At 39.0% G+C, this 60948-nt stretch overlaps 10 protein-coding genes across 12 annotated transcripts; 6 read left to right on the top strand and 4 right to left on the bottom strand.

The window, feature by feature from the left end:
* Positions 1-2985: 2985 nt before the first annotated feature.
* Positions 2986-3368, top strand: RB195_009363 (uncharacterized protein; the record flags this gene model as incomplete). The annotated part of the gene is made up of 2 exons (XM_064189885.1): positions 2986-3098; positions 3212-3368. The coding sequence occupies 2 exons, from the start codon at positions 2986-2988 to the stop codon at positions 3366-3368; spliced, it is 270 nt and encodes an 89-aa protein (XP_064047468.1).
* A 1022-nt stretch (positions 3369-4390) lies between these two features.
* Positions 4391-10883, top strand: RB195_009362 (uncharacterized protein; the record flags this gene model as incomplete). 2 transcript variants are annotated; one of them, XM_064189884.1, is made up of 6 exons in its annotated part: positions 4391-4480; positions 5745-5799; positions 5851-5946; positions 6505-6559; positions 10169-10230; positions 10690-10883. In XM_064189884.1, the coding sequence occupies 6 exons, from the start codon at positions 4391-4393 to the stop codon at positions 10881-10883; spliced, it is 552 nt and encodes a 183-aa protein (XP_064047466.1). The 2 variants fall into 2 exon arrangements, with proteins under 2 accessions (XP_064047466.1, XP_064047467.1); XM_064189883.1 differs by lacking the exons at positions 5745-5799; positions 5851-5946; positions 6505-6559; positions 10169-10230; positions 10690-10883 and adding exons at positions 4767-4859; positions 4919-4969.
* A 95-nt stretch (positions 10884-10978) lies between these two features.
* Positions 10979-12409, top strand: RB195_009361 (uncharacterized protein; the record flags this gene model as incomplete). Of its 2 annotated transcripts, XM_064189882.1 has the most annotated exons (3): positions 10979-11384; positions 11440-11634; positions 11688-12409. In XM_064189882.1, 3 exons carry the CDS (start codon positions 10979-10981, stop codon positions 12407-12409), a joined length of 1323 nt encoding a protein of 440 aa, XP_064047463.1. The 2 variants fall into 2 exon arrangements, with proteins under 2 accessions (XP_064047463.1, XP_064047465.1); XM_064189881.1 differs by lacking the exon at positions 11688-12409 and having other exon boundaries at positions 10979-11494.
* Positions 11574-12409, top strand: RB195_009360 (uncharacterized protein; the record flags this gene model as incomplete). Its single annotated transcript, XM_064189880.1, has 2 exons — positions 11574-11687; positions 11801-12409. The coding sequence occupies 2 exons, from the start codon at positions 11574-11576 to the stop codon at positions 12407-12409; spliced, it is 723 nt and encodes a 240-aa protein (XP_064047464.1).
* Positions 12410-12493: 84 nt separating this feature from the next.
* On the top strand, positions 12494-13222 carry RB195_009359 (uncharacterized protein; the record flags this gene model as incomplete). Its single annotated transcript, XM_064189879.1, has 1 exon — positions 12494-13222. The coding sequence occupies one exon, from the start codon at positions 12494-12496 to the stop codon at positions 13220-13222; it is 729 nt and encodes a 242-aa protein (XP_064047462.1).
* A 156-nt stretch (positions 13223-13378) lies between these two features.
* RB195_009358 (uncharacterized protein) lies at positions 13379-13864 on the top strand (the record flags this gene model as incomplete). The annotated part of the gene is made up of 1 exon (XM_064189878.1): positions 13379-13864. The coding sequence occupies one exon, from the start codon at positions 13379-13381 to the stop codon at positions 13862-13864; it is 486 nt and encodes a 161-aa protein (XP_064047461.1).
* Positions 13865-21668: 7804 nt separating this feature from the next.
* Positions 21669-22160, bottom strand: RB195_009357 (uncharacterized protein; the record flags this gene model as incomplete). Its single annotated transcript, XM_064189877.1, has 1 exon — positions 21669-22160. The coding sequence occupies one exon, from the start codon at positions 22158-22160 to the stop codon at positions 21669-21671; it is 492 nt and encodes a 163-aa protein (XP_064047460.1).
* A 26-nt stretch (positions 22161-22186) lies between these two features.
* RB195_009356 (uncharacterized protein) lies at positions 22187-22501 on the bottom strand (the record flags this gene model as incomplete). Its single annotated transcript, XM_064189876.1, has 1 exon — positions 22187-22501. One exon carries the CDS (start codon positions 22499-22501, stop codon positions 22187-22189), a length of 315 nt encoding a protein of 104 aa, XP_064047459.1.
* Positions 22502-23025: 524 nt separating this feature from the next.
* RB195_009355 (uncharacterized protein) lies at positions 23026-24953 on the bottom strand (the record flags this gene model as incomplete). The annotated part of the gene is made up of 3 exons (XM_064189875.1): positions 23026-23049; positions 23193-23288; positions 24834-24953. The coding sequence occupies 3 exons, from the start codon at positions 24951-24953 to the stop codon at positions 23026-23028; spliced, it is 240 nt and encodes a 79-aa protein (XP_064047458.1).
* A 959-nt stretch (positions 24954-25912) lies between these two features.
* On the bottom strand, positions 25913-26308 carry RB195_009354 (uncharacterized protein; the record flags this gene model as incomplete). Its single annotated transcript, XM_064189874.1, has 1 exon — positions 25913-26308. The coding sequence occupies one exon, from the start codon at positions 26306-26308 to the stop codon at positions 25913-25915; it is 396 nt and encodes a 131-aa protein (XP_064047457.1).
* Between the last annotated feature and the right edge of the window lie 34640 nt (positions 26309-60948).

Genomic DNA, 60948 nt, shown 5'->3' with positions numbered 1-60948 from the left:
GTATCTGTACTTGAAAAATAACGTTGTCAAAACGAAAGAATGGCGAAGCGGTTGCCCTAGTGCTCAATAAAGTAGTTACAGAGACAGAAAAAAGCGTTGGATTTGCATAGTAACCAGATCTTATGGAACCTAAGCAATTAACGACCAAAAGATATTAAACATTTTGCCGACGCGTTCTTTTCCTATCTGCAATTTTAGGTTTGAGAACAAACGCTCAGAGCATATTCCTCAAACAAATAAGACGAATAAACTTACTAATACGACAGTAATACTACTAATTCCTTTAAAAAAAAGATAAATTGTCTGGCGTTAATCATTCCGCTTCGCAATTTTTCGGTGCTGACATTGTTCCCTCCCCACAAGAATCCCTAATGACATAGGGCAAGTGTTTGTGTTTTTTTCCTCTCTCCGTTAGCAGAATATCTATCTATGCATCAGATATCTATCTAATTAGGTAACAGCAAAGTTCCCTTTAGTCAGAGTCAAGCGTCTGATTGGGATTTTCCCACTTGGGGTTCTTAAAAGTAGATGGTTAAAAGGGAGTGTACGGTGGTGGGGTAGGAGTGAATGAAGGATATCGTGTAAACCAGGACAAAATATTATGTAGCATTGGGTGATTACGTACATTATAAAATATATAATATATTAATATAATATTGACCAACTACATAAATTGGAGAATATTATATTTAGTTTCAGGCGTAGGACGAGATGGAAACCCCAACATTATGTTTTGAAAATGTAAAACGAATTGACAGTGCAACAAAGACCTCGTAGGTTTGACACCTGACTGTGTCAAATTTTTGTAAAAGAATTAGAAAATTAACACCACTTCTAAAAGATGAAGAATTTAATTATACGTAGTGATCAGAAGTTTAAAAGTGGATTAAACGGAGCTTATTGACCAAAAAAGCACAGGTTCTGAGCATGTAGTTAGGTCTGGAGGATCGCCCATAACTTCGTGATAAGAGGACCGAGAGAAATATTTCTTTGATGGGACAAAGATGGGAAAAATTGCATTTTTTCCATCTTTGTCCTATCAAAAATTTAGAAAAACGGCGAGGCCCTCAAAATATGTACATAGATTGGTGCGGCATCTGATAGATGAAATCCTCGGCTATCTGGGTGATTTTCAAGAAGGAGGTACACCTTCTTGAAAATCACCCAGATATTCGGATAGAGGGACTTGCAAAATATTTGTGTGCAAGCCTTCTCCTCTGAGGACTCTGTGGTTCTCTCAAACTTTAGATGGGAAAAACCCGAAGAAAAGCCGAAAAATCTGAAATCTTGTCCCATCTTAACTCCAAAATGACTAGGAGGTGGGAAAAGGCAGCGATATAGCTGTTTCATAAGGTAAACCTTCTTCTCTGAAAACCACCTGAAATGATTCTTTTGGTCCTCTTATGACGAAGTTATTTGTGATCTCCCAGACAACGATGTATAAAAAAAGAATTTCGGTGGTTTTAGCTTCGCTCCTCTTCACTGATCAATGAAAGTTGATAGCAATGGTGTTTTCTGTAAAATTGGATTTGTGTTTTTTTAACAACGCTTTCCTTCTCTTGTTTATATTATAAATTACGGAATAAAGATTACGGAGTTTTCCTTCTAAACTCGTCAATTCTACATTTGGAGAATATTCGACCATCAGCTACAAACACTCCTTCGATGCCAGGATAATATAGATACAATTTGAAAGGATTACTCGAAGTATGGGTATTCCTCCTGGTTTCCTCCAACAATTATCACAGAATGATGTTTTAACATAAAATGAAAGACATCATCCTACTGATAAAGATAACGTTCCACGTCAGATCACATAAACATCTTGCTACTATTTAAGCATCCCTTTGCGTGCGTGCTTCCACTTTCTGAGAACGGCATGCTACAAACTTGAGGCGAACAAAGAGGGGAATAGGTACGCGGAGGAGTCATAAATGTGAAGAGCAAAGCGCCCAGTGGTCATGGCTATGAAAAGGCTCCAACCATTTATCTTTTGCGTCGTGCACACTAAGTTATTGCGCACCAATGACCGGGTCCACCAACGCCTGTGGATCCGTTGCACCCGATATTATAGCAATCTGGCGCCGGCGTACTAATCTGACGCCGTTGGACCCATCGTACCCCTTCTATAGGTACCTGGCGCCGGTGGACCCGTCGCACCCCCATCTATAGGTATCTGGCGCCGGCGCGCCAATGCGACGCCGGGTGGGCCCGTCGCACCCTTTTTTTCGAATTTCGTGACACACACACAGACACACAGACACACGCACACACACACACACATACACATACACCACACACACCACACACACACACACACACACACACACACACACACACACACACACACACACACACACACACACACACACACACACACACACACACGGACTAAGCTCGTCATTATATATCATGATCATAATCATGATTCTTCATCTTTGAGGAGTGCTTCCGAGTTTCTAACTGTTTACAAAAATTTGACTCCGCCTGGTGTCGAACCTACTACTGTCGAACCAAGCTCTCACTGTTATGATGTCAACACATTCTACATTTTCAGAACAATGCTGGAGGTTCCATATTGTCCTACGCCTGAAACTAAACATTATATGTAATCTAGTAATAATTAATATATAGTTAATTGTAATTGTTTAATATTACTTTTTGCAATATTTAATAATGTATGTACATACCTAATACTACACAGTGTTATGTCCTGGTTATCATGTTAACCTTCTCCCGCTTGACCCTGTGCATAGGTTGGCAGGTGCATCAAGTCGACACTGTGCAACAAGTCCATCTTTAAGTATTTGAGAAAAAAGCTGTGAGAGGTAAACACAACATTTAGATGTGATCAAGCTTGTTTCGTACGCTTGGCAGACGTTATCGATAAAAGTTAAGCCACAAAGTAACAGCAAAGCTGAAAGTAACTTCCATTTGAGGTAACGTGTGCAGTGGTAAGCGCTTAATCCTACACCTATAATCTGTATGGACTCGCCAACAGATCCCAGCGACAGTGCGAACGGAACCCCTCTAAAGTACAAAATTGGAGTGTCATTCGCTATTGTGTTTCTCATATTCTGTGCTGTTGGAATAGATAGGTTTGTTTAATTCTTTTCAATAAATCTACAGTACTACTTCCATTGAGTCAAATGTTCAGCTTTCCTGGCAGCTCGATACGGTAAGCATTCCGTCGAAGTAATCAAATTAACAGGAGGATCAACAACGTATCAAGCAACAACAGCGAAGAACGAGCAAACAGCAAGAGCAGCGAAGAACAAGCAAACAACAGGAGCAGCGAATTCCGAACCCCCAGATTGTGGAACAGTAATGTCAATGAAATCCAGGCAGAATTTACTACATTGGCATAACAAATATCGATCACTTGCTGCTAAAGGAGAGTATGAAATTACCACGGAAAAAGGGAAATTTAGAAAGCTCCCGCCAGCGAAGAGAATACCACAGCTGGTCAAACCTTTTTCTATATATTCTATCATATTGTCATCATATTGGTTATTTCTATGTATTCTATCATATTGTCATCACACTGGTTACTGGATTTTAGAAATACAACTGTTCGCTTGAAGGGTCGTCCTTAAAGTGGGCGAACACCATTCAATGCGAAATGAAGCACTCCGATTACCCTGACGTGGGCGAGAATCTGTTTAATACAACCGGAAAAATTACTCAAGAAAAAGCCGCTAATGTAAGCCGAATATCCGATGTTTAAGTTGCCACAAAAGTAATATCAATTTTTGGCCTTCATCTAAAACATTGTGAACGTCGGGTAGGAATCTAACTTCATCGATTAAGCTAAGAACAACAGGCATCAACGCACTTCGTCGGATGTAAGTAGTAACTACCCAGTAACATTGTAGATTAAAGGCCGGCAAGTAAAATAGGAAAGGGCGAGCAGAGTTTGGTCTTACAAATTTCCTAGCTGAAAGGCAGCATCCCACGACTCTGGGGTGGTACGGATTGCAGATGGAGTATCCGTATACGGGGTCGTAGATAGTGGATACCGGGGTGGCTCCGCTTTCCCCTGAATCACTGCAAGCAGTCCGAATTGATTTTCGACGAAGGCGGCGCAAGGAGCGTTAGGATAGATGGCGTCGTACAAGACAGCATTCTGGAGGCGGCTGGTCGCAGTGATGGAGCGGAACTACCCCCGTCGCCATAATCTTCGACTCCGTATGCGGATACCTGAAATTCACACCACCTCAAAATCGTGGTATACTCCCTATAAGCAACACCGGCAGTTTTGTGGGTGGCATTTATTGCGCAAAAATCGACATTTTTACAATCGATTATCTACATACGCTAACATTTTTACGATTTACCTAATACGCTGAATACATTTTCATGAGAAGTTCCGGTGATCGCCACTTTACGGATGGCTACAAAGCCATGGGCTGTTGAGATATCAAAGTATGGAATATCAACAATGTACGAATATACAAATGACATAGGACATGCCACACAGGTGAGTGGAGCGAATGCTGAGACATGCAATTTCAATATGAAATTGACCTAAACATTTGGACATATTTTGACAACAAAAACACCTCAAATGTGGCAATACGCAGTTATCAGTAATTATCCTGCACCGAGTAATCAGAGACGATCCTCAAACCAATAACGCGAACAGAGTAAACGAAAAGATTCAATGGATAACAATAAAGTCAAGGTCGCTTTCCACCAACTGTTTTGAGCTCTACGCTAGAAAAATGCTCCATTTCCATCTTTAAAAAAGTGTGGGGTTTTCACAGGTATTGTGGGCGGAGACACTGACAGACACTGACAGACACAATCAAGAAGTGCAGCAATGGTTGGACTATGGCTGCGTGCCAATACTATCCACCGTAAGTAGGGAATGTGAAACCTGGATACTGGTAACGAAACGATTATTTTCCAATTTCAGAGGAAACGGCATTGGTTCACCGATGTACAAAGAAGGAAATACATTGTCTGAGTGCGGTTTAGAAGGAAGAAACGAGGTCCCTCATTTCGAAACTGGACTATGTGAACTGTTGTGAGGGAATGAAAACGGAATATTAAGTAAAGATCTAGCGAATATCTAGTTATTTATGTCGAGTAATAAAGAAGTTCACGTCATCGATTAGCTCATAGTTATGCGTCTACGCGTTCTACTTAAATTCAGGATCACTTGAGGCTTACAAACAAGTGTGCAGCCTTGCAATAAATCGGTCGATGTTGCAGATTCGCCAAATCTGTTTTTATCCTCCCAGACCTCTCTTGCACCTGTTTTTCGATGGAGGAGCGTTAAAAGACTTGGTTGGGTCCATGACTGTTTCCAGTCATCGATCTAGTAGTATCGGCCTAATCTCTTACTAACAGCGTTATTAAAATTTTCCTTATGCTCTTCTACTCCATATACGATTTCGTTAGATCATACAGAAAATCGAATATATCTCCGCTCTACTCTTCTAAACACCTCTTCATAATACAAAATATCATTACCGTTCGAGCGGTTAAGAGATATTGAAGCAAAATTCATAGGAAGCAGCTCTCGGAGAAATTATTTTAATATATTATTACAGTTGATCATCGTAGGCTAGAATTGCTCATCTACTAGCAAGTACGGTGCAGCTGAACCTTGAGCTGGACCCCACCCAGAATATCAAAAAGAACACAAAGCAGACTCGCACATTTCTGCCCATTTCTTGGATTTTCCGTGATCCCGCGCAGCTTAGAACTCTGTGCAACTCAAAGTTTTGAGTTTCTAGGACAGAGTAGACGGTAAAGATTCGCAGCGGATTGTTGCCATCGAATTTGTCTGTGGTGAGTTCCTCACAAATCAGGTAAATAAGAAGGTAAAACAGGTTACTTCAGAGTCCGTAGCCTTTGGCTTTGGGAGGACAAATGTGAACAATCACATACCATCAGTGGCTTCTTTTATAAGTCGTGCAATCCGACGTCATTTGGTTGGTTTGCGCGAACTCGGTGCAACGCCCCTTCGCTGCGAGACCTAGTCGCTTGTTGCAGAAACATTAGCAGTACTAAGATGAGTGAAGACGTATTCTCGCCGGTTGATGTGTTTGTCCGCGAACAAATTTTTATTCTATCCAACCACATTTTCCCGCTGGAGCTCGTTTACCTCACTGCAAATTCTTCTGGGTACAGGCCCTGTTATCCTGCTGTTCACGTCTCTGACCAAAGGTACGTACGTGAGCTCCAGCTTCGAAAAGAAGTCGTTTTGGATATTGTTGGAAAAAAGAATGATGTCGGGAAAGGGCATTGCTGAAAGGCTTGACATTAGCAATGGAAAATGTGTTACAGCAAATAATTTCAAAAAGAAATTGAATTTTGATTTTCAAATTACAACTGATTGCATATTCCTATGATAGCGAATAGTTTTAATGGATTTGAAACATAACAATGTTTTGAATGGTATAATCAGCAAAATTTTTAGAAACACTTAGGCGCCAAACTGATTACATAGTTATAGATGCTAAAAACGGAGACATCTTCAGATATAAGCTGTAGTCATCACAACCAATCCATCATTCAGCAACTTCTTTGCTGCTGAAAGCGTCACTCGGTTGGTTCCAACTCATTCATTCACCATCTACACGCATCATTCGTTCATACTCCGAAATCGTTCTTAAGGTCAGCATACCACGAATCTCACGTGTTGAGGAAATATGCGGTAAGCGAGCTAGAGGTGGAGTTGCAGAGGTGGGATCCGGGGCGGTTCCGCTCATCTCTCCTTAAAATCCGTAAAAAAACGTAGTAGAAGACGCCGTCCCTTACCGCGATATCAGTTGCGTGCGCCGTCGCCGAAAATCAGTGATGTCTTCTCGCCAGCCTATTCAAGTGAAACCAATTAATAGGCTGATGGCGACTGTACAAAAACGTGCATAGTCAACCAGAATCAAATTTTTGCAAATCACGAAAAGTTACGATGAAGAAAATGAAAGTCATCTTAGTACGTGAATAAAACACCATGGGGGAAAATGTACTGGGAGAAAGGACACTCAACTACGCTCCTATTTCTGGACGCCCTATCTTTCGTCTTTGTCTTAGTGCCAGTTTGCATGTCATAGATCCCTTAAGACTAATGCTTAGGTCTAAAGGGCCACGACTTACTTATTTACTTCCAGAAATGAAAGCGAGAGTAAGTGCCCTCACCAACTACTCTCAACCAGCGTCCTAGTGTACCTCGTAGAAAATAAAGCGGTTCCAATGACGTTTTTTTTCCGACGATCAGGGAGAGATGAGTGGGACCACCACAGATCCTGCAATCTACAATCCCATCTCCAACTTCTCCTACTGATTCCCTCATATCGTCAGAGTCGCGGTATGCTGTTTCTGAATCCAAAAACTACAAGACTGGTGCAACAGGAATCCCAATTTTGTGCGTTCAATTTAAATCTATGTAACTCAGTTCAAGTACTGCTTTATTAAAGGCATCACCCCACGAATCTGAGATGGTGCAGATTTCAGGTGGACTATTCGTATACGGGATCGTAGATTAAGGAGAGGGGGGTGATTCCGTCGATTTCTTCCTAATTGCCGTAAAAAAACGTCCCGGAACATGCGGCGCCCCACAAGGCTGGCGCGCTCCAGTCGAACTCCTTGTAGAAAGTAGCGCGTGGGAACACTCGAAGCCGTATCTTCCGGGCAGTTTTTTACGGCAATTAGGAAGAAATAGGCGGAATCACCCCCTTTCCATAGTCTCCCATCCCGTATACGAATACTCCACCTGAAATCCGTACCACCTCAGATTCGTGGAGTGATGCCTTTAATCAAGAGTCATCACACTAGTAAGCATTACAAAAGATACAGTTTTACAGGAAGAAACTTTCTTCGCTATTTTGATAACCACAATGATGATGTATCCGTACTTGTAAAATTCACGAGCTGTCGAGAAAAAAAACTGCCGCACAGCATATTTTCACAACAAATTTCCTCCTCAAAAAAATTATGCAGTATCTTGCTTCATTGAGAAACAGAAAGAGACAGAAGTAAGCACTCTACTTGCTTGATATTCTCTCATTTGATGTCAATCAGTCCTAAGACATTCGAAGTTTTCTCCAACGAGGATCCGAATATGGTTCCTTCTGTTCTTGCTGTTTCTCGATTCAGATATTCTCCGTTGTCTTAGATAGTGAACGTTGCCGTCTGCATCCTTACACGTTCTCTTCTTCGACGTAGCAAGAATAATGCAACATAATAAGGCGCTTAGTCCGTGTGTGTGTGTGCGATGAAATCCCACAAAGCAGAGAGACGGATCCTACGGCATTATTAGCTGTTTTGACGTCGTAAAACGGTAAAATAAGGAGAGGCGGGTCCCACGACGACGAGTTAGAGCACTGGAGCAAAGAAGCGATAGAAGAAAGGGACAGAAGCTGCTGCCCCTGGTGCATCGGCGCCAGAAAAGGGTAAGATGGGGTGAGACGAATCCCAAGTGTCTGATTGGTGCACAACAGTGCAGTAGTACCGCACGACAGCTCCAATTGAATTTTTGAAGCGGTGAAAGAGAAATAGTGAATCTTTTTATAGCTAATGAAGCTGTATGTGCTGTGACTTACCTCTGCCTACTCTCTCGTATTTCTCTTCCCCTGCACGTCTGCCTCATCAGACTGATGAGATCATCTCTCTAGAACTTGAAAACAGGAATGCAAACGGTTGCTTAAATAGCAGCTAGCAGTTTACGTGACATTGCGCAGGACCTTATCTTTATCAGTTTCAGATGATGATGCTCAAGTCATTTCATGTTAGCACATTGTTCTGTACTAATTGTTGTGCTGATCCCGAAGATGCGTAGGAGTAATTTATTCGTAAGCGGATGACTATGGGCCCGAAAAGCACTCTCTTCTTTGCGATGACACTTCTATACAAGAAGGCGACGTGAAGGGGAATAAGTTATTTGCAATGATTCAGATTAATTTTGTTTATCGGAGCGAAGGCTAGCAACGTTTTGGTACATGATTCAGGATTATGGACGTTATTATAACGTTTCTTGTGTACCATAATAAGAAAGGAATTAGAGAGATTTTCTAGGGTGGTACAAGTTCAGAGATAATTGTCGTCCAATACAATTGTTAAAAGAAAAGAGGAGAAAAACCCATATCTTGAATAATATTTTCAATTTGTGGTGGTACCAGAGGAATACAAATATGAGATAAAGTCTGAATATTTTCCAAATGTAATAGTGACACCATAAGGAAGAAAACTATGAAATCATCATCTTATTTCATGAATGCTTATATTTTTTCTAAAAAAGGAACGAACGAAGCGCCATTAGAAAGATTTACAAATTTAACTTTCAGGAAGTGTCACTGTCTTTAAATTCCATTGATTAATTTTCTATTGGGCGAAGCGAGCGCCACAAGAAGTCTGATTTCCGGTGTTAGCCTGACGTTGAGACTGGTTGAAGGGTGAAGAAAGTTAGGGTCGAGCAGATTTTAACAGATGTCTTGGAGGTGAGACGAGGTAAAATCGGGGAAGGAGACGAGTCAGCATTTCCAGATGATTTCTACGCGAGGGATAAACATTAACTGTTCTACGAACAATCTAGTGACCACCATTACGATGGTTGATAAACCATAAAAAGTCTCTCGAAATATACGGAAATAGATGTCCGTTTTTGCCTCCTTTTTCCGCAGAGAAGAGGAGAAAACACCCAGACATAGAAAACATCGTGAGAATTAATAGAGAGGCCGAACGAGAGTTGCGTGAGACGAACGTAATAGTACCGTCGCTGTAATTTACTTTCCGAATTACATAAGCATGTCTTTAGTTGCTCTCCAACGTACAGCGATAGTCCTGAGTTGATTTGATGATAGGCCACAATGAAAACTCTTTGCACAGTTTTTGTACACTACAGCTGCTGTATGCGATGCTACAGCATATAGATATCTTGTTCTTAGCCGTGAATGTTAAATGAGCGAGATGCAATGCAAACTTTTTTCTTTGATAGTAAAACATTTGATTTCTTTGAGCAAGTCACGGCCATCTGTGAACATCGGGTTTTCTTGTAAAATTTCGCTTAACTTACTGAACAGTAAAACTCTGCCCAAGCAGTGAACATCGACACTCTTATTTTTATTATTAGTTACTAGAATCAAAAGAATGGGAATTAGAATAGACGTTAGTTGATGTTCATACCCAGATTTCAATCTACCTGTTTTCAGTACTTTTTCAGATATCAAGCAAAAAACCATGAAGAATCTGATGCTACATGTACTCGTGATTACTACAGCAATAGTCAGTTTGACTTACGCCGATGCTGCTAGGGGCCTCTCCGCAAGGCTTACTCTGATGCGTACAATCTTCTCATGAGATAGAAAACTATTTGGCAGAGGTTTCTTCGTGCGGAAGAAACTTGCAAAATAAAAATGTTTGCATAGCGACGTTTCTGTTGTTGAATTTTTGAAATGAGTTCTTCTATGGCCGCAATGGAAAGATCATTCAATGTTGTTGTACTCTCAATAAAATAGCGATAACAGTAATGATATGGTAGAATTTTACGTGAACAACGTATTCCACACTTCGGATTTTCTTTTCTATTGTCACCTCTTCTCTTTCTGATACTTACAGTACACATAGTATGTCACGGTCCGTGTGTTTCAATATTAAATGTAATTAAATGGGAAAATGGGGCCGCGTATACGAGTCTGATTGCTACCTGCACATGGTGGCCCTGCTTTAACTAAACGCATTCAGGCGTTCGAGTGTACGCATTGGGAACGTACGAGCTATATAACCTGCACTGTTATATGGCGAAAGCTTCCCATACATTGCAAAAAAGTGCTGTCGTCCAGCACACCGCCAAAGCCCATAACCTGAAAGGTCAACTGCCTGAAGGGAACATGGAATCTTTAGCAACAACCATTCGTTTCGTCACGCTGAACTGCTGAACACTCCAACACTATCGAGTGAACTCCAACAAGCCGCTCTATCCAGACTTCTGCGATATCTCTGTGTGCCCTTTGCTGCACTACAGGAAACACGCATGAGGGATCGGCCCGTCATCAGCATCGAAAATTACACCATATACTGCGGCGATGCTGATGAAAACAAAGTAGGTGGCTGCGCGATAGCTGTGAGGAACGATTACAAGAGCCTGGTGGAGGAATTTGACTCAACGTCGTCTAGGTGCGCCTTCCTACGAATGCGGGATAGCAGAGGACGTAAACTCTGGATCGTAAGTGCTCACGCACCTATGGAAACTGCGAAAAAAAAACTTGAGAACAACAGTAAGGACGCCTTCTATGATGAACTCAATGCGTTGATGTCTAAAATACCAAGCCAACAAATGGTCATTGTCGGAATCGACTCAAATGCGAAGATGGGACTCGAACAGCAATCCGATGTGCTAGGAAAATGGTACTACGCAGCGGAGCGCACGTCGGACAACGGTGACCGTCTGGTCGACTTGTGCGATCAGACTTCATCATCGCTTCCACATTTAAGAGGAATCATCGACGCCATCAGCTCATGTGGCAGGGGTCAACCTTTTAATGCCTGAAAAGCAGCGCAAGCGGAAGATGAGACGTCTTAAGCTTCAGCTCGACTACGTTCTGGCGAGGAACATTCCTCAGTCAGATATGCGAAAATCTAGAGCTGTTTGGGACGTCGCAATCGAGTTCTTCTCAGCTTCAAGATACGGTTCTACAAGAGAAACCAAGAAGTTCCTCTTCAACCGAGAATCGACTTGGCAGGTCTGAAAGACGATGAATGCAGAACAAAATTCCGCCAACGTGTGTCTATTCATGTTGGAGGACGGGCCAGGAAGAAGCCTAGCGATGCCGATTCCTTCACAAAGTGCATCCAGGACGCTGCAAGGGAAACGCTCCCAGTTCTATTGCCACGGAAGAGGTTTGCCTTTGCATCTGCGGAAACAAAATCCACATACAATTATGTATGTGTCGCGCGTAGCGCTGGTGACTTCAACCAGGTAAAGAGTTCCAGAAGGAAGCTGCGTCGTCAACTGCAACAAGACCGCGATAACGAGCGGACGTCAAGAGCGATGGAGTTTGAGAAGGCGTGGGAGGACAGGAACTCGCGGAAAGCCTACGCTTTACTAAAACAGCATAGCGGCAAAATGAAAAGATGTTTCCCTGTCCTCAACACTGCTAATGAGGTAGCTGTCGGTGAAGCAACCCTTCCAATTTGGAAGGCACACTTCAAGACCTTGCTGAACCGGCTAGTACCGTCAGCTCCTGAACTCGAACACTTTCATAGACCGACATATGCGGTTAACGAGGAGCTACCGACCGAGTCGGAGGTCCTGGTCTGTATTCAAAAAATGAAGAATGGAAAATCTGTTGGAGACGACGGGATTAGCGCAGAAATGCTAAAATATCTTCCTCCGTCTGGGATTCGTGATATGACAAAGATCATCCGTTCAATATGGATGGACGAAAAGATACCTGATTCGTAGAGACACGCTATCATAATTCCCCTCCACAAGAAGTTATCCGTCACGGACCCTAGGAATTATCGAGGAATCTCTTTGCTGCGTGTTATGTACAAGGTACTGGAGCACATTATCCTGGACCGACTCATTAAACATCGCGAAGAAACAACGTGCTACCGGCAAGCTGGCTTTCGACCTGGCCGGTCTACGATTAAACAGGTGTTCATCGTCAGGAGAGTGATCGAAATCTGGCAGCGGTATTCGAAGCCAATGCAACTAGCGTTTCTGAACTTTCAAGCCGCGTTCGACTCTCCTCACCGAGGCCGTCTTCTCAACGTGCTCCGCGCCGATGGAGTACCAGGAAAGTTCGCCCGCTTGCTTGATGAAATGAATCAACGAACAACTGCTGCAGTTCGAACACCAGCCGGATGTACAACACCGTTTGAAGTGGTAACTGGAGTAAGACAAGGAGCGGTGGCAGGACCCTTCCTGTTCAATTTCGCCATCGACGACATTATGCGAAGAACAGTCGACCAGTGTCCTGCCGACATTGTCTTCGCACCATCAGGGTGCCCCTTGACTGACCTCGAGTACGCCGACGATGTTGTTATATTCGCGGAAAGCAGTACGAAACTTCAGCATGTTGTCAACCTTGTATCGAAGCTGGCTGCAGCCTACGGACTACGCCTACGCCCTGATAAATGCAAGCAGATGTGGATCTCTTCGAGACCTCGAATGGGAATCAGGGTGGACGGACAACCGATAAAACTCGTCGATGAGTTCTGTTACCTGGGCTGTACGCTGAAGAACAACGGCAGCTACGAGAGAGATGTTTAGCAAAGATGCGCTAAGGCCACGTCTGCATTTAACTCCTCAACGAAATGCCTGTGGTCGACCCCCATCACCAACGAAGTCAAGCTGCGAGTCTACCTATCCCCAATTCGCCCCATCATGATGTACGGATAGGAGACTTGGGCAGCACCATCAACGGTTATGGAGAGGCTTAACTGCACGGAACTAAAGCTGCTTAGACGGCTATTTGGCTACTTTTGGCCTACGGTATACCACAATGAAGATCTTTGCGCAGAAATTGATGTGGCTTACTGGCAGATGACACATGGAAGATATCAACATCTTGTAGCACCATCGAAAGCGACTAAAGTAAATCGTCTTCGCTTCTTTGGGCATATATTAAGGAGACCGGCAGACCAACGGGTTCTGAAGAGTTCGTCGGGTTCAAGCTGGAAGAAGCCACCTGGCCGAAAACGGAAGTTCTGGACTGAGGTGGTGAAAGAGGACCTGAGGACACTCGGCGTGGATAGGCAGTTCAGGCGAGACGTAAGGTTTCGCAGAGTATGGAATAGCGACAAATGGATTGATCCTGTGCAAGCTCTCTCAGAAGATCGAGAAGGTTGGGCAGAGCTGTGTTCAAGGACGGCACACCTCGGCGAAGATACGGGTAGTCACGTCAGGCGATGACATCAGCCCGCCGATTAAGTCAAGTAAGTCAAAATGGGAAATGCTGAGCCATAGCTGCGCTAGGATCCGATCCTATCAAGTTGATCTAAATTCGCATTCATACACACTGGTACCGTCATGGCAGAGCACCTTCTGTATGCGAAAAACTCCGCACAAATCCAATTGTCATCAACCTCCTTTTTTTTCCTTTTTTACTTTTGCACACAGTAGTCGGAAATTGAGAGCATATTTCTCGATGTGAAAGTACGTCGTAGTTAACTAAATTTCTGACGGTTGTGGCAAAATTGACATGTGTTCCTGGCATACGCGTGATTTTCAGAATGATGCATCTATGTGAATTTCTCAAAGATTTTTTTTTTCGGAATGAAGGTTTTGAAGAGAGAAGAATTGACTAGATCTCACTTGGACATTCCACATCACAATGCATGAAAATCGGTTGGAACTCACATGCTTTTAGAACCAACTTTTTCGAAACTGACTAATTTCATATTCAGTTTTAGAAGATTCTGTGGGGGGAATCTTTGCAAAATTTTAGTCCAACGTGTGGTCTAAGTCATGTCCTTAGCTGAGAACACCTTCGAAAAAAAGTGAAAATAACGAATACAAAAAAGCAGCTAGTCGTAGTTTGTTCTACGGAATCGATGGTCGCTTTGTTAGGGTGTTCCACCTTACACCGCACATCTTCTGACGCAATGACGAAAATAATCACGGGTTACGGTCCAAGATAGTTCGGGTTTGGTTGACCTAGAGATGCAGCTTAAAGGCATCACCTCGCGAATCTGGGGTGGTGTCGGTTTCAGATGGGTTGTGTCTATACGGGGTCGTAGTGGTGAGAAAGGTGATTCCGCCCATTTCTTCCTAATTGCCGTAAAAAAAAACGGCCCGGAAGATGCGGCGCGTGCTCAAGGCTGGCGCGCTCCAGTCGCACTCGTTGTAGAAAATAGCGACTGCGGCATAACCCACCTGAAACTCGCACCATCCCAGATTCGGGGGGTGATGCGTTTAAACTGCCTCTTCTGAGAAGACCTTCCAGAAACCGACCACGTCATCTCATTCTTTCTAGTATAGTCACTCATAAAACCATGAGAAATTGGTTATAATAAACAGATTCAAAAAAAAAACCAATTGTGTGCTTAACAAATAAATCGAAATGTTATAATATAGTAAATACTAGTAAATAGTACTATAATGGATATTGATATAAAATTCTGCAAATAATTAGAAATATATTATATGATAGACGTCACTGATAGCTCACTGGAAGGATTGGAAGTGTGTCAGTACATATGTACACATATAAATTGAAAAGTTGATGAAATTCTCAACGTGTATTCGAAGACCCAATTCTCCTTTTGACAGTGATAACAAACAAACTGTCAATAGTTGGATCCAAACCGGAGTCATCATTTTTGCAAAATGGGACGACAGAAAAAACTTTTTAAAATCATTTTCACACCATTTCCTACTATTTGGGCACAATTTTGTTCATCTACAATGAAGACGAATGGTTAAAAGTTCGATCCTCACCGTAGTTTTTCCATTTTACAGAGTGGGAAAAAACAACCAATACAGAACGCATTCTAAAAGCATATTCTCACTATTTTCTACTTGCTTCGCACAATTTTACTCAGTGAAAGTGATTACAGACAATGAGTAGGTCGATCTCCGCCGAAATCTTAATTTTTGCAAAATCGGAAAAATTACTGTAAAGAACATTTCACCATTGTTTTCTTGAAATTGTGTTAGAAGCATTGTTCGCCGCATTTAAATATTATTTAGATGACATATTAGTGATTAGCCCAAGCTCTGTTGGAAATTACTGCTGTACTGGCCGGAATTTGTAGGGCTGAAGAAAACATGAATAAGGATCTGAAGAAGAGATAGAGAAGGAGAAGTGTGTCGGCTTTTTGTAAAAGAAGATTCGCACTATAGAACGCTTATAATTTCCTTTTCAGAGACCCTCTGGTTTTTTTGGAAACTAGCCGAAAAAATTTAAGAATTTCAGCAAATTTTTCAACATTTTCTCAACTGGCTCTCGAGAGAACAGAAGACCACTAGGGAGAAAGTGAGAGTGAATTCCTATAGCAAATTCCTTCTTTACAACATACTTGAGACTAAATTTATTTTATACGCCATGAGATGAGTTACTCGACTTTGTTCGAAGTCATTCATATTCTGAAGCGAGCTGAAAATCTGAGCTTTTTTTCTCGAGATTACGGAAGCGCTGCTGAAAAATTTGGTGCTATGTTTTCAGAGCAATGAGAAAACCCTTAAGTGCAAATTTTCTCGATGATTTACTTCGGAATTCAGAAATTTCTACTTCACAATAATTTTAGCTCTAAAACCGACTGCAGATGTCTTTTTTTTCTCAGTAACAGCACCAAAATTGCTTTTTTGGTGATAATAAAAAAAGTTCTTCATTCAATTCAATTTCAATAGGAAAGATTATTAAATTAGATTAATAAATTCTAAACCCTAAAATCATTCATTCGTGGGGGACCGATCCATGACAGTCACAATAAAAGCAGAGATAAATCTTCTTGCACCATCGTCTGGCAGTGAGTTCGTGCATTTGGTGCATTTTCAATGGAGTACGTGATGTACTTGATTGGTTGTAATGAAGGAGTGCCGAAGCAATGTTCGAACTATGAAAGAAATGAAGTTTATCTCCTAAGGCCTATTATTACTCAATACAATGTTGGATCTGATTAGTTCTATTTCCTTTATATAAAACAATAATACAGAAAAATGCATTGCTCAGATTTGATGGTTATGGCAGCAAGTCAAATTCATAAGAGGTTTTCAAAGTTTTTATTTATCCACGTACATCTGAAACACTTTGTTCTGTATTTCATTACCCTCACAACTTCTATTACAGTATTTACCAGTCTGAATGTCCAGCTAAAACCGGACTTCAGACTTTCTGTGGTGTTCGCTTCGCTCCCCTTCACTAATCAATGAAAATTAATAGTAGTGGCATTTTCTGTAAAAATGGAATTCTGTTTCTCTAACAACGCTTTCTCCCTCTTTTTTATTATAAGTAAAAGGAAAAAATTTCATAGTTTTCTTTCCTAATGCGTCAGTCCTACATTTGGGAAATATTCAAACTTCAGCTTCAAGCAGTCCTTCGATACCAATATAATATAGGTACAATTTGAAAGCATTACCCGAAGTATGGCTATTCCTCCTGATTTTCCCTAACAGTTATCACAGAACTATGTTTTAACAAATGATATTTTAACATAAAATGACGTAAATAACTTCATCATACCGATAAAGATAACGTTCCACGTCATATCATGTAAACGGCTGGCTACTATTTGAGCAGCTGTTTGCATGCATGTCCCCAATTTCTGAGGGAAGGGTGTGATCAAGCTGATGAAGGAAACGTTCGATGGAATAGACACGCGGTGGAGTACAATGAGGTGGAATGCAGCACATATAGTTTTCACGGCCACGAAACGGTTTACAGCGTCTCATTCACCTACAGCGACATCCAATTGAAGTTAATACGCGATATTACTGCCCACGGTGCACTGACTCGGCGCCTTGGTACCCGTCTCACCTTTTGCCGCATTTCGATACCGGCGCACCAATTTGACGTCGGTGAACCCGTCGCACCCTATTTTATAGCTTTCTGGCGTCGACAAACTAACTCGGCGCCTCGGTACCCGTCCATTTTGCCGCATTTCGACGCCGACGCACCAATTTGACACTGTGGACCCCTTTTTGAAATTTCGTGACACACATATACACACACGTGACAGAATAAGCCCGTTATTATATAGCATGATAATGTGCTATACTTCCTTCGTTATTTGATCCTCTGTCCTCAAATTGGCAGCTGATTTTGGATACCGGATAATCACTCGTTTTGATTCCTTATCTCATTCTCAATATTTTCCACTTTCTTGGCGAACGTTTAATAAACAACTCACTTTAAAGCAAGCCGCAAGACTTACTTCAGAACGCATGGTATAACTTTCCCTTTTTCTTGCCTTCGTACTCATGACCCCTCACATGTATTGTCTCGATCACAATCTCGATGTCCTTCATTTGTCTAACATTTTCCCAAACTAGCCCCTGACTAAAAGGTGTCAAGTTGTTCCTGCAAAACCTTTAGACATATTTACGCCATCTTTTTTTTCATTTTGCATCCCTTAAGAGGGTTTTTTAAACGACAATCGGCAGCCTCATCGTCTTTTGGTCCTCGCTCCCTTCACTTTTTTCTCCTCTTCTGACAAGCCTTATGACCCCCTCCTGCTCCGACTCCATTCTTACGATTCCATGGTTGAAAAATTTTCGACGCACGCTTGACCCTGAGTACGAGTAAGAAGTTCAACGCACTGTGAAGACGAATATCTGTCCAGCAGAGTTCGTGCGAGCAAAGAAGTTCTTTTCCTGTGGTAAGTCCTGAAATTACATTAAGGTGAGCATACTTGTTTGTCCACTCACAGTTGTTCGATATCAGCAATGTTTCTTTTCTTTAGTACCGAAATTAATCCAGCAATCAAAATCGATGAAACTGAATGGCATACTCCTTTATGTGCTGCAGCTTGCAGAGTTTTTTTTTTTGAGACTTCTCGGACATTTGTAGAAACGAAACAAAAAAACAGCGTCAAAAGTGAAAGGCTCTTGTTCACTTCTAAATACCACTTTTGTTTCCACAGACTAGTTGTTTTCTTATATAATTCTTATATATTTATTTCTTCTGACTTATAAAAGTTTTTTTATAAGTTTATAAGAAGTTTCCTTTTCGTTTCCATCGTCGTTTGCTGGTTTGTTCTGAATTCTCGGATATACCATTCGATGGATTGGACCGTACTGGATGGCTCGTTTAAGTTCTTCCCATGCTGTCCAAGTTCCTCTCGGAGGTGTGTAACTTTGTTGCCCATTGTTTCTGGAATGACGCCAAAAACTCCTTCAGCTCTTGTGATGGGCTCAGGTGGTACGCGTTACTGATCTGAACTTCTGCAGCCTTTATCTCATTCGCCATGGTTTTTGACAGTCCTTCGAAGAAACCGTTCTCCTTTCGGATGTACTCGCTCGTAAATACGGGTTCCACACACACGCCTTCGACTTCTCCATGGAAAAATAGCGTTCTTCGTTGTCGACTGAACTATAATCAGGACCTTCTCGTAGATCATAGTTCCTCGGTCGCACTGCACTCCTTGACGTGACTGGTTCTCAGTAGGATGTTCTCCAATCATGTCTTGTAGTGTGTGGCTTACTCCTCGCATAGTAAGTGGGTCTGCCTTCTTCGAGTTCCCTCAATGATTCTTGGAACGTGTTGTTCTTAGCCATCTGGTTGATCTGCCTGAGGAAACCGCGAAGCTTCCATGGCACCTCCTCTTCTGTTGGCAGAGTTGGTCCAGGTCTGATGCGTGATCGTTTATATCTGAGGTCCTCAATGGATCTTTTTTGTTCACCTTTGCGTTTGCTTCCTAATTCTTCAAAGGATTCCTGACGCGCCTAGATTAATGCACCAATAAGTTTGTGTTTCAGGGCTTTCACAGGCATGCTTGAGAGACACCAAATAAGCAGGGCAACTTCGTGGTTAGCCGCTCATATCATGGACTTTAGGGTCCATGATACTTTAATAACAGCTCTGACATAAATGCACACGGAATTTCAACATGACACAATGTACAGGTGCCTGAGGACAAGTGGACTTCCAACAGCGACCAACATGACTATAATTCTTTTGTTCCACCAGATATAAGCAATGAAATTGTGGTAATGTTGGATCACTGGAAATCTAAATTGTGGTTATGTTGTTGTTGATAACCTTGCCAAACGGCACCATACACATTGTGGGCATAGTTAAGAATTCCAGCTATCTTAAGTAAACTCGTACTCGAGATTTGCTTGCCACGCGGGTTCTTATATGTCTGTTGGCCAACACGGCTTTACGAATGGGCTTCATTTGGCAGCTCAAACTTGGGTAATTGAACCAACAAAATACAGACACAAGGTAGAAATACGGATACGAGGCATGAATAATAAGTAATTGCAAACAAAACGATACAAGATACAACGAATAAAGACTCGCAAATAATAAAATCGCGTATCGCACAAGAAGGCGTGAAGTGAGGAATTACCCTTGTTAACTGGAGTCAGATTTATACAGAAACAAATGGGCAGGGCTCGGTGCTGAAGGCTACAGAGGTGCTATCGCACAAAACATTCACCAAAAAGGATTGAAAATGCCGAATGAGCCACTAAGTACATTTCACAAGACTATCGATCGCATAAAATATAAGTTGCGAGAATATCGTTCGCAATTAATGGCTTCCCTAAAATTTGAAGAAGAATCGCGTTTTTTTAGCGATATTAAAGAATGTTGGTTGGGATCCGCATTTCGCCAAACAATTCCTTGTTTGAGCGACTGGTAGCCAGAAATGAAGCTGGGATACTTCTCCCAAAGGAGAACAGTGTACTACAAAACTTCCTTTTTTTACATTCGGCTCCTGCCGTTATTCGCCTGCGTTGGTCATGTGCACCGTACTTCAGCAACTGCTCCCTTGTTGCATCTGTAGCTTCCAAACGCCCCAGTGAGTATGGTGAGGAGACGGTGGAAAAACTGTATCTTAGTGGTGCATCGATCGTAGCAAATGGTTAATGCTATCACATAGTATGCGGTAAGAAGGCAACGGAAAATCACGCTCGGTTCAAACATGGTTAAAAAATGTTTATTTTTAATGCACAAAATAACAGCCACTACAATAAAGAAGAGAAATAATGCACCCAAGGGATTAAATCCATCGTCAGCGCTAGATTTTGAGCGACATTACAAACGGAAGACAGAATGCACCAACAATCAAGAAAATGAAGAAAATACAGGAAAAATCAGTACTTCTATTGTATACGAATGCGAAAATCAACTGACAAATGGTTTTTCGATGTTTTCTTCTCTGAAAATCGCTGAATCGTTTCCAAATTTGCATCAATTATTTCTGTCGCGTTTTTTGACCTTAGAAAAGAATATCAGCAATCAGGTTAAATCAGGATCTAAAAGATTATCGATTATTCGATTTTATTGAAACAAGCGGAAAATCACGTAGTCAGTTTATTTGAACAAAAAACTTGATAACAACTTTCAATAACCTATGTGGGTAATTACTCGCTTTAAGTTCCTTACGAACTGCCACGCGGTATTGAACAATGAAGGAACTAATCTTCAATAGATTTATTGTAAATACAAGAATTACAGAGATGATGCTGAAAAGAGAATAGAATTACTGACGAAGTCTAAGGCTGAGTCGATCCTGCTATTGAACCGCAGATATTGATTAACCAGACGTAGAAGCAGGTCTTGAAGGTACTGTGCAAGGAGCTATTGATATCCTCGATGACCGGAGCTGATATTGATGTAGGCGACGTGCCCTGACTGCTTCCTTCGATGACCTTTATACGTTTCCTTCGCCGGGTGGAATGTCTGCGCTTCAATATCTGGAACGATATCAGAATAAGATCAACTACTGTTATGTGAAACAGCCAAAACAACAAGTGATATGAAAATCATTTCTGACCGTACTGTATTATTGATAGTAGCAGAGCTACAACCTAAATATCGTAACAATAACAAAATAACAGCCCTAGTACATCGCTGCAAAACCTTTAGCATCAATAACAGCCTGGCATCTCCGTAGCATCGAGTCCAACAAATTGTCAAGACTGTCGGATAGCCTTCTAAGCTTCTTCAAATTGAGCAATTTTTTTGGGGAGAATTTCTTCGTTTTTTCCTTTTCATGCGACGTTCCAATTCTTCCAATGAATGATCAATCGGATTCAGATCCGGAGGCTAACTTGGCCAGTCAAGAACTTTCACACGACGTCGGTTGAACCAGTCACGAATATGCGAGGATATACGCTTCGGGTCATTGTTTTGCTGAAAGATGAATCCTCTGCCAATGATTTGAAGAGCAAATGGACGCATTGTTGTTTCCAAGATCTCCTCAAAGCCGAATCTGTCCAAATTCCCATGAAATTGGCGAGGAGGTGCGACTCCATGACTACTGAAGCAACCCCAAAGCAGGATGTTTCCTCCACCATGGTTTACAGTGGGCAGTTGATACATGGGATGGAATCTTTTTCTGGCTGGACGTCTGACATACTTAGTACCATCACTTCCCATCACGTTAAACTTGGATTCATCAGAAAATAGAACTTTGTTCCACTGCTGGCGAGTCCAACTAATATGTTCCTTAGCCCATTTGACACAAGCATGTGAAGTAATTGGAGCAGCACGATTCTTTTTTGAAATGAGTGATTTTTTTTGCAGGACGCCTTCCATTGAGTCCGGTATCTTGTAAACGTCTTCTAAACAGTTCTAACTGATGGGATCTGTTGATTTGCGATGGCCAATTCACTTTGAATATCAGAGGCGGTGAGCCTAGGATTAGCACGACTCATTCGAAAGATGTTCCTATCGGCAAATCGTGGAGTCATCCGGCTTTCTCCCGGGTTCGGCGTTACTCCACACGTTGATACCCTCTTCAGAAAAGCGGAGATGGTCGCTCTGGAGACATCAAAGAGCTTTGCTAATTCGAATTGGTTCATTCCTTGATCGATTCCTCGAAGAATAGACTTCCGAGTTTCAATTGACATATGGCGTGCTCCAAATGTTCTACCCATAATCCAAATACAATAGAAAACTATAAAATAAAAAAATAAGGGAGAAAACATAAAAGGTACATAAAACAAATCAAAAATTAAAAGACTGAAAAATGAACATTTTCAGTTTTTCGGAAATAATAGTATTCCTGAAACAGCAAAGTAAACATATTTTTTAGAAAAGGTTTCTAATACCAAATGACATCTCTGGTACGACGATTCAGCGATTTTCAGAGAAGAAAATCTTGAAAAACCGCTTGTCAAAAGATTTTTGGCCGCTACTGATATACTGTGACACACTGAAAACTGGAAACTACACCAAGCGAGAATACGTACTATGTGGATATTACAATATGTCAGGCAACGATTACAGAAACGAAGACACTAAAAAGAAAATGCCGTAAAGGTTATCATCATACTGATTTTGCTTGGTCGCATCACCAATATATACAAATTTGCATCTGGTGCTCTTGAAAAACGTTGCATCTGCTTCCTATCTTAACGTTGATTCCTACCAGCACTAAACACGTGATGCAGAATCTCAACTAGTCATGCTGGAAATTTGCAGCCTAAACGATTTGGAACATTAAGACCATAAGGTACATGCACTTGTTGCCATTTCTATCATTTCTACGCTATAATCTAGCACAATAGTGTAGCCAAGAATTCTAATAATGACAACGTATGAATCAGTGCACAAATAAATCCCTACAATCCTCATTTGAAGTAGTGTTTTGAGTTTATCCTTGCTCGCTCCTCTGACACGCGAACGGACGATGTCAGGCCACGCGGTACTTTCTGACACTACCTTAAACTTGGGTAATTAAACCAAGTCTTACCAATTATTAACAAAATCAACGATAAATATCAACAAACGGACAAATCCCTATATTCACAAAATTGATCTACAAACAGAAAAATGAATGAATAAATTACAGATGCTACCGCAAGGAAACTCTGCAGAATAGATGCGAAACACTGACTACGGTACGCGTGAACTTTCTTATACGCGTCGATGTTATTTCCTGACGCGCATTCCCTATCCCTTATCTATTCAATCTCCGAGTAATGTAACTAAACCTACACGCGTTTTACATACCAACAAACGCACAACTATTGAATATATTAACCTTTAACAATTGTCATTAGTCGTTCGGCGACATCATTTATTTTCTATCACCTTCGTGATACTCCGCCGCACCAGAAGGCGATGGTTCATAGTAGTCCTCAAACGTCTCGAGCTGCTCGCGGAGTTCACCGTATTCCCGATAGTAGCGCTCCGACAATATGGACAAGGCCGTGTAATGGTCGTTGGAGCAACAATAGTTGCATCGTTTCCTCGGTTTTTGCACCTATCGAAACCATGCAATGCGTCACACAAAAACGGCAGCGAATTTTGTTCATGCTGGGCACAGCATGAAGGCTATGAATGGGGCAGCAGTCACTGTTTCAAACGTCGACAAAACTGTGTACCGTGTTGCGGGAAATATTAGGACTATCGCAATCAGAATTTGAAAAAATCTCCTCATCAGTCTTAGAACCTAGTTTGGAAACAAGATTACCGAACCAATTAGGAAGAACGGCGAGTCTTGTTGTTTTACATCTTCTCTGGATTCCGTCAAGTTTAGCCATCGTAAAGCGAGCCGGATTGTGAAGAAGTGTCTGAAGAGACGTGCAAGCACACAAAATTAACGTCCAAGCATTCGGCTGTACATTCAGCAGCAGCGACTTACTATCGATAACAAAGAAATTCCCTTTGTAAGCGCTTTTCTCTTCACACTGCCTTCTCTTTCTCATGCACACGAAGCTATATAAAACTTCACATGGTTCGGTTTACTGTATGGCCAAAGTTCAATGACAAATGGCAACTCCAACTTGGCTTTTCTGACGGCCAGACGTAGGATATACGGAGCCGTACATCATCTTGTAGACGCACCCATTTCTAACAATATTACACTGCACAATGCACGCCTCATCGTATTAAATGGTCAGTTATGAGTGACGATGAAGCGAAGAACGCAGTGCAATGGTTCTGTTTGAAAACCTGCGAACCCGTTATGCAAGAGTACGCAACGTGAATGGGAACCAAAAACATTTTGTTCCTTCTTCGGTAGCCCTCGACAAGAAACGTGTACTTTTTCCTTTGCCAAAACTCGTCTGACGTCATGCGGCTGAGAAAATAGCTTGGCGGAATCAATGTTGAGGATGAAGAAGTTGTACCACGAGGTTATTGCTTTAATGGACGCCTTCCTCGTTGCTACTGGCACCTTTAAAACGTTGTAAAACGTCAAGGAACGGTTGTGTTGTTGTATTGTAGTATAACGGATAAAAAAATTGTGTCGTCCATGGTGACCCTTTGGCCAACTTTAAGATGATGTTGTAGCATGCTGGTTAGCAATTGAAGGTGATTGAGTCGTGGATGATCTGTATGCGTATGTTTTTCAGCTTGTTTGGCTGTTTCTGTGCCATCCATCGTCCACACCATCGTTTTGCTCCCACCGCAACCAAAATGAAACGGCATACATAGGACACGTATTGTGCACGGCCTTTATTCTGAATCTCCGTTTATGGTGCTGCTTCTCCCTGTGTTCTCTACCATACAGGGTAAAGACGTATACGCACAGATATTTTGTCCTGCTTCAATCACTTTCCACTCGGCATTACATCTTACACTTAGGTAATAAAACCTTTATAGAACAAAACCATATTACAAAATTATATACGACAACAATGGAAAGTATAAGAGTATAAGCATTAACCTAGCTAACAATTCTGAGTTATAGTCCAGTGGTATCTAGCTTGGTTACACTGCAAGTTCTAAATCTTTAGTGCGTATACAATAAAAACAAGGAGAAAAAAGAAAAAGGGAACCAAACACAATACAGTGACGGCTTGTTCTTGTGTCCTCGCCTTTTCTCTGACAGAGTGTCACCCGGGTTTCGCAACTGCCGTCACTCTTATTTGTGGAGAGCCCCCAAGCTTCGGTAATTAAACCTTTACAAATAAATAAATAAATAAATATATATATATATATATATCGCCACGCGGGACTTGATCTCGAATGCCTTGAGAAAGACAATTTTATCCTAACGTCAACCACCAGCACAAAGCATAAGGAATCGGCAAAAAAGCACAATTTGATCAAGTTCACTCCTTTTATATTGTAGATGAGGGCGGAGTCGAGTTCGTTGCTGATCGTCATTTGATAAAGCTATGTTTCCTATTCCTAGCACTGATCAGCAAGCTGATAACAAAACTATGTATTAAGTTGTTCGGAAAGAAATGCGCGTTTGAGTTTAAAGAATTTTTTATTATAAAAACGAAATTAAACAAGATTAATTCAAAAGATAATCTCCATTATTATCAATGACTTGTCGCCAACGTTTATGCAAAGAATGGATTCTTCTTTCGAAGAACTCGGCCGGCTGCGACTCAAAGTAGTTGGACACCCAATTCGTGAACTTTCTCTCGGCCAGGGAGTGCTGCATCGACCAGAACAGATGGTAATCGGATGGTGCCAGGTTCATGGATGGTAGAGTTTGAGCAGCCAAAATGTGTTGCCAGTTCTCGAGTGGCTTGGCGTGGATCCAATTCAATGACGGACTTCAACACTTGGTCATCGACGAATTGAGGCCGACTTCCATGTTCTTCGTCCTCCAAGCTTTCATTACCGTTTTTGAAACGCTGGAACCATCGTCGACACTGGCTTTCTGACAGGGCTTCTTCGCCGAATACCTCAGATAGGGCACGATGAGATTCAGCAGCCGATTTGCCTTGCTTGAAGTCGTACCACATGCAAGCTCGCATTCGAAATTTTTGGTCAAGCATTTCCTAAACTTTTTTTTCTTCAAGAAAAACAAAGTAGACATAGACAAAAATATATCAAAAGATGCACAATAAAAATCTCTTTCTAATAGACAAAAACTGTTTTAAAAAATCTTCTATAGTAGAAGAGAAATAAATGGACAAATTCAACGCGCATTTCTTTCCGAACAACCTACAAAAATATACAAATATATACAATATATATACAAAACTATTATAAAGCACGAAGAAACTCAAAGCTACGCGTTCAAGGTCGGTAACGAATGATATAATAACGTGGACGATTGCTTGAAAGCGATTGAGCTAGGATTATCATGATTGGTCCAAGGAACTGTACTAGCTGTAGCTAGGCGACGCACACAATGTGAATGATATACGGATACAAAGGAAACTAATAAAACGTGAAATTATGGCCACTTCAGCCGACAAGACCAGCGAAGATGAAGAAAGTCGAGACCATAAAAGTTGGTTCAAAAAAGGAAAGCAGGAGGAGATAACTCCGAGGAGGAGCGCCCCGGATGCACGGAAGATAAGAGTGGCCAACGATTTCGCAACAGCTTAAAATAGTGAAGTTAACGAATTTTTTGGAATGGTCTCTGCAACTGCGGCCTTTGCGTCCTCTCCAACGGCAGTGATAATAGCGATTGCTTTCGCTTTACGCACTGTGTATCTCCGGTAAGCAAGTCGATGAAATCTCAAGATGAAGTAACTGACTCGTAAGTTTTGCTCAGCACCCTGACACGTGACAATGGTTCAGACCACGGGAGATCTTGGGTAATTAAACCTTTATTGAGTAAGTTTCTAAAGGGTTAATTCAGCAATATATACAAAAAAGGCAAAATTCGAGAAATCCTATTTTCTGAGATAAATTAGACGAAAAAATTAGAACGAGGAGACTAACAACAAGCGACCAGCGAGAACCTTGATACGCGCAAGGGCACTTCAAGATGCGCATTCCCTCGCCAAATCAGCAAATCTCCCATGGAAATACGTTGAGTCCAATCTACCAATGTTGAAAACATACGTATATCGATTAACATAATGATTAACACAATCACGCACGTCTAAGTAACAAATCAAGTATCAAATATCAAGTATGTAGTTAGTCGTTCAGCGACACAAGATAATAGTGGGACGCCATCTTTGTCATGACAATCCTACATAACCTATATTCAAATCCTATATTCTACATACATATTCCTAGTTAAGAACGCGGTTACAAAATAAGGCGAGAACATTTGCAGTTAGAGAAAACGAAGTCATGAAAAAGGTATATATGCCGTAAAGTACTGGAATGTTTCCACGTTCTATGAGTTGTAGAGCAGCAACCAGGAATAATTGTATCATATAATATATAGCAGTAGAATAATGAATGCAGAGACTTCTGTGTAATAATAAATAAGAAAAGAAATAGGCAGTAATGAGGAGACCAAAGACTGGTTCCTTCACCGATTCTGCAGGCGCAGGAAATGTCTTGACGTTGCTGCTGGAGTGCACTTTCTTTGTTTCCAATCGATTCTGCAGCTGTTATCGGACACTGTGACGCTTCTGCTGTATTGAACTTTATACCGATGGCGACGGATGGGAAAAAACTGAGAAACAGATCTTCGCTTTCACATAACAGAAAAATTCTAGCAAAGTTGGTTTTATCTAAAGCTAAATTAGAAGTTATAACGTAATTCTGCAAATCCACAAAGGAGGATCCCTTCTTTCTTCTGCAGAATTTCACATTTTTACCCCAGTTTTTAGTTGTTTTTTTTTGAATACAGAAACTAAAAATTTATTTTGCTCTAGAGCAGCCATCAAAATATGTTATCTATAAAAAGCAGTACGGTTTCTGTGCAAATAAAAACTTCACTCAAATCGTGATATTGGATTTGCAAAATGCAACAACTTCTTTTTTCAGCAAATTTTTGTCTAGCGTAAAAAAAGATGATTTCGAAAAGAGTTCGGTAGTGCACTTCCTGCTTGATGTAAGCCAGTCGTCTGGTGTGCAGAAGGGATTTTCTTTGTCAGTGTCCTTCGCTTGCTTCCTAGAGGTTTTTCGTTTTTCCAACATTTTGATGGGAAAAGGTGAAAAGAATTTTGCCATGTTTCCTTTCTATCGCATTTATTTTCCGTTTAAATTTTAAAAGAAAAATTTGTTTTTCGAGAAAAATGGAAACTAAAGAAGTACTTTTGTATTTAATACAGCCAAATTCCTTCCACAAAATTCTTCTAAACGTACTTCTTACTTCCCATAGTGCTGTTCTGACAAGGTTGTAAGCATTCTTCTAAACCTAACGATACTCACCTACAAGGATTTTGACCGCTAATAGTTATTAAATCCACACGTCGACAGTCAGTTGAAAACAAGATGATTTTGACTTATTAACCTTTCTGGTGTAGTTGTATCATCTGTTGTATCTCTTTATCTCGTTATCTGTTGCAATAAAATCGGCCCAGCGAAGGATCGAACAAATTGTATTATTTGTGTAAATGTAATTGTATTTTGTAAATGCAATCCTAATACTTGTATGAAATAGCGTGTTTTAAAGTAAAATAAATATTTATAGTTCGCGTAAAACAGATCTATTGCAATTCAGTTTCTCAGCATTCATCTGATCCCTTTTATGCAGTTACTCAGCACTTTTTGTGTGATCTAAAGTGGTCGTGGGGTAATTTTGGATTATGGGGTAACATTATGAAGAATTATGACGAATTCTTCTACCTATGAGATATAGATCTATTGCAAATCGGCTGCTTGACCCCAGCGTGTATTGTGAACAGTTCTAAAGAATGATCACCATTCTATCACTCGAAATTTACATATTTTTTAAATTAAGAGCTATTGTGCTTGTTGAGTGTATTTGGAACAGTTTGAGAGAGTAATCACTCTTTTTCTCATGGGAATTCACACAGTTCTTCGGAACTGAGCGGTCAATTATTTTTTAGAGTTTTCGATCATCTCAAAGATATTACTCTTAGATTTTCGGCATTTTCTTGAATTTTCCTTTTCGCGTTTTTTTTTAAATTGATGTTTTATGTTGTGCTATAGTGTGCCTACGAGGTTTTTAGATGGAACCTTTATTTGCCTGACGTTTCGGCTTTTTCGCCGTCTTCAGAGGCCTAAATAGAGGATGACTGGAACAGTGCTACGTTTATCCCGTGAAGTGCCACACCACCCTGGGTCAGTGTTTCGATAATCGTTCAGGGTAGTGAAAACAGAAACCTATCTACATTGAAAATGGTCTTACGTTTTGCTCCACCGGATGTGGCGCGGCTGGTTGCACGCACTTGTCACTCAGTGTACCAGCGAATGAGTATTACTGCGTGTAGATCACCAGCGACGTAGATTATTTTCTTTTTCGTTACATTATAGACATTTGGCTTGGTTTTTAAATTTTCTTTTCTATGCAGCATACTCTTTTCTACGGATTTCGTAATCGCATCTATGGTCTCGCGCGGCCATTTGAAACCATTTTCTTTATCACTTGAATATTGTTGATATTAAAACGACAATTTTCAGCTGCTTAGGTATGGAAACAAAATAGCAGCGCACCATCCTAATGGTTTACACTTCATTCTGTTTCATTATTACTTTCGTCCCTTTGCTTAAAGACATCATTCCACGAATCTGAGGTGGTACGGATTTCAAGTGGAGTATTTGTATACGGGATAGTTGATTATGGAACGGAGTGTGATTCTGTCCATTTCCTCCTAATTGCCGTAAAAAACGGTCCGAAAGATGCGGCGCGTGCACACGGCTGGCGCGCTCCAATCGAACTCCTCGTGGAAAATAGTGCGCCGGAACGCTTGAAGCCGTATCTTCCGAGCCGTTTTTTACGGCAATTAGGAAGAAATAGACGGAGATCACCTTTCTCTCCATAATCTATGACTCCGTATACGAATACTCCACCGTACCACTCCAGATTCGTGGGGTGATGCCTTTAAGTTCATCTAGTGTCCTACATCGTTTTCCAAGTTTTTTTTTCACTCATTTTACGCCTCGTCTAGTTGAGATTTATGTTCTCCGCAAAATGTCGCACCAGAGGAGTCTAGTGGATTTGTTTGGTTTCACCGCACCACAACCCGTAACTGAAAACTTATTACTTTTGGAAGACTTCTTTACAACTTGATCAACACTTACATCAAACATTATTTCCATTCTGATTAGCCGCATTCTGAAAATGACATTTTGGCAATCATAGTCAGTTTGTACATACATATTTGAGCTCAAGGATTATTGCCTCTTCTCATAATTTTCCTCCTCATTGTTTCAGTTTCCTCACCCGTATCATGGGAATTCTGGTTTGTGCTTACGTATAGCCACTTTAAAAGCTTCGAAGCGCACGAGCTATATTTATGTTTATTTACATATTTTAGTTCATTTATTTCCACTGCACAAGTTTCCCAAAAATCACAGAAAAGTGCTCTGTCGTCTAGCACACTTCTAGAATCTTCTAGGACATGTCGTGACATCGTCGTGAAAAAACGGAGTCTTTCACGCCGTTTTTTACTACGATGAGGGAGAGATGAGCGGATCCACCCTTGCTCCGGCCATCTACGATCCGCATCCAGGTGCGCAGCGGTCGAAAGTATTCAAGTGAAACCTATGAATAGGTTGCTGAGGGGACCAGGACGATTATAAATAAGATTAACATAAATAGAAGAATGAATATAGTTCGATAAAGCAGAAAAAAACAGTGGAATCAATTACGGGATGATATAAGAATGGATTGGTGCCAAAGTGGTTTGAAGAATTCGAGGAGATTCGAAAATTCCTTGAATGCAGAGATGTTCAACACTAAAAATAGTTGTATTCCTGATGGTTAATTCTTAAACTAGTAACTAGTATAGGTAAGATCTTTGATTGATTTCTCAATACGTTAGAGGAGCCAGGAGCGGATTACAAACTTTTGTAACATTATGAAATGTCATTTCCCCAGGAGTGTTCTCTGCTAATGAGTTCAATTTGGAAAAAAACGTTGTGTATCCCTCAAGAACAATGCATGATTCTGTTGTTCATGTCAACATTCAGCTGAATCTAACCAATATAAGCAGAACACATTCTGAGAACGCATAGGATTTGCGGACAAAATGTCATTAGACTGCATTTAGGAAATCGGGTAGAGGGGAAAGCGGGCAGTGAATCAACTGATGAAATCCTCTTTAATTCTTTTGGATTTGTTTTGCTGTGCCTCTCGCTGTCTCTTAGTTCGACTTTTTTGTTCGAGTGAATGACTCGAAGTCTCTCGAATGTAATAGCTTCGAGAAATTAATGTATCTGGAGACAGAAGTGTAATTTGTTTAAGGCAACATCTCTGCAGTTGACAATTTTTTAGGGTAGACTAAGATTTGTGTGTATAAACATATGGTACCGTATACCAGATAAATTACTGTGCTATGTAAAAAAGCAGTTCTGCTACTCGGCTCCGTCTAAGCGTATCAGTCAAACGCTCGTCGGTTCTTTCGCTATCCGCTGTCCGCTCCTCATTAACGCTTTCACTCAGTTGTTACAGCAAAAAAAAACTTATAACGCTCAAGCTAATCGGCAGAACCAAGGATTTTTAGGAAAACAACGTCACTGACACAAAGTCCACTTAATGCACATGCATACTTTTTCAAAACAATATCTGTCCATGTCTGAGTCCATCCCTTATCTGCTAGTTCAATTCACTTTACAAGAAGGAAGGAGTTTAAGAAATAATAAATAATCAATAATTAATCAATAAGAGAGATGGAACCAATTTATGCAAGGGAAGGAGTCCAAAAAAAATTTAATTGATTGTTGTCCTTCGATTGCACTGCATATTTGTCTCTTTGCTAATGTATTGCAGCTACAGCAACGTAGCTTGGAAGAGAAGTGGATAAGTCGCAGTAGAAGAATATTTTGGAAGAAGGGGAAAATCAAAATGATGATATAGGAGCAACAGTGATGGGGTCCTCTTCCTATTATATATATATATATATATATATATATATAATATTATATATATACATATACATATTTTATAAATACACTATTTAGACTTAACTAATTATTTGAAACAATTATAAACGAAGAGCTTGAAGAGTTTCTAGAGGCATGATATAAGGCTCCATAGTAATTAGATATTGCACGAGCGCTAAATATCTTTGTTTGAAGCGATAAATAAAGAAATTGGTGAAATTGCAATAAATAAATGAAATATGGATATAAATGAAGAAAATAAATAGGATGAATATAAATAGAAAAATGAATATAGTTCGATAAAACGGAAAAAAAACGAATGAAATCAATTACATGGGATGAACCTCCCCGAGAAAAGACTTCAAACGAAACAAGTCTCCACGGACAAATATTTCATTAGAAATCAATCGCTTCCAGTAAATAAATGTGCATTTTACACTATGTTGCACTGCACTGCGTTCATTTCAAACGCATTTATTTGACGATTTATATTTCACATCACATGAAAAGCATCATCTTACGAATCTGACGTTATGGATTTCCGATGGACTCTATAAGAGGTCGTAGATTGCGGGATCAACGGTGTTGCCACCCACCTCTCCCTAATCGTCCTAAAAAGCAGCGTGGGAACCGCTTTAATCCCTATGAGTAACGTTAGAACGCTCCTCTATGCATACGTTCTGGTCCGCTCAGGAACCCACTCATTGGTTTCACTTGAATACTCGCTGACTTTCGACCGCTGCGCACCTTGATGCGGCGCGTGTATGAGAGTGAAGCGCTGCAGTTGAAATCGTCGTGAGAAACGAAGTCTTTCACGCCGTTTTTTTTTCTACGAGTAGGGAGAGATGAGCGGATCCTACTTTAATCCGACAGTCTACTACCCCATATAAAATTTTTCCATTGAAAATCCATACCACGTCAGACTCGTGGAGTGATGTCTTTAAATCAACTCATTCTCTCCGGGTAGCAATTTTTTTTTTGCAGGATTATCCAATATCTTTTTTGGACATGACAGAAATCCTTTGGTTAATAGATGGGCTTAAGTTGGGCATACAAATTTTTGCTTTTTGCTCAATAGAATTTTGTTAGCGGAAAAATGCACAAAGCAAGGGGAAATACACATTCGTTCGTTTTAAAAGCTGTGAAAATTTTTCGGAGAAACAGCTAAGTCTCGCCTGTGAAATGTCATTGTACCTAGTTCGTGCCAGGCAATCAAGCAAACAATACTGGATAGATGAATTGGAAAAAAGGATGATGCCATTGGTTTTATTTTCATCATATATTTATCGTTCCACGGACAAATATAATGGATTCGCGCTCAGTTGCATCTGTAATCTGTCTCGTCATCATGTCTTTAGTCTGTCCATCGGTTATGATAAGGGACTGCTCTAAGAGTTACTGCGACCTTTGATGTTTGTTTATCTTGCGATTCTCCGCCCATGTATCCATTTTCCTTGATGTTTCACTGATTTCTTGCAACGTCTATCGAAGGTCTCTACAATCCGCTCCGGATGCGCCACCACGTTTATTTCAAATCGGAATAGCTTACACGTGCGTAGTCTATACAATGACTTGCAGGCCCCTGATGTATTACATTAAGCCAAAGTAATTGCCCTCACACTGACGTCTGGTACCAATATCGACCTTTATCGACCAGGAAGGGAGGAATGCTTGGTTGTCACTAGGGTGGAATCGAACCGCTCTATCGTACAGTCACAGCCAAACCTCTTACCGGCTGCGCTATATCCACACTTCTATCTATATCAACTGGTATAAATACCGTACTTTTTGGTTTTTTGCGTCTACAGCGCAAAAGTGGTGACCAGAGCGAGAAATTAGGAAGAAAACAAACTTTTTTTTTTCAGAAATTCCGTAGAATAAGAAAAGTACGTGTCCTGTTTTATTGTCATCTTTTTTTCATTACCTTAGATATTTTCATAATACATTAATTAATATCGTAATATTACGTACATCCACGAAAGCCCCTTAATCTTCAGGAGCCAAACCGGCCGTTTTTTTGTTATTTCCTCTCTAATATCGAAAAGTGCTTCTAATTTCAATATCTCCAATATATTATAGCTTCATCTTCATGCACTTCTAGTAATATTAATTCCATTATTAACAGCTGGTCTAACTACATTCATCCGTCTGACAAATGTACTGAACTTTTTACGACACATTTTATTGAAAATATTGATTTAATCCGTCCTTTGTCTGGACTTTTCCCTCATTTTTTTACCTCTTTATTTGATTTTTTTCTGGAATTTTTAATGTATATTTTGTGTATTAGATTTATCTATTTTACTTGGATTTTATCTAATTTTATTTTTTTCATTTTATTTGTTTTATCTGCAGAGTTAAACAGAATACTGCTACATACACCCTACACAATGTTACAATTACATAATTTCCTGAAAATGGCCAGCTTTGGTGAAAAAAAAACTTGAGCAAAGTTCTAATGAAGTCTATTTTCTTTTGTTTCTCTTTCATCACACACTTATGGATATTTTCAAATAGAAAAATAAATAAATACATTTTACGTGGCGAAATTGTTCGTTCCGCCTGAATTTCAAACTCTTATCGCTTAAACTATACATCTATTGATACTAATTCATCCGTCTCCGATGACTTTTCCGTCATGATCGACGTCGATCACATGGGATTGTAGCGCGTGTGAGAATACGATGCAATGACCGTTTGCTCATTCAAACGAGATGGTTATTTTACGATTATATTTATTTAGGCGGCTGGGATTGCTATCGTTTTGCCCTCCATGTCTTCGTCTCTCTCTCATCACTCTCTTCTCATCTCATCTCGCTCAGTTATTTGTGTACAATTGTATAACAAACCGCTGAGCTGCGTTTCTGGCCGTCCGTTTTTAGTTCGACAAATATATGTGTGTTATCTCTCACATTCACCCCTATAGCAGTACGTTACGGTTACTGAATTTCTTTTTCTTCTGGTACTACTCGACTAGTTTTCCTCTTCCCGATATGAAATTCAATGTAAGATCCCGTTCATAAGCGTTTTATCTTTTTCTGGAGAATCAGATAACAAAATGAATAAACGTCCCATTCATTTATGAGAACGATCGTTAGAAAAACAAAAAACGACGATGAAAATCTGAGATAAAACACGAATTATAGAAAATATGGGCAATAAACCATTAAAAAGAATATCGAAATACTTCTGACATAAAATTATACAAAAAAATATGTGTGAATTTAAATAGTATCATTTTGCTTACAGTTCTCTTTTCAAAATCACTTTTGTTCTGGTATTATTTTTCCCTTAAAAAACCCAGTCTTTTCATTCTTCCGAGATGAAAACTTTCAAAGATTCGATATGACCTTATTCCAAAAAGCATTATGAACTGGAAAAACCCTTGTAAAATGTAGCATTACATTAATTTCGTAACGTAATATTCAAATTTTTGATGTATTTCATTTTGTAGTGATGAATTGATGATGATATTGTCTTTTCTTTTCATTATAAAAGTAATTCCGAACGCAATTTCTCCACATCTCCTGCAATTACCCTATTTTTCCGAATATATCCTCGCCACGTGCATGTGAAGAGGCGAATTCTTTTTGCCACCAACATTTCTTGTGTCTTTGTTATGAACCTGAGAAACTGTAAATTTTTATCACAAATTTAAAGATTCACGATTTAACTTTTCATCAGTGGTTGTTTGTTTTTTTTTCAAAATAATAATTTCTTCTGTCACTCTGTGCGTAATTATAAAAAGAAAAACTATATTATTTTCTTTGTTTATGAAGCCCGCTTTACAATCTGGATGCTGAGTTTCTATAATTTCTTTAGTTTTCTAATAACTTAGAGATAGTATTCCTATCCTTCTTGTAAACAAATGCTATGCATTTTTACAACCACAGAATTATCGCGATCTTAAATATCGTTCTGCGCTACATTTGGAAGCATTTTGTACATTTCAAAACGTACAACAACCCATGACCTACAACCTATGTATTTCCTACGTCTTTTATCTCCGAACTTCCTCTGATCTCCCTGTTTTGTTCCATTTAATTAATCTCTTTACGCGAACGACGGTTACTAAGCTGTTATTAGGTTGGAATATGTAGTATGCCGATTTAAATTTTACTTTATCTACCAAAAATCATTAGAATCGACATACTTTTTTCCATGAAGAACAAATTTGATTTCATTAGAATGAAGCACTATGTCTCCGGAGAATTCGAGGGATTTTTCGAAAACACTTCATGTATTTGTCTAGTTTTTAGATCCGTTTTGCCTAGAACCTTTGTTCATTTCCCCAGTCCTCATCAGCCTAACATTTCTCTTGTTCCTTCCTCGCAAAAAGAAAAGAAAAAGTGAAGGAAAGATCGTCAAAGGAAGCAGCTCTATTATATTATTAGCCAGACAAAACTTTTCTAGACTAGTTTTTTTTCCAGACTTTTGGGCACCGGAATTCAACTTGTATTATTGATTTGTAGCCACATATTTACCGTATCGTTTGGTACTATGCCCCTAGTGTCAACCCCAAACTTATTAAGCATCTTATTGTTACTCCTTTAAGACTACTAACACACTACCTAAAAGCAGCAGGCAGCAATCCTAGAAATAGAACACCTAATGAATGACAGTGGATTCCATCGTAATGTATTGCTGAGATTTTTTTCACTTCACATCCAAACATACCGAAATTTCTTCCATGAAATGGATTTTGATATCTAGCGAATGCTGCAATAAAAAAAAGATTATTCCAGAAAAGGCAGTTTTAAGGGTAAAAAGGATAAAGTGCTCGGAGTTGATCAATCTCATAGAGATGTGTTCGCCTTCAATTCAAAATCGTTTCAGATTTATGAATGTGTACGCAGCCCATACAGTGATTTCTTTTTCTCTCTTAAAAAATCGGTAAATCTCTACCTTATTTCGTGAGGCATTGACTTGTTTTCTTCAACGTGTTTTCTTTTGATTTTCTTTTGAATTTTTGAAAAGTCGCATGTTGCAAAGGTCAAAATATTTACAACAATAACAACGATACATTGAACCTCACAAAGCTTTAAGAGTTTTTGCTTTTTCTAATTCCATTTCCAATTCCCAGTGGAAATTTAACATTTGAGGTCAAGCAGCACTACGAGCTTGGAAATTTGTACGTTATGTGCAAAATCTGTGTACGGAAGTCGAACACGCTCAAAGCGTGGAATAAAATGCTTTAACTAATACGATCGGAAACCGCTTGCTTTAGGTACTGTTTATGAACCTGCGTCATTGGGATTTTTTCTCAACTTTGATCAGGGTTTACTTTTGAATTTCTTGCGCCAATATCAAATTTAGGTTGCTTAAGTTACACAGTCATTGTATAGGCTTACACGCGTTCCAAAACCTCAACGATTACGAATTCCAGCAAAACGCGTTGGCGCATCCCAAGTGGATTGATACGCCAGTGACTTTATCCTTTATCCTTTTTATGGTACACAAAAGACAAGCACGGGAGGTGGCATCAAGCTTGAAAAATTCTTTTCTTCGGGTAACAGGAGTTTCGGTTGCTTTAAAAGCAGTAACACTGCGAAAGATTGTGCAGAAATTGTGGAAACTTTGAAGTGGACTTCAAAGCAACGTGCTGTGCTCCGCCATCCGATGCCATTCTAGAGCAATTTGTAGCTTTTAAGAAAAAGTGTAAAAGTTAAAAGGCCGTCAAAACCGTCAAAGGATAAACTCGCTGTGATGATCTTTGATCTTTCTGCTAGGATCACGAAACGGATTTTTTTTCGCAGAGTTTCAAATTCCCGTGAATCATGCGCCTAGAGGTGTAAATTATATATATCTGCATGTTGTGACCAATGAGAATACTGTATCTAATAGTGATCCATGTGACTGGAATGCAGGCTAAGTTTATAAAGGTGGAAATCCTCCGCGAGTCACCTCTTGAAATCACGGATAGTCACGAAGAGTAAATCGTGTGGGCTTAGCGCAGTGGTAAGAAGCTCCAACTTCGTCTCCACGGTCGATGGTTCAATGCCGCTCAAAATCAGCTAACTACGTCATCTAGATGGGGTCGATAAATTAGGGTCAAAGTTATCTAAGGGGATAAAAACACTGACGGAGCAGCGCTCTGGCTGGGATCTGACGTCGAACCCTAAACGTGTTGATCTACGATGAACACTTCATACTCTTTGAACTATTCACTGGATATTATAATAAGGTTAGCAGATCAATCGATTTTCTAATCACCGAACTAATTCCTCAATCAACTCCATCGATCTCCTTTAATCATGCTTTTGAAAAAAAATTAAAGTGTGAAATTTTGAGGTGCAGTAATGCAGTAATTGTTTATTTCAAAGACAAATAGGTGAGCACTCTCGGGTTTTTTTTTTCAAAAAGAAATGTGTTCCTTGAAATTTGTCATCTCCGTCATGTCTACGCACAGTTTTTTTTTCACAGCATTTCACCGATGAAGAGATGAACGGTGCGTGCTTTCATGCGTGTTCTTCTCCAAAAAAAACGTGAAAAGGATTAAGGATTAAAGATTAAATCACTGGCGTATCAATCCACTTGGGATGCGCCAACGCGTTTTACTGGAATTCGTAATCGTTGAGGTTTTGGAACGCTTGATGGCCTATACAGTGACCTGCGGGGGCAGCCGATGTGCCAAGTCAGCGTTTTCACCCTCAGAGAAAAGTCTAGTGCCAATTTATCGACCCCGGAGAGATGAAAGGCTTGGTTTGCACCAGGGCGGATTCGAACTATCGACCAAGTGGCCGCAGCGAACCTCTTAGCGACTGCGCCAAATTCACCTTAAAACTTGAAAACTTTTGCAAATTTGAAAAGTGGTACATTGGAATGCAACGATTGGTTACTTTTAAAACACGAATGCAGACATTCTCGCCTTTTTTCAAAAGGGAATTGTCTTCTTTGAAATTTGTCACCTTCGTCATGATGCTGTACAGCTGCAGGTGCCCGTATTTCTCCGAATAACACATGAATGTTGTACGTGTACTCATATCTGTTGTTTGAAAAAAATTATACGAGGTACGTCAGAAATATACACATAGTACGTTTGATATGAGCATTATATATGTACAAGTAATGCAAAAACTATTTGAAAAGCACACGAAATCGGATTTTTTTTTTCTCGTTCACATCATCTCTGCATTTATAGGTCAACATATTTTGGTACTGGTACTCAAAAAAAAATTAGTAGACTTTTACGTAATCCTTTCTGCTAGATGAAAGTCCAGACACCTGGAACTGATAAAGAAATTTCTTTATATGAGTTCTCTTTATTTACTAGTGTATCTTTGTTTCCTAAGTTCACTTTATAACATACCTCGTACTGATCTGAAGGTATCATTTTATATTTTTTATATATTATATTTCTTTAATAAAGTATATAAACTTTTTTTGGAACTTGGAACTTTTCTTCCTGTAATTCACCATTATTATTATTATTATTATTATTATTATTATTATTATTATTATTATTATTATTATTATTATTATTATTACTATTAATAATAAAGTGGATAAAGTGTCTGGCGTTAATCAATCCGCTTGGAATGCCCCCCCCCCCACGTTTACTTCAATTCAGAATCGTTTGTTGCGGGGGCTAGCCGATGTGTCAGGTCAGTGTTTTTATCCTTCCAGACAGGTCTGGTACCATTTTATCGACCCTGGAGGGGTGAAAGGCTTGGTGAGCACTAGGGCGGATTCGAACCTCCGATCGATCGTGTAGGAAGCAAAACCTCTAAGCGCTACACTACACCCGCCCCAAATTTATAATTATTTTATATTTTTATTTATATTTCCATCCTATACAAAGCGAACAGAAAATTATTGTGATTTGACGCCTAAGCAATGTGTCGTCTTAACCTATCTATTAGGTTGGCTACTCATTTTCTACACATACACAGTACCGTTTACAATTTCATAGTTTCTTAATCACATATTGGTTACCACCCATTGATAGGTGTAGGTCGATCGATATTGATTGTATCTATTGATGTGTTCGTCATGTATGTCTGTTACAGTATTCCACCTTTCTGCGATGATTCCAAATCTCCGAAACCAGCAGCTCGGAGCTAAAAAACAAAAAAAAAAACAGCTCAGCAGCAGCAAGCGTGAAAAAAGTGAACACTTTGTGCCGAGTCGACGTACGGCCGCACGCGGTCACTAACCGCCAACTTGAGGCCCTGTGTTGGGAAACGGCCCCCATACACCCTCATTCCTTAACCTAAAAAATGCAAAGATTTGCTATTCTTGCTGCTGCTATGTCTCGTGCCATGCGAGCTTATAATCCCAAACTTCGGTGATTAAACCTTGAAGGCATCACTCCACGAATCTGATGTGGTGCAGATTTTAGATGGAGTACTCGTATACGGGATAGTAGACTATGGAGAGGGGGTGATTCCGTCCATTTCTTCCTAATTGCCGTAAAAAACGGCCAGGAAGATGCGGCTTCGGGCGTTCTGGAGCACTATTTTCTACAACGAGTTCGATTGGAGCGCGCCAGCCTTGTGCGGCGCCGAATCTTCCCGACCGTTTTCTACGGCAATTAGGAAGAAATGGACGGAATCACCCCCCTCTCCATAATCTACTATCCATTATAAGAATACTACACCTGAAATCTGCACCACCTCAGATTCGTGGAGTGATGCCTTTAACTAAAAAAAAAACTTTACAATAAATACAAATACAAATAAAAATCAATAGTTATAAGAAAACAAACCCTCACAAAAATATTTAAAATACAAAACCTTTGCAAAGATTACATAAGATGTACAAGCAAGCATCATTTATTCAATCGTAAAAACTTAAAGAGGCAACCGGAAAGTACATCACAACTTCGCATTTCGCCTTTGGCCATTCTCGACCTATTCCTCCCTTCCTCGCGATATCGGAAAATTCCCGCCACTTCTTCCGTGCCTTTAAGTGATTAGTGATGAATGTGTGATTAAGAAACTATAAAATCGTGAAGGGTATTGCTTTTAAAAAAACAAGTGGTCAACCTATGGAATATCCATAAAACTTCCGTTGTATTGGAGTGACGTGAGTGTGTGGAATACGGGAGAGAAGTGATTCCGATTGGGTTCCATTGGATTGGATTCCAATTCTGATTGGGAGGAAAACTAAAAAGCTTTCAAAGTGACTCGATTTCTTTCAGGGAAACTATTCCTTGTTTAATCACCGCAGAGAAGAGGTATTGGAAAAGCGGATATTCACCCGTCCATTTAAAAATACAGAATAGAAATCGTCATTGAATGCTTGACTTTCTCCACCACTACTCTTTTTCTCCCTGCTGCTATTTATCTATTTATTTTATGATTATTTATATCGTACCCTTCTAAAGAGGCTTTTTTTTCAAATTCGGGTACTTTAGAAGTGCTTCCTGCGCAATACGCTTGGGCAAACACAATCGATCTTTGGACTGTGGGTTTCTTTAGAATTGGCTAGTGAAATCTGAGAACCGAGCAATCGAACTGCATTGATGAAGGCGGAAAAGAAGAATAATGCGGGAAAAATAGAGAACCACTTAAAAATTGAGGAATTCAGGGGGAATTTTTACACACGCACATGCAGGGATGCATACGCAACCACATGCTAGCACATCGCGAATTTTACTCACATTTCAGCATGTTTTTCTTCGATTTCCCTCGATTTTTGCCGGTGTTCCGACTATCGCGCGCCACTTTCCACAAACAGCATTTAAAAGCCTACGAAGAAATTCAGTTGGAACAAAGACAGAGGTATCTGCATCACAGCAACGGCGGCAGAAACCCTGGTGCCTAGCTATTCCGAGTACAACGGAAGCCCCACCCTTTCCTAGACTCCACACAAGTCACTGAGCCATGTAGAGATGATAGACACTATACCATAAAACCAAAAAAGAATTCATAAATAAAAAAGAAGGAAAAAAAGGAAGAACTAAGAAAGGGAAAGATTGAGATGGTTTTCCAGACCATTTATGTATTTTCTGCCATATTGTTGTAAGTATTTAAACTTGTTAGTATAGGAGAAATATGAGTAAAAATTCTTTCAAAAGCTATTTTCTCTAACGAACTCTACAACGTAATGCAGTACGTATGGCTTAAAAGAATCAGTTTTTCTCTTTTTTTCCTTCCTTTCCTTTTTTTTGCTGTGCTTTTCTTTTTCGTCCTAATTGGTTTCCGCTAAAGTTGTGAATGGGAGCTGAAAAGAAAGAAATTTCGAAGAAGATAAAGGTTTAGGAAAAAAAAGGGAACCAAGACAGCAGTTTAACATTTGCGTTTTCATCTCATGCGTTTCGCCGAACAAAGATGAATTAAAGATGCGAGAATAAAATAAAACAGGAAGATTGATATAAAAAATTTGGAAATGACACTAAATAACTAATAAGAATTCATCTGTTCTCAATTGAGGTTTTTTAATTGGACATTTCAAAAAAAAAACAATGAGAATACAGTTACTGTATACTGTATACATGTGTACTATAAATACCTGGACAGCTCAAAAAAGCAATGAGATTTTTCCGTTTCGCTCATTTCCATCAAATAACGAATGAAGTAGGTACTGTTGCTTATTTTTGTTTATGAATTGTACTCGTTTGCTGCGGTAATTAATTAACAACTCATCTTGCTGGATATTTCCGCACATCCCGTCGCTGTCGTCCATACTTTTTCTCTTTTCGCAGAACATTGCAGTAATATTAGTCTGAAGGTGAAGTGACATTATGAAGACATGGCTAGACGTTTTGACGGGGAAAAAGCGACTAGACATTATTTACAGGAAATCGTTGCTCTAATCACGGACATTTTTGAATATCACTTCCTTTCATCTGGAAAAGTTGTCGATTTAATAAATATACTACGTAAAAGGTCGTAGACCGAAGATCCTAAAAAACAAGACTGTGAAAAAGGCATTGTGATCTCCTTGCTGATTTTCTAGCAAAGCGAAGAGGCGTTGCATATTTTTCTCTTCGTCTCACTGAATGTTCTCTACTGTATCGTTACTTTGTGGGAATTAAATCCACACAACTCAATTTTCAATAATAAAAAAACAACCGAGCCCAAGAAGAACAGTTTTTCTGGAAAATACGGTGGCACATTTTACAAGAAGAATGTGTGTAATTTCAATTTTATGACATTGCTACATCAAAAGCGTACATTAACGATTCGAATAAAAATTTTCTTTCATCGTAATTTTTGATTCGGAACGAAAAAGAAGAAATCCGAAAAAGACAAAATAGGAAAGACGGTAGGTGTCATTAAAAACTCTGGAAAAATACAACAAATCGCCCATACGAGGTGTTTCTGTCTGGTTTTTGCGAGCTTAGATTGACTTTCGAATAGAATTCTTTTCAATATTCCCGTAAAAGAAAATGTGTATGGAATAAAATGTCTAGAAACGAAAAGTAAAAATTTTATTAGGCTGTATACTTTGAAGAGCTTCTGGAAATGCTTTTTTGAAGACGTTCAACATAAAGCTCGTTTCTTTTAATATGTTAACCACCTAGTCATCTACTTTTCTTCATATGTTATACTTTATTGTCCAAATTATCCCAACTCTTCCAAGAAGAAGAGAATAAATACAGAATAAATAAATAAATAAATAATAAGAACAGAATAAATAAATGTTAAAATGAACACATACTGCATAATTTTGACTTATTACATAATACACAATTATTATTACAATTATGTGTTATAGTAAGCACTGTACAACCGTCTTTAAAAGAGTATTTCTGGCAAATAAGCGACATAAATGAGTCTAATTGAAATGAAAACCTGCAACAACGGCCACTGTTGGTCTTCTTAGTGAAATTTGTCTGTCTTAAGTTTGTATTTCAAAAAAAAAGAGTAGAAAAGCCGTCTGCTTTACGTTGAATTACTTATGACTGGAACAAAATCTGGAGCCTGCGTTACTTTCAAATCTCCCAAAATACAAATTAAATAAGTAGAAAAGTAACTCAAAAGGGAAGAACTGAAGTTCGGACATCTTTGGTTACTCACCTCTAAAAAAAGATGTCTAGAGGCAGTAAACTTCGATTTTTCGGCAATTTTTCGAATGGCAGGATAACAAATGTCAATGTCAAATTAAACATTGACAATTAAATAGTGTCAAATTTATAGCAAGAGTCCTGTCGTAGACTAATTTTCTTCAAAATCTTTCAAAAACTTGAACAACAACTTTTCATAACCAATGTGTTTGTAATTGAGCGGAAAAAAACCGAAACAAATTATTTACATTAAAGTGAGAATTATTTTAAAAAAATAGCCCAAGGAATAATCCCGAAATTTAATGCTTTCTCGCTATACCACTTTAATAAATGAAACTATAAAAACAAAATAAACTGACTACAACAAGTTGCAACTACATGAATATGGGTAAATTACCCTTATTTTCATCACCACTACCATCTTACTGACCAAAGTTGCAATGAATTTCACCAGCAACTTGTAAAAAACTGTAAATAACTGTATATCTATGAATAGACAACTTTTACATAGAGCATTACTAACTAAATGTAAAAAATGAAAAATTTAATGTTAGTAATGTTAGTGATGTTTAATGTAAGTAAAAAATAAATTATAAAAATCAATGCTGTACTTTGATTTGAAAAACCTGTTTGAGATAACGTTCTAAGTGCAATAACCTTTTTTTCTGTTTTTTTTTGTGAAAATTCCAAAAAATGTAGATGAAATGCGATGACAGTCAGGGTCTCAATTTCGTTTTTCTCTTAATTTCCGTTAAACGCACGTACGTACGTGAACCGGTTCACCACGATGAGTTCACCAGGTTCCCTCTTTTTTGGGAGTGGGACTACCCGGAAGGAGAGGTGATTTCCTCTCGTGCTCAGCTCACTCGGCTCACATCGCACATGTCGGTGTCAGTTCGGTGACAACTCCCGGTCCGTCGAGTTTTTTTTTCACCTACGCCATCATCTCCTCTCGGCTGTTTTATTAGTCGAAACGCCCCGACTAGCCGTTTGGTTATTTAGAACGCGGCAGAAATGTAAATACTTCGTGCCTCAACTCGCCGATCAATAGTTTTGTTTAAAGCAGCGGGCGTTGAATAAAATTACCCCCATTCAACTGGAAGCCGCATTTGCAATGTTCATTTCTTATTGTTCAAGACGGCCTAATGGAAACAATTTCGGCTCGACGCTCAAATCTCCTCTCACGCTCACTTCCCGCTTCGCTCTCCTTCATCCGCTCACCGTAATCCACCGATTTCTCACCGTGAATCGTACGCAACGAGACCAAGTCCGACTGTGTCACGTCCACATAATCGTATGAATCATGGGGAAGGTGACTACGCGCACTAATCAATGGGAGAATAGTTTAATGGATTCCACGAAGAGATCCAGGAGGGATGAGAGGTAAGTTCTGGATCGTCCACTTCTTCAAAGGGTCGGGGGAGAACACCCATCGGTGAGCGATGGGTGGATAATCAGATTTTCTCGTACATCCTACACAAACTCCGCCTTCTATCCGGGTACACATCTGATCAGGACATCTATCACAAATCACAATCCTACAACTCTTTGTTTTCGCATATTTTTTCCACTAGGGCTACTAATTTTAAAGCATACACATTTTACAAAGAAATTAGGAACTTAAATAATCTACGCAACTAAAGCGTTAAGGAACTCGGGACCCAAATTAAGAAACGCGAATGAAACTGAACTTAAGGATCATTTTGAGACACGTCTAAACCAAAGATCACCTGTAAGCCCTTAAATTACCAAACTTATGAGTTCTTCAATAGTTCGTGCCACCTTGAAAACGAATCTGCTGAATATTTACGTGAACCATGAAGATCTTGGGCAGATGTCTGGTTCTTTCTTTTTTTTTCGTCTGGAGGAACAATTCTCGCCACTGAGATCCAGTGAGGTTTTTGGACCGGTAATTGAGAAACATGCATGCAGGGAGAGAAATGCAACGATGCGTGCAACCAACCACTTAATTTTCTTTCTTTCCCTATTGTTACAATCAAGAATGTACTATTTGATTGTTTTTTTTCTCTGTGCAAGAAAAAATCTTTCGTTTGTTCATTATCACCTATAAATGTTTTTTTTTCGGACATTGTATGGATTTGAAATGCGCTCTAATTCTTCTGATAAAATAAAAATTAGCAGAAAGAAATGCTGATTTGATAAATATATTCATAGATTGCTTAAAATTATCACGGAAACATGGCACTATTATTATTTTCCGTACTTTTTCCTATTTTTTTCTCTATCAGTGCTATCGCCAATAACATTAACACTGACAATGCTGAAGAGAAGTGGTTTATTTTGAGAAATTGCATTATTCTAGCAATTTACATTCATGCAAATGCCTTGAGTGATCTAATTGCTAATTACTCTAATTATTACCGTTAATTATTAAATATTATAATTATTTGAGTGATCAGCTAGTTTGCGATAGTTGAGGATTGCTTTTTGTGACAGTTGTTCTGACGTGGGATGTGATTCTCATAGGAGATCGGTGAGGTTTGTCTCAGACGCATCGAGTAATTTAATGACCGCTGTTGCGGTAGAACCGCAGCAGCACGATCTGCGGAGTGTTCTCTTTTCTCCTACGAAGTTCACAATCTATTTACTATCGGTCCGAGAAACTTTTAATTTTTTTTTGAAGAATACGTTATGACTCTAATCTCCGACGGTGCTTCGCATTATCTTCGCACATTGTTGAGGTCTTATCGTCTTTTTTTAATGCGAATTACGTAACAAAGTAGCTTCGTCAGTTCGTTTACATTCCAGAAAGTGCTTCGTCCGTGACTGCCTCAATGATGACGAGTCTATCGAAACAAAACATATCAATGTTGTTTAGAAGCAGCACTCACGATGTGAAAGAGAAAAAAACCCTCGTTTCTCTCTATTTAATCAAATAATGTGCGTGGTTAATTTTAATTTTTTTCCCCGATTTGTTTATACACCTAAATAGGTTTCCAAACTGCTGACGTACATTATCATTAACTATAATTTCTTTCTCGTTAACAAATTTCCACGGTTTGCTTCGATTTAGTCTAATGATAACTTAATTATGACGATTTTATTTAATTGATTCGTCTTTTCACAAAAGATTTCGATTAGGTGTAAGTCCTCTTTTTGTGAATAAGAAACTACCAATACTAAAAAATTTCTGATATTCTTATTGATTTTGATATTCTGTGATTATCCAGCGTCTGATTCTATCCAGCCGTACACTACTGGATTTTCGAACTTTTGAACGGATGGAATTTTTTTTCCTCCGTTTTTTCCTGCTGCAAAGAAAGTAAACACACCATCCGCAACACCTTAATAAATCACGTGAAAATTCAAAAAAAGTAGCAATTGTTTGTTTCAAACAATGCCCTTATGACCATGTTTTCGCTGCTGAAAAGGGAGGACATCCTTATATGGGAAAAGTTAGAAACATTGAAGTTATGTGTGGTTTGCAAAAAGTGAAATTCTGCCTAATTTCTCCCCTCTAGAAGACTCGGCAGACTAGAAGCTTCTCGTTCTTTTCAAATCTTTCATTCATGTGGTAGAAGAACGAACTTCCACATAAATGGGTCTAAAAATGTTGAGGAAGGCGGCAGAATGGGCGAAAAAAACAGCTGCGTAAGTTGTTATGGATTTGTACCTGTTCGAACCTTGAAGTCACAAATTGAAGACGAAGTTGCACATCAGTCTTTTGAGATGAGTGGAATGATCATTTCCTAGACGGCATTCCTCTCCCCTCTGTGCGTAGAAGTTGTAGGATCATTTTTTTTTTTTGAATTCAGGAAGTTTCGCATTCGATGAAAAATTTGCCCGATACAAAGGAAACGCTTCCAGTAGGCAAAAAAAAATTGTAAGAAATACAGGAAGTAAAATTTAGGATAAGTACTATTTATGTTTTCTTGTTGTATTAGCAAGGTTTTGGTAAAACTTATTTTAGTAGCCAGTCGTTTCGAAAACCTCGTCTTCATCAGTGGCTCAAAAATAATTCTACTTTTTCTGATGCTATGCGTATCCCATCCAATTTTCACTAAAACTTCGTTAGCACAACAAGAAAACATAAATCCAGTTCACAATCCTGTTTGTTTTAAGAAAAGAGGACTTGGGAATTGTTGCACCAGCAATATTCTCTCCGATAATATCCAGTAATATCTATCACAATAAATAAATAATATAATAATTATTATTCCTGTAATGTACAAGTATGTAGTATACAGTAGTAAAATAACATGAACTTTCGACCACGATGAAAAATTTGCGTCATACAAAGGAAACGCTTCTAATGGTAAGAAAAATAGCAAGAAATACAAGAAGTGAAAATTAAGACATTAATTAATTTATTAATTAAGGCACTATTTATACGTTCAACCGAGTGACCGCAACGCAGCGCATCAACCCTCGCTCTTTCTCTCGTTCGCACACACTCTCGCATATCTCTGCTGTGCTCTCCGGCTGAAAAAAATTTGTCGCCTTTTAAAGCACTAGAGGTTTCGCTCGTATTTTTCTATTTCTTTCTGATGCTTACACAAAAACATACTTTAGTTTTAACTTATACAGCATTTTCTGCCAGTTTGATTAAACCTTATTTATTTGAAACGATTCCCTCAAAAAATTGAGCTTTCAATAAATTACAAATATTCACTACTATTCTTCTATGTTCTGGTTGTCGTTAAATTCTCTGCTTCCAGAAATTCGTGCCTTTTTTCACTTGTACTACTTTTTTCCTAAACAGCTCATTTCTTCCCCTCAGCTTCTCCTGCTTTAACTCTTTCGTTACACTGAAGCAGAAAAAGGTGTCGGGAGTGCTCAATCTTTTCGACTTGACATTTTAAAGTTCTCAAAACCAAAAAGAATCTAGAGCTCAACATTTTCCAGTGCAACAGTTCAATAGGGAAAACAACAATTAGAAAAAAAAATTTACCTGTTTGAAAAAAATACACTTTGAAAAGCCAAGCGAACCTACGAGACAATAAAATGCTTACTATACATCTCGTTATCTTTCTAAAATAATCTTGAATAGTTTAGTAACTAATTATGGGTGAAAATTCGTGCAATTAACCGATGTAGGAGTAGAAGAACAGAAGAGAATAGAAGTTTGTTTTTATTGGGCGAATGGGCGTAAATGTTTGAGTAAACTACGACTATAAGCGGAAAAATTGAACGAGTTCAAATGCAGCAGAAAACGTTGTTAAGAAGATGTTTTAGATTTCTCCGTCATCCAAGTTTACCTGCTCGCTTTAAGGGGGGTTCTGGTCAAGCTGTCCCTTCGGGGGAATTAATATTAGGTGAAATAAGAAGTTCTGAGCCTTTTAGCTAAATGTCTTTAGTGAGCCATATCTGACGATGTAGGCATTATATAGAGACGCACTATTTCGCAGCATTTTATTTTTTATTTCAAAGTGACATTACGGGAACACGAACCGAAAAAGATCGTGGTCCAATTGCGGTGAGCCGACCCAAACTATCACCAAACCAGGAGTAACGCCGAGAAACGTTTTGGGGTGTGTTTGGTGGGACTGGAAGTGATTCATCCACTATGAACTTCTCCTGTCGGGCCAAACACTCAATTCGGACCTCTACTGTCCGCTAGCTGATCAGATTGAAGCAGATGATCGTCCAGAATTGACCAGTGAGGAATGTTCCATCAAGTTGCACCATCTTTAACGACGCTTCAGAAGCTCGTAAGAGCATAGATGAGTAGTTCTACCGCACCCGCCGACTATTCCAAATCTGGCACAAAGCGACTATCACCTTTTCAAGCTATCACCTTTTGTAAAATTTTCTTGACGGCACAAAAGTGGCTCTCAAGAGAGAATCGTTTTTTGTCACGTTTTCTTCCATGGACTTCTCCAATTAATCCACGGAAATATGAAATTGTCCCCAAAGTAGACAAAAGTTATCAGAGAACAAAACGGCGCATATTTCATCTAAACCGGTTAGTTTTGACCATGTTAATTTCGTCGTCGAAATAAAGCGCAAAAAATGCCAAGAACTTTTCACTTCATCTAATATGTAGTTGAAATAATTTTGTGGTACTTTTTTGCACTCTAGAAACAAAACATTCGATTACATATTCAGCAATGATTTTCTAATATTTTTATTAGCTTTTTTCTTTTATTTTTTTTTCTTTGCTCTTTTTTCATGGACTTCAATCTGCATCACGATTATAGTGGTAAGTGAATAGGGAAGAAAACAAAAATTTGATAAATAAAATAAGATAAATTTAATTCCTCGACCTCGTGTTAGTGGTAGAACTTCAGCAATGAGCTGTGCATCTCATGATATTACAACTGAACTAACTGTTCTTCAAAAATCAACTCTTCAAAAATCGGAGACAAAAAGGTCCATTAACAGCTAAACTGGCAAGCAGCATGTGTACATACACGGCGTCAAATATGTTCAACTGAGTGGGCGCGACGCGTCTACCGTAACGCATGCTCTTTCTCTGACGCTTAACGCATACTTTTTCATCACTCTTTCTTACTCAACACTTCTCAGTCTTACTATGGTTGTTCGCTACTTTTGTTGTTTCGAGTGCCTCTTTTTCATTACAAGCTCATGAATTAGTAAAAATGTCATATTCAACAACTCATCACTCTGTTTGAGGTCCCTGCAAAGAACTCTTGGATCGGGAAGCAAAGAGCGCACCAGAGTGCCTAACCTTATCACCATAACCTGCGTAGTGCAGGATTTTCGTACAGATCCATTCAGCATTATAAAGGTAGGGAAATTCTATCGTACGCATGAAAAGAATACTCCGAGAAGAGGACGGGTATAGCACAGTGCTAAGTGATCCCGCTACTGACCGGTTTGTGGCTCGAAGCCGCGCTGGGCCAAACAAGCATTTCATCAACTCCCGGAATAAGAGATGAGGATCAGATAACATAACAGATCAATAAGTAGGTAACAGACGTGCTTGTGAGGATGAAAGTTCCCTTAATTCATTGCATGAGCAGCGTATGACCTCAAAAATCTTTGGGTGGTTTAAAAGTTTTTAAAAAATTCAAACGAATTTTGAACTCAAATCGGGGACGTTGGCGGATCTAAAAAGATTGATTGGATTGCTATTACCTAATCCTTTAATGTACGAAGAAACCTTCAAACGTTCATTTTTAAAATATTTTTATTTTTGAATTTTTCGCATCTGCATCTTCTTTTGGACTATATGCCTGCAATACCTTACACTTTTTTCTCATTCTTTTCAGTTTTAAAGGCATCACCCCACGAATCTGAAGTGGTACGGCTTTCAGGTGGAGTATTCATATACGGGATATGGAGAGGGGGGTGATTCCGTCCATTTCTTCCTAATTGCCGTAGAAAACGGCCCGGAAGATGCGGCGCCGCACAAGGCTGGCGCGCTCCAGTCGAACTCATTGTAGAAAACAGCGCTCCGGAACGCCCGAAGCCGTATCTTCATGGCCGTTTTTTACGGGAATTAGGAAGAAATGGACGGAATCACCCCCTCTCCATAATCTATTATCCCCTATACGAATACTCCACCTGAAATCCGTTCCACCTCAGATTCGTGGAGTGATGCCTTTAATTTAGATTAGTAGAAACTTTTTACTGTTGTTGACTACATGTGCATAGTACGTATTGTTCTCTTGTTGTCGCAGTTGTCCATGAGCGACTATTCAAACATCAAGTACGTACTCACTCCCTGAAACCACTTGTATAAAGTACAATGACCTTTTTGATGAGGTTTTTTTTGGTTTAGGTTAAAAAAATGAGCACAGTAGTGTATTCGGCATTTTGTTTCAAAATAGGCAACACTTCATTGAGTCTTTCTTTCTCTTCTTTTTCCGAGATGAAGAAAACCTTAAAAATCCTTTGAGCAATTCCCCGTTTCGTAGGTTCTATAAGAGAAGGGAGGAATCGCGTTCGACGAAGATATTTCTGGGTCACTTTTTTCTCCGTTTCCTTCGTTCATTTTTCCTTCTTTTTTTTCTGATTGCATCTTTCTGGAATCTCCGGAAGGAGGCGCTCGAGGAGAATTACGTTATTTGAAAGCATGAAATTTAAGGCGCTAGACTGCACCTAAGATAAACTGACGGAGAACCTAACGAATTCTTCTTTGCTCAATTTTCTTCTTTTTCCCGAAATTTCTTTTCGACCGATTGAATAGCTTTTTTTTTTTACTATTTTTCAGATATTCGGATTTTTGATTTTCTTCAGAAACTAAAGTGCAGCAGATTATAATCGCTCTATTGTTTAGTTAAATTTAGTTCTAATAGTGTAGAAGTAAACTATTTAGTAGCTATAGTTCGGTACGAGTACATAGCATCCAAGGAATGTCCCATTTTTGATAACTTTTTTTTTCTGAAAGCTGATATTTGCTCTGTTGTGTATATATGAAAAAAAGAAAACGAATAACTGTTATCAATTTTATTTGAAATTTATTCTACATTAACCGTTATCAATTATCAATTATTTTATGAGCTCAATATAAAATTTGAATCTAAAGCTAACAAAATCAATTTGGAGATTAACAGATGGGGAAAAAGTTTCTCTCACTTCAAGGAAATGATGTCAAATCTTTTGCAGGATAATTATAACAAATTTAAAAATTTTATTGCTTTACTATTTCATTACTTTTAAAATGTTCATTGTTACGAATATTCGAAAATAATATATTTGACCAGTAAATCGGATATTAAGGCTATTTATCGTTGCTATTTATCGTAGCGGTATTATTGTTGCTATTTATCGTTTTCCAGAATTATTGCCGAATAATTTTCGATCTGAGATGTGCAATTAGAATTAAAATTGTTGTGAAGAAAAATTGTGAAACAATTAAAATTGTTTACCAGTACAGCATTTCTAAAGGGTCAGCGTTATCTCAAATTTTCTACAACGTTACGCTCTTTGCATTTCTAAATCGGATCCATAAAATGCATTTTTTTTCTGCGTATTTCCAAGAAGCATAAGAAAAACATGAGAGACTTTCCCTTGTTGTATGGAAAGCACGTTGATCTGAGCAAGCAGTGCATTGATCCATTTATTTTCTGGATTTTTGGCTTTTGTTCTCTGTTGTCGCTGTAACGCTTGGAATCTACGTAGCAGAAAATTGATCTACGGTTCGAGAGAAAGTCGAAAATTTCTGAGGACACTGGGTTTATATCATGATAGTGTTTAAAACAAATCCTTTTGTTCTTAACCATACATGCAGTTACCGTGATTCCTCAATAAAGGGTGATTTTATCGTTCAACGTTTCTTCGCACTGCTACCGTATTCTTTTTTTTCGCGATTTTGTTTGTATTTAGTTTTTCTTTTAAAAAACCATGCATGAATTGATATCCCAGGGGCATATATGTAGTTGAAAAGCCGAAAATAACGAGAAAATTACAAAAAAAAAGAAAAATCTTTTTTCTCTAAGATCCAAGATATACACTGCGCTTGATATGGATAAAAGTTTAATTTGATGAAATAGAAAAATTACTTGATATATAGAAGTAGCAATAAAACATAATATAATATGGTAAATAAATACTTGGAATATTGCAACTCACTCTTAACTTTTCTCTTATAGCAAGTAACCCCTGTGTAAGGTAAAAAAAAGGAAATTCTGAAAACAATGGCCCCTGTTGCCACTTCCACCCCTAAATTGTTCTAAAGTGCTTATTTTTTTTACGGCTAGGCTTTTTACGGCTGTTTCTCTAGTGCTTCCAAACTCAATCGCCATCCTTTTAATGGTATCGAGGCTTATTTGCCCTAGAAAACCACTTAGTTACTTACTACTTATATTTAGTTACTTACTTAGATTGAGTTAGCCTCCACTAAGGGTCGATTATTTCCACTGCAAATATCACCAGCATACTATCACGGCGTTATGACTTCACCTATAAAACCCTCTGCAGAATTCCACAGAACATTCGAGAATTTTGATTTCAAGCGCTTACCGGAAATTTTTCATATTTGAATTCAGAAATTCTGTGCATAACTCGATAAGTTGATATTAAGCATTTTGATTTTTCTTCTTTTTTTCTTCTTCTTTTTTTGAAAGGTTTTTGTTGACAGAAATATTACGTTGGTTACTTATTTTTTTAAACCCATGCATACTCTCAAAAACTGTTCAATTCTCCCACTGCCCTCTTCTTCTTCGATTCTTCTTCGATGGCTCAGCTCCGCACCTCCTGCTTCCCAAGGAATTTTAACCTTTCCAGAAAAATGGAACATTGTGTTAAACGTTCACGGCGAATACATCGACGGATCAATTTGTGATTAAGAAACTATGAACTTGTAAAGAGTAGCTTTGTGTAAAAAATAAAAAATCAATCTAATAATTCCAAGAAAAAAAACACTTTTTCCAATGGACATTCGGGTCTTAAAGTTCAACAATTTCGTTGAAGTGAACTTCTTTAATGGAATTTTGAGAACTAAGAGCTTCGGGATTTCGCTAGACATCCCCCATCCGGCGCGGACCATCTGCTAAATTAATTGCACTGATCGAATATGTCCCCCGTATATATTGTGAACGACGCCAATCGATCTCCATCCTTTCTATCGTCTAATTCGACCTTTTGGCGTATGTGCTGATGGTGAAGGAGGAGGAGGAGGAGAAGAAGAGAGACGAGGTTATAGCCTCTGTAAATACAAATGGCCTAGCGGTCGCATCGCGTCCACTGCTGGCTGGTGTGCTATATCATATATTTATGTGTGTGTTGTGTGTGTGTAGAGTGTTGGACGCACTCCTCCATTCGCACACTATTTCCATGCAGGACCCGCTGCTTTTATTTCATCGATCGACCTTTTTCGAAAGCCACAAGCGGGACACTTTTGGTGAGAGCGAGAATTTCAGTTAATGAGAAAGAGCGAACGAAGAGAACGACGGCGAGATGTGATGTTTGAGCTGAACACACTCGCTCACCTCACACTCTCCGCCGTCCCCAACGATCTCTGCCTCCCTCCGGAGCACAACTCACTCGAAGCAACAGCATTTACTATGCACAAAGGACGTTTAGAGTAGGTCTTGTTTTTTCTGCGGCGAGGGCTGCGCGACCAAAAAAAAATCGCGCGCCGAACACTGCTCGACTGTTTATAGTGAATGGTGATGGTGATTTTTTCTGTTGATATAAACTACTCCGCAGCCCCAGTGAGGAGTTTCCGCGATTCCTGCCTCATTAAAAGGACGCTAGTTAATGGGATCATCAGTTAATGGGAAATCAGAAAATACGGAAAAATCGGAAATTTCGGAATAACTACATTTGTTCTTCATTCATTCCAAAATGAAAGAGGAAACCACGTTAAGCTATGGAATTTCTCTGCTGATTTCTTCCAACTTCCATGAATTTCTCTGCTGATTAATCCAGAAAGTTTACAGCGTTCACGAAAGGAGAGGTTTTGAAATAAAACTTTCTAAGAATTCCTGAGAAAATCCATGGATCTATAAAAATCTATGAGAAAAATACCTACAAATCTATAAACTCTCGGAGACAAGTATATCTATAAGTTTATTTATATCTATAAATCCCTAAAAATTTATGAAGCTATAAATAAATGGTGCATTTCAATCTCAACATTAATCTTGGATATATTTTTAATCATTCACGGAATAACTTCCATGAATTTCTCTGCTGCAAAAGAAATTGCAAACATTAACGATGCTTTCAGTTTTGAAACCGAAAGAAAAGTGGACAAAAGAAAACCCGAGCCTTTTTCTTCCAGAAGAGTATAACTCTATTTATATGAAAATTTCCTTAGCTATATTTAGCTTTAGCTGCTGAGTTTTATCTCATGGAGAGAATTTTTTTCTTCAGGATAATGCCAACTTTTCCCCGTTCAGAAGCACTTAGCGCTTTCAGGAACCACAGCACAGAAGACACACCGTCTGTTACCTTGACAATTTCTCCCCTTCCCTCTCACTCCTCCTCGTTTCCCTCTAACACATAATTAGACTACAAATGAAATGAAGAATAATCACCAGTGTGAACCTCGTAATTACACCAATAATGAACATCGTCCTAGAAGGCGCTGCTCGTGCATCAACGTTACTGCAATCCATTTGAAACACTAATGAAAATCGCGAATGTGCACATGGAAATCCTCGCTGAGCAAAAAAAAAAGGAATTCGGCTGAAGGAAAAATTTCCTACCGTACCTCTCTATTCCAATGATAAACCAGACGTATCGTAAAACAGCACTATTTATTTTTATTTACTTATATTTCACTTACTAAACCTATTACCGTTGTTACTTACTATTTATTTTGCTTATTACTGTTATTATTTCAGCTTTATCACCGTCAATTTCATCGATTCATGGTTTCATAATGAAAAAAAACTGAAAAGAAATCTATGATGTAATTTTATGAATCAGCAATGTAATGGTATAGTCAGGCTGTAAACTAAACTTTTTACAATCATAATCATTACGAAACACGTGCTTATTTTTAGGAAAAATCGAGAATCGAAGGCGGCCCACGAAGAACTACTCACGTTTGCTAGATTTTAAAATCCACTAGTCCTCAAACCCAAGCAATTAATCGATATCCATCGAAAACATTGAATTCAAACTCGATGATAGCAAATACGTAGGTCGCTCCGAGTTCCCGACATTTTCGATTCTCTTTCCGTAAAAAGAGTCCTTTTCCTATTTTAATGAGGATAAAAGCCAGAAAGATCTTGAACACCGGGTTTAAATGTGTTTCTATAAAAGAGGTTGCAATTTCTGTGAGATGATCCTCAATTCTTTCCAGTGACTGAGAAAACTATCATACAATAAATAATAATATTAGTAATCATCCAATAAATACGCTCCCGTCCGGCTCCCCGACCGGCGCCCCTCCGTACCCCTACCCCCAAGACCGGCGCGAAACTCTCTTGTTTGGTCAAGTTTTGATGTGCCGAGGGGGAAGCGTAAAACATTAAAGATACTCGTTTACAACAAATAAACGAGATAGGTACAACCAGTTCTGTGGAAAAACACATGGAATCATGTGAGGTGAACGCGCAATTTCGTTTGCTCGATTCGTTCGAAGGACACATAGTCGGACGTAAAACACGGTACGCGCAGCTTGTAGCGTATGATCATCATTCCTGAAATTCTATGCCCGCTAATAGTTGAGTCTTTGGAGACCTCCAGCTAAAGTTTTCCAGAATTTCACTTCAAGTTCATACTCCGATGCTAAAGAAGCTCACAGTCCAACGACTTTTTCGATGAAACTTTACCGCATGGATTTCAGTTATCATTCCAAAAAAAAATCCTAAGCAATGGAAAAGGTGGAATTTCGATTTTTCTCACGACCTGTATGTTTCTCCTTTTCATTTTCTTTTTTCTTTTTTCCAACCATTTTTCGTCACTGTTCTCTGCCGATTTACAAACAATGGACTATAGAACGCAAATGTGAACAGAATGAAAAAGACCATTTTGTGAATATGACCACAACCACCACTGAATTAGTACAAGGGCGTACTATTACATAATGCAAACAACATTTCAACGAGATATGAGCAAAATTCTCAGGAAAAATAACGGAAGTTTGCCTAAATGTAGTGGATTTTACTCGAAATTTGGCGTGTGCGCGTTTTGAATGTGAATTATCCGAAGGCGAAACGAAGTTCAGACGGAAATCGGTAGGCGACAGTTCGGGAAGACGACGAGACATTTTGCGACAGTGTTCTCCGGAACACTTATCCCTAATCTATTGGATCTGACACTGACTTGACACATCGGCTAGCCACCGCAAGTCATTGTATAGGCCAGTCACACGTTCGTGAACCTCAAACGATTCTGAATTGAAGTGAACGTGGGGGTGCATCCCACGCGGATTGATTAACGCCAGAAACTTTATTCTTTACCTTGTCACGTTACAGTAACGTTGATAATTTTCTAGTATCATCGAGAGAAAAAATAAGTGCCACCGACCGACGATCGCCGTAATTCTAGCCGTTATGTACGCATCTGACTAAATTTTTTTTCTGCGCACTGAGAAATTGATACATGTATATGGATGGATTTTTTGTTTGGATTTGCGTGTGTGTATGTACTGGATGGAGATGAGCGATGAGGATGAGGTGTGTCCGGTGTCGGTGTTGTGGATGAATGGTGCAGGTTCGCCTGCTGCTGCTCCTTCCTACTGCTGCGATAGACATTCGTCCATTATATCGCATGAGGTCATATGATACATACAACGTATAATGTATGCACTAGCACCATCTGCGCGCCGCGCTTCGTCATATTCAACGTTACTGGATATTTTCGCTGAATACAGAGAGAGAGGATTCTCAGCGCTCATATACGCTGAAGTGAGTATCCTAAAGAATTCTGGGCGTCTTTGATTTTTTTTTTCAGATACGAAATCGCGAAGGAAAATCTTCCCACAGTCATTTATTTATTCTGTCTATTTGTTTATTTTTTCATTTGTTTATTCATTCATTTATCCGCTCAGATACACTCAAACACAAGCCAAGAACCAAGCAATACAGAAAAATAGTAAATATAACATTAATAAGCTAATAATAAGCGATTCTTTCGTCTTTAATTTTTCTTAGGTGAGAAATCGGAAAAAGAATTCCTTACACATTTATTTCCCTATTTATTCATTAATTTACATATTTATGCATTTATTTATTTATTTATTTATTCATCCATTTAAGTAACTCAAAAGTGAGCGAAGAACCAAACAATACAGTGCAGTAGTAACCATAACAGTAAGTATTGAGAACTGATTCTTCCAGAATATTAAAGTCAGGAACGGGATTAACATAATTGTGCCAAACATAAGAATCTATTTTCACTGAAAGTTACGAAGGTCAGCTCATCTGTTGGCTGCTGATCAAGTCGTTCTCTTTTTGCTGAAGGAGAAAGTGGCGGAAGGTGAAAGCGTTCACGTATGAAATTCACTTTTCAACGATCTGAATATTTTAAAGATGGTTTATATTAAGACTTGTTTATCAAATTTTGAAAAGTGTTGACTACTTGGTAAATAGTCTAGCACGAAAATATTTTTTTTTCCTCTTGTTTGCTTGTCCAATCATAAAATCTGCACTTCCAGGTGCCGAGATTTTTTTAGTGTGTAGACGCGGGAGGGAAACGAATGGTACAATCACCACAAAAAAGGCTATAAATCATTTTGAATAATGAATCCAAATTTTTCTAAAATGAAAAATATTTCGTGGAATTTTTCTCTTGAGATACAGGCATACATATTAAACAATATCTATGTGCTTTTTCCCTTTCAGTCCACGTATAAAACTGAGATAATCTCTAATAATCTGATACTGAGATAATAGGAAGTTCGTACAGTCAAAAAAAAAACTTCTCTTACTCGATTATGTCCAATCGTATGAGTTTTTCTCACTCAAATTTATTTGCAGAAATAATTTCGTCGTCGACCCAGAAAAGCCTTGAAGAAACTGCATAGTTCACTGTTCTCTCCTAACCAAATCCATTGCAAATAGCATGTTGGGAGATTTTATTGGATACGACTAGTATTGAATTTGCTATCGCTTCATCAAGCGATTGTTGCGATTCTTCCAGAATATTGAATTCAATGAAATTATTCTATTGCACAATTTTTCCCTATTTATTCGAATCGTCCTAGAATTCTCTAATTAAATCAAATCCTTTTCAATCATCTGGGGACTGAGCTGGTTGCTGCTACATACTTGATAGATGAAAACAAATTCTAGCGAACATTTAGAAATATTCGAAGAAAAACATTCGAAAACTCAGAGCTCATCGCAACTTCACGGCCTCCCCATTCGAGCAGCCTCATTCGTCCCCTAACCAAGGATTTCGGTCTAATTCCACATATAATTCTTTCGGAACTAAATGATGCTTTTAACAGACAGCAATAAAATGCACGCCGTTGAAGCCAAGCCATAAATGGAGACTCGTATGAAAAAAGTAATAGAAGATTCCACATCTTCAACGAAATATCCTATTTGGAAATCAAAAAGATTTCGGAATCCTCATAATTCTAATCGGTTGCTCAAGTTTGTTTTCCCCTTTTTTTCCACAACACAAATATATCCTTCCTCAATCAAATGATTGGTGTTTGGGCTTCAAAAAAAATCCTCAAGAAGAAAGTTCTGGAAAAAAGAAAATGATAGAGAAGCACAGCAGAGTATTCTGTTTGAAAAGAACACATGAAGTGTGGTTTTGTGTATAAGAAAGTGCAAATACGAAGTATGAACGCAAACTATGGAACATATCGAAGTAGGATTGCAAATCACGGTTGCAAATCCGTAAATCAACGGATAACTATAGAATAAGAAGAGACAAAAACACTTTCCTGAGGAAATAAATGAGGATATTTTCCATATATTGACACCAGTTATTATAAAAATGAAAACTCTTTTCGAATCTCTTCATTTTATGCTAAAAACTCGTGAAAAAAAATTATGAACGGAAAAGCAGTGGAAATAAGTCCCTTAATTCCTTTTCATTGAATTTTTTCATTATCTATTTACTATTAATCTTTCTTATTTATTTCTGTTCACACATAAACTAAATATTTAGCCGTTAAAACCGGTACCCGTTAAAGACTAAACGGTTCATTAGAAATTCCACGGATTTTTGGGATATTTTCTTTGGTCATTGGAAAGTTTCGAACGATCACTCTCTGTAACACAACTCTCTATAAATAACTTTCTGGGTGCAGACTAGAACCGCTTAGAAATTCAAGTCCTGGCATTCGGTAGTACCTGGGTCGGATTTCAAGGGGAAAAAAATGATCTAAGCCAAAGAAAAACACAAAATATGAACTCATTAGCGTTTTCCGAGAATTTTTATAAAACAATTGAGATAAATATACGATTAAAACGT

This window comes from Necator americanus, chromosome III (genome assembly GCF_031761385.1).
Source record: "Necator americanus strain Aroian chromosome III, whole genome shotgun sequence".
Lineage (NCBI taxonomy): Eukaryota > Metazoa > Nematoda > Chromadorea > Rhabditida > Ancylostomatidae > Necator > Necator americanus.
The sequence above is the reverse complement of the archived record's forward strand: the minus strand, read 5'-3'. Positions and strand labels throughout refer to the sequence as shown.